The sequence below is a fragment of the Bidens hawaiensis genome, unplaced genomic scaffold, assembly GCF_021521415.1.
Source record: "Bidens hawaiensis isolate Kalapana, Puna unplaced genomic scaffold, B.hawaiensis_p1.1 tig00025231_1, whole genome shotgun sequence".
Classification (NCBI taxonomy): Eukaryota; Viridiplantae; Streptophyta; class Magnoliopsida; order Asterales; family Asteraceae; genus Bidens; species Bidens hawaiensis.
In genome coordinates this window covers 58088-120999 of record NW_027494027.1, presented here as the reverse complement: position 1 = coordinate 120999, position 62912 = coordinate 58088, and the positions used below count along the sequence as shown (strand labels likewise).

Genomic DNA, 62912 nt, shown 5'->3' with positions numbered 1-62912 from the left:
AGTTTCTTGACACGCTATCTTCACGGGAATCAGAACACTCGCGGGCTCATGTATGACTGGGTAATCGCTTTTCTGCCTATCATTCGGAAAGATATATGCGGAGACATACACAACTCTTAAGGAGTTTCCACGTAAAATGGAGGAGATTTAGTTAGTATCACTTCTACTTTTACGCACCATAAAAAGCTACCATGACATACAATGACTGTTCTAAAGTCTTTTAGGCCTAATAACTTCACTAGTTAAGCACACAGAATCAGTTTATCTATCACTTTCCAAGGTTGGATCAATTTTTTGTTAAACATAGTAAAGGAACTTCTTACGAAGTAGTAGACTTGAAAAATAATTTCATCTCCCTTAAAAATTTTTTAACTTCTATCGCCCCGATCAAGTCGAAGTTTTCTGGTAAACGGCTATCCTGAAGATCCAATGGATCAGCTGGACCGACCACATACAAGTATGTGTCCCTCTAACTAAGTATGAACGACTAATTTTCAGCGAAAGAATTAAAAACACATCATAAACCGCCCCGGTCACTTTCAGTCATCTGGTTAATGGCTATCCTTATATTCTACAAGTAGAAATGAGGACCAAACATATCCGAAGATATGTCCTTCAAACTGAGGCAACCGACATAATTCTAAGCGATAGTGACGTTTTTTTTTATTAAAAAAAGACAAAAAACACGGTTACTCGGGATTGATCATCCCATTCAGCTCAACAAGGTTTTGAAAACGAGTTTTGTCAAACGCTTTAGTAAACAAGTCAGCGAAATTATCTAACGTATCAACCTTTTCGAGCACAATCAATTTCTTCTCAGCACAATCCCGTATAAAATGATGACGGATGTCAATGTGTTTAGTTTTGCTATTCTTGACGGGATTGTTAGTTACTGAGATAGCAGCAGTGTTATCTATACAAATAGGAGTATGAGTGAAATTCAGACCATAATCGCGCAATTGCTGTTGTATCCAAAGAACCTGGGAGCAGCAGTTCGATGCTGCCATGTATTCTGCTTCACAGGTAGAAATGGCGACTAAGGTCTGCTTCTTGCACTGCCATGACCCTAATCTGCCTCCAAGAAACTGACATCCACATGTTGTTGACTTCCGATTCTGATTGCATCCTCCATAATCAGAATCTGTGTAGGCGACTAACTCCAATTCTCCTCCTTTCGTGTACCACAACCCTAGCTTAGGCTTGCCTTTGAGATATCGCAATATCCTCTTCACACCCTTCAAGTGAGATTCCTTTGGGTTTGCCTGAAAGCGAGCACAAAGACAAACTGCAAACATAATATCAGGTCTTGAAGCAGTTAAGTACATTAAAGAACCTATGATTGCCCGATATTGGGTGGGGTCCATGTCTGCATCGCTATCTGAATCAGCACCCAGTTTATGGTTGACGCAAACTGGAGTATCAAATGGAGTGCTGTCCTCTATCTTGAAGCGTTTGAGAACGTCATGGACATATTTAGTTTGATGAATGAACATCCCATCTTTCTTCTGATCAACCTGCAGTCCTAAAAAAAAAGTTAGTTCACCCATAGCACTCATTTCAAACCTCTTTTTCATGACGGCTTCAAATTCCTGACACATGGCGACTTTTGATGCAGCAAAGATGATGTCGTCCACGTAGACTTGCACCAGAAGAAAGTCGCTTCCTTTTCTCTTAAAGAACAGTGTGCTATCGATCTTTCCCCTTTCAAATTCATTCTCAAGCAAGTAATCGGATAGAGTTGAGTACCATGCACGAGGGGCCTGATGTAGCCCATACAGTGCTTTACTTAGCTTGTACACGTGATCAGGAAAGTCTGGGTCAGGAAAACCAGGAGGTTGCTCAACGTACACAACCTCATCGACTTTACCGTTAAGAAACGCACTCTTCACATCTAACTGGAACACCTTCATCTCCTTGTGTGCAGCAAATGCCAAAAACAAACGAATCGCTTCCAATCTCGCCACAGGAGCAAACACTTCATTGTAGTCGATCCCCTCTTGCTGATTAAAACCCTTTACAGCCAGCCTCGCCTTGTTCCTGATAATTATCCCTTTTTCATCTCTCTTGCATTTGAAAACCCATTTTGTGCCAATCGCATGCACATTTTTCGGTTTTGCAACCAAATTCCATACCTCCATCTTCTTGAACTGGGCTAACTCTTCTTGCATGGCTTTAACCCACGAGCTGTCCTTGAGAGCCATTTGATAGTTCTTTGGTTCAATCTGGCTGATGAAGCAGGTGTACAAGCATTCGTTAATGATGCCTGTATCTTTAATGCTTGTGTAAACACAAGTGTGCTCATTCAAGCTTCGTCTTGTTTATACACCGTCGGACAGATCACCTATCACGTTCTCCAAAGGGTGATTTTTGTGAACACTCGTAGTCGGAACCGAACTGACTTGCAGATTGTCTTCCAGGTTCGAAGGTAGCTCATCAATGGGTGATTGTTGTTGAGAGTGAAACGGATTGAAGAATTCCTCTTCTGTAGAGGCAGCAGGGGTATCAACAGCATTTGACGAGGAAGGCTGACATTCATCGTACTGCGGTCGTTGCATATAATTGTCTTCCTCATCATAAAGCATCTTCGTAGCAATTCTCTCATCAACTTCTACACAATCCAAGTAAGGCATGTTAAAAGATTTAAAAAGCCTATCATAGTCGAAAGCCCCAGCGGGTCCCGTGCTTGGTTTTGGTGATTTGTAACTTGTGATATCAGTGTTACACACCACCTCAACCTTGCTGGTCGATGTATTAAAGACTCGTCTGTTGGGAGTCCCAACAACATATCCGACTAAAATACCTTCGTCGGCTATTTCACCAAATTTTGAGTTCGTCTTTAATATCGAACACGGGGACCCGAATGGTTCGAGACCACTCAAGTTAGGCTTTCTTCCATACATAAGTTCATAACATGTTTTATTCAATCTTTTAACAGTTAACACTCTATTAAGGATATAACAGGCTATTGCAACAGCTTCAGCCCAGAACACCACAGGAAGTTTCGAATCAACCAACATGGTTCTGGCTCCTTCAATTAACGTTCTGTTCTTCCTCTCAGCCACCCCATTTTGTTGCGGAGTATACGGGGCGCTGTACCGGTGGTCTATCCCTTTCTGTAAGCAGAAGATCTCCATCTGATAGTTTTTGAACTCTGTCCCATTGTCAGTCCTGATGTATTTAACCTTTTTCCCCATAATATTCTCAACCTTGGTAATCAAATTCATTACCATCTGAACCGTTTCATCCTTTGTCTTCAGGAAATATACCCAAGAATATCGAGAGAAATCATCAGTTATCACCAAGCAGTATGATGTTCCACCTAGGCTTTTTACATTCACGGGACCGAAGAGATCCATGTGAAGTAGGTCTAGGGTACTGACTATTGAATTAATCTTCTTGGTGTGATTAGATTTCTTGTGTTGCTTTCCCTTTTTGCACGATAAGCATTGGTCTTCAAAGTTGAAATTTTCAAGGGAACACCCAGCACCAGCCCATTCTTGACAATGTAGTTCATTTTCCGAAGATGAATATGCCCCATTCTTCGATGCCATAACTCGGACTCCGATTCAGTTGCTTTTGACAGAAGACACGATTCTTCTGTTGCCATCTCAGTCGACCTCATGTCCATAACATATGTATTCTTTTCCCTTGGAGCCTTCATTACTATCCATTCCTCTGGTATCTTGAATCCAGGATACAGTACGATCGCTTCATCTTTGGTAAAGTGCACAGTGTACTCTTTGTCACAGATCTGCGATACACTCAGCTGATTATGCTTCAGTTCTTCAACGAAATTCACTTTCTCTAACGTCATTTTACCATTAGTCACCGTCCCAATTCCAGTAATCCTTCCACCGCTCTCTCCAGCAAAACTTACTCTTCCTCCCTGAACAGGCTTCCATTCGTGTAACAAACTCTTGTTACCCGTCATGTGCCGGGAACAGCCGCTATCCACAACCCATAGATTGTTTGCAGCCCTGTTCAACTGTTCCTGCACGATTAAAGCAGAGGATTAAAATCTGGGGACCCAAGACCTACTGGTCTTGGGTCGATACATCCCGTACTTTGGCTGTCCAAAGTTAGTATTAGTATGATTTCTGTAAGTCCTAAAAGGATACCTTCTTGTAGATTGACTAAGAGGCCATCTAAACCTTCGTGAATTAAATGAATTATTACTAATGGTTTGGTTGTTAAAAGGGAAAAACTGAGATCGATTTCTTTGAAAACCTGGATTAGTCCAATGTCTGAACTTTGATGAGTTTTCATTTTTACCATTATAGTGATTACTGTTAGCTCTGTTCTCAGTTTTCGAAGGCCTCATACCTCTGAATCTCTGCTTCAGAGGGCAATCAGCAATCAGGTGTCCTATTTGATTGCATCTGAAACAACTCCTGTGTTCAACTTTCGTCTCAATAGTTGTTTTAGATGTTGAGGCTGCATTACTGCCCGTTTGTCTAACATATGGTGGGACATACGGGTTTAGTGGAGAATTCTTTTCAGTTGGTTTATGTTCCTCTCCACGTTTTGGTAACACTGCCTCATCTTTTGTCTCACTCGACTCGGATGACTTGTCCGAATTTGATGAGACAGGACTAGGAACAGAAATCTTAACATTAGATACTCGTTTCGCCTTTACTAATTTCTGGATCTTTAATCGTAACCTTAACCGGAACTGTCTGACCAATTTCAACATCAACAGATTTCTGATTACTAGGATCATAAGTATAGTTATGATTATAAGGTGGTGGAACTTCATTATATCCAATTCCTCCCCTTTTAACTGGGGAACGTTGATCACTTACGAGGTGATCAAGTATAGCAGAGGAATTTCTAAATTGCTCAAGCTTTCTGTTAAGTTCCACCACTTTCACCTGGTGATCAGCTATCTGTTTATCCCTTTCAGCTATTAGTTTGGTTTTCTCTTCTAACACTTCATAGCTAAGATCAATTACTTGTATTTTTTCAGCTAGACTGGCTTTAAGACTTCTGATATCTTTCTCACTAGCTTTTATTTTTACCTTGTAACTATTTTCTCTAGCTTTAGTGTAATGATGATCTTCTTTTAATGTTTTAAATTGAGCATCCAAACTAACAAACTGATCAGTTATTGTTGCCAATTGTTCAGACAGATTTTCACATTTCGTACAAGGGAGTTTAGTACTTACCTCGGAGAGCTGATCTGTCACTTCTGCCATGTAAGCTTGATTTTCTCCAGTCACTTTCTCACTTCCTGCAGTTTCGATGTTCGCCAAATTGTCCTGTTCGAACACTTCCTCAACATGCAGATTCCAATTGTATTCCCCGTTCTGTCTGGATATCATCGCCCTATTCTCACTACTTCCACCACTCTGTTGTGTAGACTTGTTCTGACTACGTTCAACTCTGTCATTTGTGCACTCTTTAGCAAAGTGTCCATTCTGTTGACAGTTATAACACCGCACCTTTGACTTATCAAAACCTGGTCTTTCACCAACAAACTTTCTACCAGTCTTCTTCATAAACCTTTTAACCCTTCTCACAATCATCGCCATCTGCCACTGCAGATCCATCTCTTCCAGATCATCAGCATCGATCTGATCATAGTCTTCGTCTAAAGTTGCAGGGTCAACAATCTTACCTTTAATGTAGTTTTCGTACGAAGCAATGAAAGATGCATAGAGAACAAACTGCTGTTCAGCAGATTTAACACTCATGGGCATCTTAGAGTAGTTGTTGTTAGGAACACTTGAAGAGAAACTACCCTTGGTTGTTTGAGGTTTAGAAGCATTTGTTCCACCAGCTACGAAACACACATCACCATCCATGTTGAGAGTTACATTACCTTCATGTGTTGAGTTAGCGCCCGAGTCTCCCTTTGAGTAGTAAGCAGATGATTCAGACTTCGAACTTGAACTTGAGTTAACTTTTGCACCATACATTCCCTGATCCTGAACCTGATCAGTTGGTGTTTCTTTTCGAACCATATTAAGTTCAAAAGTTCGTAGTTTGTTGACTGCTGTTTCCAAGTCATAGTCGGCAAACTCTTTATCTTCTCTCATCAAGACATTGTACATCTCCCATTTCGGTGGGAGAGCATCAAGAAGCTTTTCTACGATCTCCTCTTCTTTGTAAGCAATAGAATAATTATTGAGTTCAGTCATCAGGTGATAATATCTCGTGATGATATCATCAAGTGATTCATTCTTCAAATACTTGAACACCGAGAATTGGGTTTTGAGTAGTTTAATCTTGGATGCACGTATCCCCACATTACCTTCAAATCGGTTTTCAAGTGCTTCCCATAGCTCTCTAGCGGTTTTATACTTCCTAAAGGTGTGAAGAATCTCTTGTGGAAGAGCCATTGTAATCGCAGCATGAGCTTTGCTTTCAGCCTCATACATCTTCTTTTCTTCCTCTTCCATCTTGTTGTATTTCTCAATCTGTTCACGACCCTCATACAAAGCAGTTGGTGGAATGTATCCGCTTGAATGCACACCCACATCTTAGCATCTTGATATTTAACGTACTACTCAAACCGATCATTCCACGCCACAAAATCGGTACCCTTAAGCATTTTGGTGCCTTAGTAGCTGAACCCGCTTCCACTTCCATCTTTACCAGTTCCGTAATATTTATTGAAGTCATCTTTTACGAAACGAAAACACAAAGAAACCCGAAATATAAAAATTTTATTCTTAACAGTACTGTAGGCGAAGTTGTGGATAACTTCGCTTGAGTCTTAACTTCGCTTGAATTCTTAACTTCGCTCCCTTTTAAATTCGCCTGATTTGGCGAAGTTGTGGATAACTTCGCTTGAGATAAGCGAACTTGTGAGGTAGGTGAAGTTGTGGATAACTTCGCTTAACCTTATATCTTCGCCTAAACCCTACAAACAGTAGCGGCAACTTCGCCTGATGAACACGATGATTTTGCAGGTTTGATTTCTGGGTTTTGCGAGGTATGCGAAGGTGTAATGGGTTGTTTTTGATGGTGGGAGGTGAGTAGGACACAAAAACTCGGTAAACTCGTCCCGCGAATAGTCGAACGGAACGATTTCTACACCCGCGTGATAATCCCGAACCACACAATCACGAGCAAAAGCTCTGATACCAATTGTAGGTTCCCAGCCGGATCTACACGGAATATCTCGTTCTACGTAGGTGCGGAACCGCTACGAAAGACGATACGAGCGTAGAAGACGATACACGTTAACACGATCAAACACACGTTACAATAAACAAAGACACGTTGTATTGCAACTGGAAACACGTGATTCACTGATCACCGATTACACAAACTGAATAACTCGTAAACTGAAAACTTAAAACTATAAACTATATCTCTTCTGCCGTAACCTAGACTATTTAACAGTCGACAACTTCGCCTAACATGTTTAGGCGAAGTTGTCTCTAACTTCGCTTATTCCACAAGTTCGCCTATATCAGCGAACTTGTGAGCTAACTTCGCTTAATACAAAATACAAATCCAACTAACTCGATTACAGACACTAGACACTGAACTACTGACATCATGTACCAACAATGGCAGAAATGTAATAACCAGTCATACTCAAGCCTTATATTTGTTGATCACCCAAAAATCAAATAAAGCAAATAACAAGCGTTAAGATTCTGGACATTGTGAGTCTTTATGCGGCTTAACCATCTGGGTATTCATATGCATGAATATTTCACTCGCTTTCTAGAGCAAACCCAAAGTCATTAAACTTGATCACTGCTGTACTTCGTACAATTTACATTACTGACTTGATCAAAATCCGCTGTTAGTCATACAAATTGTTCCTCCCTTGCGTGCGTCTTAATACCATTAAGAAACGGACCCCAGGGGATACAATGTATGTAAGCCGACAGATGGACTCGTGCATACTCACTTACAGTTAAAGAAACTTGATGCATTGCTCAAAATTTTTACAATTGATATCAAAATTTTGATCAACAATATAATGGTTTAAGTTAAGTTGGGGTGATTTGGCAAAAATCAAACTACGCTTGAACCGAGATTAGAGGCTGATAATTTCTGATATTCTGTGCTCTAATTGAACTAATTAATCATATCACAAAAATACTTGAATGTGTGTTATTAGATTTATGTGGACAACAATACCAATGACCGACTTATCGCCAGTCATAATATCGCTGAAATATAAAACTGTGATGGAAGAGCATCTTGGTCAATATGATTCTCTGCTCGAACTCAACAAAAATTACAAAAATATGTACGGCTTTTGGTAAAATCGTTGAAAAATACAAACAGATTGTCTATGTTTTAATAGTTCAGATATTTTTTCTGTAAATACATTCTTTAATTCTTTATACAAAAATTTGTTAAATATTTTTTTTAAGTTAAGTTTCGGTAATCTGAAACAATTTTTAACGTATTAGGTTGTCGGGATATAAGGATTTCTCGATAATTTAACTTATATGATTTATTTCATTAATTTATTCATTTATTTAATTTAAAATTAAATAAAAGGGGTTTAATTCGCTAAAATCCATTCGTTATTTATGGATAACGAATCAGGTGATTCCTTAGCGAACTAGCATCTGGTTCGCTAACCTAATTCGCTTCCGCACTCTGTAACGAATCATCCATTCGTTATACATATTTAACGAATCATGACACAAATCATGTCTTGATTCGCTATCTTTAATTTAACGAATCACTTGGTGATTCGCTAAAATAAGGTAACGAATCGAGTTAGCGAATGGGCTCATTCGCTAATTTTAAGTTAAACGAATCATCTGATTCGTGCAAGCTGTACCTAGGGTTTCGTGCACTACCATATAAGACAAGATAACGAATAGGCATATCACTGTTCGTCCTCTTTCTTCATTCTTCAGAAACTATTCAAATTCTTTGATATTTTCGATCTTTGTATTTGAACATTTCAAAGATTAATCTGAGTTTCTAAGGTATACATGTCTATGGCGATATTATTTTCGTCAACAATGACATTGATTTGATTGTTTAATTATGTGATTTTAGGGGTTTAAGGGTTTTGAACTTCTGAAACCATTTTGTGTATAATTTATGTTTTTCATTGTCTGATTTTGATATAATTTTTATCGGAATCGCTTTCCGATACCCTTGGTGGACTCTAATCATCTTGTGATTATTGTTTGCTGGGTTTATTATGATTGTGTGTTCTTACGAGTTACTGTTGATTCGGTGATCCTTGGCAGGTATAGGTAATGAGTCTCAATCTCGTTTACCTACATTCACTTGTCAGTTTCCGAGCTCAACGAGCTGTTTACCTTGTTGATTCGACGACAATTATGGTTTAATTGAATCTGGGTTTTACATAATGACTATCTATTGTTCTTGATAATTTTGACTTAGTGGAGTCAAAGAAAAAGTCATATTTTGACCATTCGTTAATCTTAGCGAATTGGAACTGTTTCGTGTCCAATTCGTTAAGATTTCATACGAACGAGTTTAGCGAATAAGAAGTCATACGAATCAGAGTTTGATTCATTTAAATTATAACGAACTAGAGTTTAGTTCGTTAAACCTAATTAGTGATTCGCTAGATACAGTTCGTTAAGTTATTTACTTGATAGCGAATCGCCTGATTCATTATCTTTGTATAACGAATCAGGGTGATTCTTAACGAATGACATAAAATATATATATATATATATATATATATATATTATTAATTTTATAACTTAATTAACTAAATTGAATATTCAATTAATTTAATTAAAGGTTTTAAATCGTTGAATATGCGTAACAAGAGTAAATACATTTATCTTTTGAATACATACGGTGATATCTATTCTCATATATGGTTTATTTATACAGTAAATCATGGCTGAACAAGAACAACCACAGGAACAACCACAAGTACAACCACCACAACAAGCTGAAATGGTCTTATTACCATTTGATAAGAAGCACAATATCTGTGCTTATGTTGATCACGACGTGGCTGATTTAAGGACGTTCGGAGCTATGTTGAATTTCCTTCGCCGTTCGAAGATACACTATGCAATCACTGCTAAACCTAAGGTGTATCTTAGTATTATCAGGCAGTTCTGGAACACGGCGATATATGTTGAGGAAAGTAAATGGGTTAAAGCTACAATTAATCAACTTCCGATCACGATTGATGTAGAGGTCGTTCGTCGGGTACTTCAGTTTAACGATAGTGACGATTACCCGAGTGAGTTTGACAGAACGCTGGTCAGAGGTTTATTTACAAGATTGAATTATGGGGGTGATATTCGTCGGTCCATGTTGAACAAGAACGGTTTATGTCCACCTTACAAGTACTTGTTGCATGTCTTGCTTCATTGCTTGAGTGGACGTCGAGGTGGTTTCGATGAATGTAGACTGAGCTTACAATCGGCGTTTGTGGCTTTAATTCTGAACAAGCCATTCAACTATTCAGAACTCATATTTGATCATTTGAAAGAGCAAGTTCAGCAAACTCTACCGACAAAGAAGTTCTTGATGTATCCACGCTTTCTACAATTAATTATTCAAGATTTGATACCGGATTTGGTGATTGATCGATCGTTGGAACGACGTTCTTGATATGGAACATATGAAGGCCGAAACGGTGCAGCGGATGTTGATTTATCGGAAGGATAAGCCACAGGACAAAAGGTTGATTGGCCATATAATCAACCCTGATTATGTATGTCCTCCTAATGAGCGCTGGATCCATGATGATTCGGATTCCGAGCGTGAAGGAGGAGAAGGTGGGAACAATGATGGTGGGGATGATGATGGTAACGATGGTGATGATGGAGCTGGTGAGCGAGCTCTGAAAGATTAACAAGATGCAGTTGATGCTGCTCTAGCTGCCACCATAAAAGCTCAGCAAGAACGAAAAAGAAAAGGCAAGGCTGTAGCTACTGATGAGCCAACCAAGAAGCCCCGTGTATCCTCTGGGGCTGGTGTAATTATTGGATCACCACCACCTCGTCAATCAACAACTCAAAGCTCGGCGGTGCCGCTAACTACTAGCACCCCGATGCTCATATTAACAACGACGATGGTGTCACATGAGAGGCTTGGCTTAATTCCTCAAACGGCGTTGACCGAGATGCCGAGGCCTCCTGCTGTGTTGTCAACCGTTTCTTCCACAACTACAATGGGACCTCCTCCTCTGCCAACAACTACATTTCCTCCATCTCTGCCAAGTGATATCTCTTTCATGAGAATTACTCGGCCTCAGGGTCCTATTCAACCAGTTCATTCATCGGTATACAACTTGTCACCTGGACGTCAAACAGAAATGCTGCTTAATCTGTTACACTTATATGAAAACCAAATGGCAGCTGACCGACTCAATCAAGAACGACTCATGGAGAATCAAAGAAAAATGATGAGTTACATTTCGTTTTGTCAGAAGGAGACCAAGTCGCTGCGTGAGATTGTTGAGTCTCAGGGGGTGAAATTGAAAGAACAAGAAGAGTTAATTTTACAATTAACTTGTAAAGATGATGCCCTCAAGAAACTCAAAAATGATGGCCTCAAGAAACTCAAAAATGATGATGATAATCCTGACGAGTCTGATGCAGGAGGTGAGCCTAAACAATCACATGGTTCATCCTCTGGTGCTGGTGTGAGTGGCGCTGATGATTCAGACAAACAGATAATTTTATTTCAAGATCCAACAGCGGCCAAGCCGATAGAGATGATTGAGGCTAACACGGTAATATTTATTGATGAATTGGGGATAGTTAGAAGTATGGTGAATAGAGATGAGATACAGATTGGTGAGTTTGTTGTTAGATCTTTGACAAGGGAGCAGATCTCGATTCTACTTGGGCTAAACGACGATCAGCTGACCACATTAGAGACTGAGCCCGATGTCGAAGTGATTAACGAGGAAGAGATGGAAGATGATCCGTTATTTATGAATACGGACTTTATTTATGAGAACGAAGAGATTGAAATGGAGGATGTTACTACTGAAGAGTACCCGGACTTGTATCAACATGCATATGTTGATCAAGGTGCTCCGGTATTTCATGAATATGTAATTAAAGAAACTGAGGATGATTTGGAGAAGATTGTGCAACGGACTGTTCCTTCACTCAAAGAAGTAACTGATGATGACATTGAAAGATGGTTCAAACGCCAGAAAGTGGGCAAGATCATCAGTGCTTTCCGGTATGTAGATAAAGAAAGAAAGGATACAGCTGCTGCTTGGGTTGAAGCAAATCAGATGACTACTTTCAAAACTGTGTCTAAGGTACATGGTGACATTGTCTCCTGGCTCTTTGATTCAGACCTTAAGGTATGTATTGTGAAATGGGAAAAAGGCGTGCAATATTACGAGAGGATAATGGATGTTCTGACATTACCGCGTTGGGATGTACGCACCCTCGCGAGACGTCCATTTATCAATCGTGGGGGCAACCGAATGGCTGAGTGGTTTCATCAACACTTACTGTTCGAGGTCAATCATGGCTTCAAGTTCTTCAAGCCCCAGGTTCCAAGACGTAAACGTGCTGATGAGATTGATCCGAGGACTGGCTGGAAGAAACTTGTGTTGAAAGTGAAGCCACCAAAGACAATGAGAAGAGTTCCTGTGAAGACAATGCCGCAAGATATTTATTTGTCTTTCAACCGTTGGTACTACGACAATCGTACTGGCGAGGCCGTTATTGTTCGTGGTCGAGGACTACAGACTGAGCTCATCAAGATAATCGACCCGATGTGGTTGGTTAATTTATCAGAGACCGACAATGACGTGCTACACAGGAAGCAAATTTTGTTTGAACGCCAAGAAGATTACGACCTGGCTATGCAATTCCAACGTGTCGTTCGTGTATGCCATGAACATGGGATTCATAGTTGCAGAGATTGGCAGACAAAGCGTTTCAAATAAGTTAAAGACAAAGAGCTCAAGACGAGGGGGTGTCTGTTAGTGCACGGTTTTGCGTCTCGAGTCTTTGTAATTATCGTTAAATGTTTATTTGATTATTTTAATGTTATTTATCTAATTCGTTATGTTTAGTCTAGTTCGCTAGGGAATGTTAGCGAACTAAGACTAGTTCGTTAAGGTTATGTCTAGTTCGCTAGGAATGTTAGCGAACTAGGACTTTATAATGTATTCCCTCCTGATTCGTTAGGGGATGTTAACGAATCAGGGGGTGGTTCGTTAAGTTAATTAAGTTAACGAAGGGGAGTCTGGTTCGCTAGGGGATGTTAGCGAACCAGATCGTCTCCTATATATAGTGAACCACTGTTCACTTTTAAAGTGGTTGAAATTTTGAGAGAATTAATATAACTCAGTAATTTAAAGTATTCTCTCTCTCTCTCAAGCTTCATAGTAATCTTATATCTATAATATATATACAATCAAACTAAGGTATAAACGAGTTAGACCCGTTTAATTAATATCAATATATATATAGATCTGAATCAGATCTAAGGTATTGATTAGAACGAGTGTTAATCAGTGGGATCAAACAATACCGATTTAAAATATTATAATTCTGTTAAAATATGATATTATTTAAATTATATTTGTCAAACTCGTAAGGAAATTAGGAAAGGATGACCCATTTTATTAAGGAAATGTTTAATTACGGATTTGTAAATTTGATATCCCCCTTCCTATTTGAATTAATTATTGTCTAAATCATGGTATAAATTTGAATGTCAATTTTATTTAATTAACAATCATTAAGTTTTACTATAATTACGTTAGTTGACCCATTGACCCATTGACCCACTTATTTAATTTCACTCATTTACTTTTAATAATTAAAATACAAATCCATTGACTTATTATTGTTTAACAATAACAATTGAGTTACAAATCAATTATTGACCCATTCACCCATTCACTTATAATTGTCAACATTGACTTAGAAATATGATTTACTAATTAACAATTGAGTTACATATATATAACTAAATTAGTAACGTTTTATTTTCACACCTTATATGAATTACAATACATACTATATAATTAGTAACTTACATTTTACATTATGTAACATTTCATTTTACAGAACTACCATTACATAAAACTCAAGAATTTCGAAATATATTATTTGTATTTCGAATCTAATTATGTAACATTGCATGTTATTTGAAAATCCATTAATTACGATATCAATTCTATTCCTTCTTACTATAATAATTTTGAAATTTTTTGAAAATTCCTAAATTTATGTTTTTAATCAATTACATTTATACATTCCTTCTATAATTTTCTCTACCCTAATTCGTTTCCTATAAATATGTACATTTGAAAGGCTAATTCTTACACCATCAAAGCCTCTTTAGTAAAAACGAGGATCTTTGTGCCAAGGTTTTTAGTTTTTTTTTTGTTTATGTATCTTCCATTTTCTTATTTTATTTTTAAGGCTTAAAAGTGTTATTGTTTTTTAATTTTAATTTATTTGTGTTTTTGTTAAATTTTTCTAGGAAGATGGAGCCAACAAATATCACCATGTTGAACCAACTTGATGTTCTTAACAGTGAGTGTATCCTAAAGGTCCGTATTTTGAAACTTTGGCGGCTGAAGGATAACTCAAAGCCCGGTCAAGATTGGTCCATCGAAATGATTGTTCAAGACGAAATGGTATTGTTAACACATTCAATAATTTACTATATTATTCATACAACTATTTACTAGTCTTAATAATAATTTTCAGGGCAACAGAATGCAAGCCTATGTAAGGAAGCCTTGCATTCCTAAGCATGATGTTTGGCTTGCCGAGAATAAATATTTGCTTGTTCGGAAGGCCTTACTCGGTGCAAATATGTCTACTTAGAAATACATCGACTGCCCACACAACCTTTGTTTCATCCATTGATAATTCTTACTAATTTGTTTTTTAATAGTTCAGTATATCTAACATTAATTTATTTTAAATAATTTCAGTTTATGGCGGCCCAAATTGGTAGATTGGCTAATTGAATGGAAAAAGTAATTGATAGAGAGTAGTTTGATTATGTTTGTTTTGGTCATTACTAATGCATTTTAGTTATTAATTTTCTATCATTTTTTATTTTATGTAGCTTAGACAATTCACGTAAATTATTTCATTTTTATATGAATAAAAATCTTTATTTTCTCTGTGTTAAAGTTTTTGAATCTTATCTTGAAAGTTTTAACAATTATTTATTGAAATTCCAAAAAACCGAACGTTTTTTATAATAATATTTACAATTATTTATTTGTGTTTTCAAAATTCAAAATTGACCATTATTGCAACAATATTTTTTTAGTTTTTAGTAGTATTCAATCTCAACAAACTTTCCATCTTTTATATTTTACCAAATTTTAATTAGCATAAACGACATATTTAATATATACCGGAAATTTTAAATAATTTACTTTTGATAATACTTGAAAGTTAATAAGTTTTGGATTAAAAACACATTAATTTATTTGACCAATTTAATATGTGGTGTATTACTTATTTCAAATGTATATTTAGAACATCTTAGATATTTACTATAATTGCTTATTTATTTTAAAAATATTCATCATCTTTAATTTAATGATACATTCTAATCATTTATACATTAATTTATTTCTATTTTTAAGAACCGAATTTGACCACTCTTTTTTAGTTTTAATATTCTCCAATCTCAATAAACTTTACATCTTTTATGATTGACCAATTTTTAATTAGGCATAAATATCAAGAATTACCTATTCGTCTAAATTATTCTGGTGAAATTAAAAAATAAACTAATAAACTAAATAGAAAATAAAAACTTTCCATCTTTTATATTTGACTAATTTTTCATTAGGCATAAATGTCAAGATTAATGTATAAAATTGAAAAAAGAATTATCTATTGAATTTATTGTTAAATAAGTTAATGATGCTATAGTCTTGACAATAATTTCGTGATAATTAAAAAAAGTTAATAGTATATTGTTTAGTTAGTAAACTTATAAAAAAAATGGAAAGTTTTTTATAATAATATTTACATTTATTTATTTGTGTTTTTCAAAACCGAAATTGACCACTCTTGCAACAATCTTTTGAAGTTTTTAATAGTTTTCGATGTCAAAAAACTTTCCATATTTTATATTTGACCAATTTTTAATTAACATAAATGACAAATTTAATTAATACATGAAATTTAAATAATTTACTTTTGATTATACTGAAAAGTTAATATTGTGTTATATTAAATACACATAATTATTTTTTGGTTAGTTAATTAAAGAAAAATTATTATTTTCAATTGCATTCAAGGTAATCAGTTTCATATAAATTTGAATTTTGACATATGCAACAAAAAAAGGAAAGTTCAAACCTATAATTTATCTAATTAATATTGTTATTAGTAGTCAAACGGTTTTAATGTAAAAATGATTTCATATTGATTTAATTAAAAATAGATATCTACTTATTTAAAATTCAAATTGTTGAATGAAATTAAAGAATATACCATATACCATACTTAAGATAGCTATATAAATCTAATATAATAGTTTAATAATTAAATTAACATTTTGAATTAAAGAAGAATATATATTTTAAGGTTATATGAAATATCATAGAAGCTAAAAATACAAAGACTTTAATATATAAAAATAGTAAATGTTTTTCAAAATAAAAGTTTATAAAATTTTATTATATAAAAATATACAAAAAATCATAAATGTAAACCCAGATATGTTATTGCATTCATTTTAAAAAACAAAACGAGTAATTTAACAACTAAGAATTAGTTGTATCCAAATATACAACGTTAATTGATTTTGTAAGTTTTAGAAGTTATAAATTTTTATTATATAAAAATGTTTATATAAAAATGTACAAAATAAATAAAAAAATAAACCCGGAGATGTTATTGCATTCATTTTTAAAACAAAAAAACTAATTTAACAACTAATAATTAGTTGTTACCAAATATACAAAGTTAATTGATTGTGTAAGTTTTAAAAGGTTTGCAAAGTAAATGTCTGGGTTTTTTATGTAAATACTGGATTTAAAGTCTAAAAATTGTAAATACCGTATTTAGTTAAAATTAAAATGTCGAAGAAAATTTAGTACTATAAAATGAAACATATCAATTAATAATATCAATTAACAATTATTTAACAATTAAACATTAAACATACTAACCTAATTTAGTAATCTTAAATAATAAATCGTTTAACCATACAAAGCTGATGGTTTAGTGACCCCGAAAAACGCTAATTGACGGGGTAAAACAGCTATGGATGTGAAGACATGATTAACAGTATACTTCCAGATGCTGAGCAGGTACATCGTTATGGATCTACTTAAATCAGATCAATTCTTGTCTTCAAATAATGGAGCCTTACTTTATCGTTGATCACACTAATTTAGGCAAACTCCAAGGTTGATTACAATTGCAAGTTCTAATGAAATCATCATCGGATAGATGTAAAATAATGGCGAAGTGAAAGAGTGATTTGGATGATTAGGTTAAAAAGAATTGAATATTAGAAGGCTCATAAGAAAACCATGTATTGTAATATTGGAATTGTAATTATATTCTTATTCTTAAACTTAAATGGTTACATTAGTTATTGGTAATTGAATTTCTTTTTGATTTATTTAACTGTTAAAAAAATTAGAGAAGTATAGGATATATTTGGTTTTCTAATGGAATGGACCAATAGAGAAGGGTCATGTGGACCCAATCTCAATTGTTTTATTAGTATAGTAGGATTAGGTTAAAATGAATTGAATATTAGAAGACTCTTAAGGAAACCATGTATTGTAATATTATAATATTCGAATTGTAATTATATTCTTATTCTTAAACTTAAATGTTACATTAATTATTGGTAATTGAATTTCTTTTTGATATATTTAATTGTTAAGAAAATTAGGGAAGTATAGGACATATTTAGAAATAAAGGGAATGGACCAATAGAGAAGAGTCATGTGGACCCAATCTCAATTGTTTTAATAGTATAGTAGGATTTAACTTAATACATTTAACTAAATGGTATTTTGTAACATCCTAAACATTATAATGTTAAATAAAGAAAGTTACGTTTAGTGATTTCGCGTTATTAATTAAATTAATATCGAGTAAAGAACGGATCATGGACTTAGATTAATTAAGATGGGTTAAATGAGAATGGGCCTTAGGTCCATGGGCTTCAAGGGGTATAAATACCTTCTTAAACCAACCTAAAACCCTAAACCCTCATTTATATCCATCCAAATCTCTACACATTCAAAAACACACACCACCATATTTCGGCCGAGAGAAAGAGAGGTGAGGTCCGAGCAAGCACACGCGATTCAAGATAGATACAAGATCTAGAGCCCTTAAGCAAGCTAAACGAGACCGAAGAACGTATAAAGGTAAGCCGTTTTACCTTTAAAGTTTTTATTTTTATACACTTTTAGTCTTGAAACTTAGAACGAGAAAAGATCAAGTATAAACGAAAGATAAAGTTGTAAACTTGATAGTAAAAATAAGTGTAAAGAACCCGAAAATGGAAACATGAACCCTTAACACTTGTATTGAACGTTCATGAAATTAAAGGTCCAAACTTTACGTGTTTTCGGGTCAAACCTTATCCAAAAACGACCATAGGAATGATCCCGGGTTAGTCAAATACCATACCCATGGATTTCTCAGTAAAACGATGATGATTTTGGGGGATTAAGATTGAACAGAGGCGAAGCTGGGCAACTACGCCTGCAAACTGTAACTTCGCCTGCAAACTGTAACTTCGCCTGCAAACTGTAACTTCTCCTGCAAGCTTAACTTCGCTTGCAAGCAAGTTCGCCTAATTGATAACTTCGCCTAAGGCTAAGTTCGCCTAATTGGTAACTTCGCCTAAGGTTAAGTTCGCCTACCTTAACTTCGCCGAACACTAACTTCGTCTAAAGTCAAGTTCGATTAGAAAATAAATTAAAAACCTAATGAAAAATGTGTTAAGACAGTTAAAGGAAATAAAATTTTTCCAAGCTGACCTGGCAGCTCGACCCCAGCCAGGGGCTCTGCCCCTTGGACCCTGCTAGGGGCTGCCGCCCCTAGACCCCGCTGCCAGGGGTGCTGCCCCCGGACCCCGTTCGTTGTGGGTTATATAAAGATAAAAATACAACATGAGTAGTAGTAGTTAATTGATACATGTAAATATTATATAGTTAGACGTGCACAGCTCAAGAAGGGAATAACGATTAACGGAGAGCGTAACAGGATTCAGGTGAGTTTCTAGCCCCATTTATGTGTTATGTTTTCGGGGCTGTGTGCATACTCAATATGTTTGTTAATACGCTTATCCTAAGAGATAAGCGTATGCCTTATGCGAATAATGTGAAATGTATGAATGATTGCTTGATGGTACGTGAACAATCTTCGGATATTGCACGTACTGTCAAGTTGTAACGCTATGTATAAGGTAAGGATGATATGTATGCTTATGTGTATGAATGTGATAAAGTTAATAAAAGAAGGAAAGGATGGTTGTATGGTTGTATGGTTACGAAGAGGGTACCGGGCCCTAATAATACTCGAGGTATGATGTATGGTTGTATGGTAACGAAGAGGGAATCGAACCCTACTAATATTCGAGAACTAGGGAACCGAACCCTACTAATATTCGAGGAAAGAGGGTACCGAGCCCTAATAATACTCGAGGAAAGAGGGTACCGAGCCCTAATAATACTCGAGGAAGGAGGGTACCGAGCCCTAATAATACTCGAGGAATGTAGGGCGTAATGTTCTTTATAACATAGGATATGAAAGCAAGTTAATACAAAAGAAAGTATGAAAGTATGAAAGTATGATTGAAAGAATATAAGTTATGTGTATTGTATAATGTATGATTAACTAGAACTCACTCAGCGTAGCTGACTATTAGTATGCACGCAGGTGAGTAGGATGAGACAGCTCGCTTGAGGAGACACGTGGCACTGAATAAGAGGTTGGCATCGGAAGACTCAAGACGTTTAAGTTTAATGTTTTGTTTATTTTGAAAGACAAGATGTTGTTTTAAGACAAGATGTGTTTTGTTATGAAATGTTTTATGAAAGCTTTTATATTCCGCGAATGTTTTAATTAACTCTGATATTAGAACTGCGTTTATGAGTAAATCCAACACGAAAGTAGGGCTACCGGTAACGGGGCTTTACATATTTGAATTGAAATAAAACAAAAGTTTAATTACAAATAATTTATAATAAAATATACCTTTATTTATTTATTAATGTTGAAATGAAACTCATAATACCTTAAAAACTTTAGCTGTATATTTAATTAGGCTGTTATGGTTTATTTTGTTTTTTAGATTGTGAAGCAAAATGATTTTTTTTTGTAAAATATCGAAGAAGTTAATGGTGGGCTAATATGATTATAACATGTTCGTATCTTCATTTGGTTTTTTAGTTTAGGTGTATAGTAAGTTTGTGTAACTATTAACTTTTTATGTATACAGTCTAAATGTTTAATATTTTGGTTACAAACTTATGTTAAATATTTTTGTTGGTTTAATATGTTAGTTATGAAATTTTATGGTTGTCTATATGTATTTGGTTGTTTATATGTTTTCAACCCATGTGTAACATGGGCTACTATTCTAGAAATATATTGGTGGGTTAGATACTTTTACATAAATGAATTTCTGATTATCTATGTAGATTCAAGTTAGCTGAGAGTCTTCATATCCAGTAGAGTAAGTTGTATTATTGTTGTTTCCTGTGTAATATTTCTAAATTTCATATTTTTAATATATTTACGAACACCAAATATAAATAACCTACAATTGTCACTAAGGTTAATAGTATTTGGTTTCCTGTTTTCTAATTTTTTTTTGTTTTATGTTTTAAAATCATTCATTATGTAAGAAAAATTGTAACATCATGCTCTATAAAATTCGGTTTTTATATTTATGTTGTTCATTTTTTCATATGCTAACCATATTATATTCTATTACAGATGTCTTCAAAATTAAAGAAAATGTAATTTTTGGTCGATCAACGCCTTCCAATAAGAAGATTTCAAACGGTTAGTTATTTTCATATTTTTTAGTTACCCATTAAAATTTTTAAGTATGTATTTTTTTTGTAAACGTGCAGCTTCAACGCCAAGAGAACTACTTATTAACATTTTGAACGGTTACATTTTATTTTAAACACGTTAATACACGCTATTGTATTAAAGTATAATTTTTTATTACTAAAATAAAGTAAATAAAATTTGATATGTTATTACCTAAAAATTAGGCACTTGTAACAGAAAATTATAAACGATTTCTATTATTTTTATTATTAACACATTATACCTCTTTGTTAAACAAAGCTTTAATAACATTTAATGTATGTTTACATATTTCTTTTTTCTATTTTCTTTTTAGAATTGATATGAAACATAATTTTAAGTTATTCATACTATTTTATTTTCTTAAAACCAATTAAAATATATGTTTTAATTAAAATGTGTATACGAATAAATTATGTTAATTAGAGGCACAAAAATATTTCTCCTTATTTTTTTACTTATATCTGGTTTACTCAATTTATATTGTTTCCATACTTGGCAACAAAATTAACAAATTTAGTTGTGCTCCATATAAAAAATCAATTTTTTGGTTTTTAATTAACATCATACCAGTTATTTTTTTAGATTTTAATTTGAACTAAAATTTTCAAAAACACATTATGCTAAATAAAATCAAAAAGACCAAAATTATTTTGACTCATCGATTGGTTCTAAAAGTCGATGTGACAATAATGTTACTAAGGAATATGAATCAGAAGAACGGTTTGTGTAATGGAACTAGATTGCGAGTAATTAAGTTGGGAAATGTGTTTTGTTGAAGTAAAAATTATTTCAGGTACTAATACTGGTTATTGCACTTATATAATTCGTTGTGGTGTAACACCTTCAGATATGAAACTTTCGTTTAAATTGAAGAGATTGTAGTTTTTTTCCAGTTGTAGTCTGTTTTGCAATGACCATTAATAGAAGTCAAAGTCAATCTCTAGCAAAAGTTGACATATATCTTAGAGACCCGGTGTTTACACATGGACAACTCTATGTAGCTTTATTAAAAGCGAAGAGTGGTGTTAAAATTCTTATTTAAAAGGAAGATAAAGTTACAAATAAAGAATCAATATGGTTCATAAGGAAGTCTTTTTAATAGCTTATGTATTTTACATTTTTAACTTTTGATTATGTTTTCAAAGACTTTAATTTGAATGTTATTTGGGTTTATCTTTGTATTTCACAATCATTTGTTTTCGTACAAATATTATTTACAACTTAAAGTATGTTGTTGTCCTGAATAACATATAACAACTTATGCTGTCCTTTCAAATGACATGTGTTTGTTCGAAAATTTTAATACTTTCACCCGTGTATGACACGGGTTAATAACCTAGTTAAAGAATAGAAGAAACGGAGAAGTCACATGTGTGGCAAAATAATGGTTAAATATATAAAAGAAAAAAGAAAAGTGGCAAAGTATTTTAAAAATAATGGAAAGGGATAAATGCCAATTACCACAACCGACTTTTGTTCGCTCCACCGAACTGATTGCCTATTTTATTGGAGTTTATGATTTCTTATAATAATTTCGACCGAACAAAACCCTCCCAATGAGAGTGGTCTTAGGGAGGTTATTAGTTAGAGTAGCTTCGGGCAGCGGGTTCCCCTTCAAATTATTGGTGACGGGTCGGGTTAATAGCTTTGTTTGTAATAGAAGGCGTGGGTGGATCTTTGTCAATTGGTGTATCCGGGTAGCCAGACGTTGTTGGTAGTTAAAAAAAAACACAATTATGAAGTTGGTCTACAATGTTTCATTAAAGTAACAAGATTCAGGACTAAGGTTTAAAAGTTGCAGATATGGATACTAAGGCTTTAATTTTGTTATAATGTTAGGTACTAACTTTAACTTCCGTTAAAAGTTAACGGGGTTTGCGTCAACTCGTCGTCGTAACGTTCGGGTTTACCAATGCCCTGGCTACGGCGCTCGAATTTATCAACGGCCGATTTTGCCTACCGAATGAAAATCATATCAAACATTTTATTTTTTATGTTAATTTTTTATATGTTAATTCAACAAGTTTATATTTTGGATTTTATAAAGGTACCTTTACTAAACAATACCCATCAAATATGCGTCAACTCACTGCTATAACACAACGTCCGATTTTATCAGCTGAATAAATATTGTAATTTAAAAAAGATACGCTATACAGGCACCGCTATTTTATTAAGCATGTTAATATGATGAATTTCTTTTTTAGGTTTAGCTCCGGTACCGTAATGAACGTAGTCAATACATACAAAATTTACGTTGACTCACAAGTGCAACGCTTGACTTTTGCCTACCGAATTTGTCGTGTAACGCACCGGTGAATCACTAGTTTCCATACTAATTAGAACGTGAAATTCTAAAATTTTCCTAAACACAAATATGCAAAATAATTTAGTGAGAATGTGTAATGACAATTAACCCAAGCGTTACGATAGCAAGTTGACGCAAATTCACTTAACTTTTAACGAAAGTTAAAGTTAGTACCTAGTATTGTTACAAAATTAAAATCTTAGTACCCATACATGCAACTTTTAAACCTTCACGTAGCGTTTGGTATGCAGGAATGACAGAGATAATGAAATGATTCATTACGTGGGAATGAAGAAAGTGCTGTTTGGTTACTCAATGGAATTGAATCATCCATTACACATAAAATCCAATTCCATCAAAACCATTCCTTCCCACCCCCCTTTTTTTCATTCCATTCCTCCATCACCCTACTTTCTAAATACCACCACCACCACCACCACCTAACAACCACCACCACCACCACCATCGCTACCACCACCACCTGACCGTCACTGTCGCCACCACCTCAGCCACCACCACCACCTGACCGTCCGCGCTACCACCGCCACCTGACCATAACCGCCACCACCACTGCCACTGCCTAACCACCACCACCGTCGCCGCCACTCTACCATCGCCATCACTACCAATGCTACTACCACCATTGACACCCCCACCACCACAACCACCCCACCTAACCGCCGCCACCTCCATCATTTTCGTCGCCGGAGCTAAAACCACCACCGTCGCCATTTTAGTTTTTTTTTTGGTAAAAAAATTATATTTTGGGATATGAATATTTTTATTATTTCTATTTCATTCCTACATTTTTTTTGATACCAAACAACATAAGGTAATTATTCATTTCATTCCCATAGGTTGATCAAACAAGACAAAGGAATGGTAATGATCCATTTCATTCCCTTGCTCATTCAATTTCTTCTCTCATTCCATTCCCTCTTCATTCCATTACTTCCAACCAAACATACCCTTAATTCCCAATCTTTTTTACTTTAGGGAAACGTAAGAGACTAACTTTGTAATTATGTCTTATAAAAAAATTAATTGTTTGTTTCTAGTGTGTATTTTATTTAAATATATACGATGAAAAATGTATGGCAATTTAAAAATTGTGCGAAAAAGTTGGTTTCAAATGAAATATTTTAAGATAAGGGGACAAAAGTGTAAGTAATATTTAAATAATTTAAAGTTGAGTAAAGTTTAGGGAGCAAATGTGTAACTTATAAAATTAAATGGAGCAAAAGACAATTTTGCCCTCCCATTTAGATTAGGTGTTGTTCGATAAACTTTATAGAGTGTAATGATTTAAAACCGAAAGTGTCTTAATTTGCTCAGAGGAGATGGATTATATCTAGTATAGATATATATATATAGATAAGCTAGTAATGAGTCCGTCTAAGTCGAAGTTGCTATGTTATATGAGTTTCAACTTTATCATCATTGACATCTCATCAAACATTATTTTACTACCTTGTTAAAATTTAAGCTCTCAAAAATATCTCTTAAAGTTAGATACATTCCATCCCGAAATATTGTAACCTAAAGAGCAATATAACTAGGTAGACATACCCGTCATGTTGCGCTGGGCTGATGTGTGCAACACCACTAGGAGTCAGCGTTAATACGTTTTCATATGTTAACTTATGTTCTCGTAGGGTTTCAATCGTCATTTTTATTTATGTGATTTTAGATTTTAAATTTTTAAACAAATTGATTCTTCAAATGCAGAGTAACTTACAGGTAATAGTGGGTTCCATTCCATCGGAGTGGTCATTTCACATGGCAAATGATGGATGACCCGGCCTTTGGCCTGGGTTCGAATCCTGATGCCGCCTGGATTTTATGTTTGTTTTCAGACTCGTTCTGGTTAACTCGACTGTCGTGCCTTCGGGCGGGTTGGGGCTGTCGGGTTTTACCGGGAACGCCCAAGCCAAACTTTGATGCCAGCGTGGATCCGACTAAGACAACATAGTCTGGCCCGAGTGGGATGGTGGGGCTCCTCTCGTAGGAGTTGTGATTACCCTTAACTGAGAAAGTCATCGTTCGAAAAAAAAAACCTTACAGGTAATAAATATTACTATTATTTTAATTTACTGACATTACGAGGGTTTTAATAAATATTACTAGGGTTTTAATAATCTTTATATACATATTTAATAAACAAGCTACTGCTTATTTATATTGTCTATAGCAAATGAATATAATTATTGTAAGAGTATAACATAAAAAACAATATCAATACATAAGTTATTGTTATTCATTCCAAAAAAAATTATTGTGTATTCATTGTGATAGAAGCATATAGAAACAACTAGGTTATATGCCCGTGTTCTACACGGGTTGAGAAATGTGTTTACGTAACATAATAATAACAATATATAATAAAATATCTGAAATTTATATAAATCAACTTCTATTATATATCCATAAAATTCAATTAAAATCTATTGTATTAAGATATATAGATTCTAGTTTTTATTTACTAATTTCTAAAGACATTAATATAGAGAGTTTGATGTTTGTATCGACTATCGAATCATCCATTTTGGCGTTTGAATTAGTTCACTACAAAGTTTCATAGAGTATCATTTACAAAATTACATGATAATTAGTACACTTAAGTTCTTTATATTAAACATAAAAAATGAAGGGGATGAACTATAAATAAAAACTTCATTCATGTTATTTATATGAGTAATTTGTAAATTTCATATCAATTTTATAAATAATTAATCTTCTAAAGATTGTAAAAGAAAAAATGAATTAATGTTTATGAAAAAATTAAAAAGTTCCGAATTTGTTGTTAAAAAAACGTCATATTAATTGTATTATAAAAATAAAAGAATAAAAATGAAGAATATATTATCTATATAACTTTGAATCCCAATAAAACACTGTTTAAGTTAATGTCTTTACATTAACTCCTTTTCATCTTCTATCCTCAGTCTTCCATCTTCAAATCTTCCATCTTCCAAATCGAAAGTATATACGGCTGAACTAAAAGAATCAGTTATCTTGTTGTTAAGATCTTCTATATTTGGTGAGTTACTTTTCACATACTAAGTATTGTGTTGATTTAGGTTAAAATAAGTGAAAATCTGAAAGTTTTTAGTAAAGACGGTGATGATTAAAATAATCTGTTAAGTTTAATGTTTTAATATAAGTTATCTTTATGTTTATGTAGATTGCATAACAAAATTAAATGAAAAATTATGTATGTGTATTTTGATAAATAAAATTAGGGCTTTTGAAAATAAATATAATTAGAATGAAATAATGTTTGTATTATTTTTGAAATTTTGTTACTATTTATTTATTGATATGTTTGAATGATAACATAAGCTGTAATACAAAATTGACTGTTATAATCATTCACAGGTCAGATGGGTCCAAGGTTTCTTAGGATTGTAAAAAACCCTAATGCAACTTCTGTGGTAAGCCTTGTAGTTTTTAAATAGTATCAGTAAATAATAAGTATATTAATGTAAAATGGTTTTGAATTTGTATTTATTTCAGAAGCTACCGTTAAACTACGATGAGTTATTTTTAAAATACAACTATCCACTTGGTTGTACTACTATTAGAAAAAAAATGGATCAAAATGGACAGTTTCAATAAAATATGTGAAGAATGGTTATAGGATAAGTAAAGGATGGGAAAACGTTGCTTCTGATTTGAAGTTAGCTTATGGCGATTTTTTGGTCTTTAAGCATGATGGAAATTCAAGTTTCACAATTCAGCATTGTAAGGCCCCGTACCCGGTAGCCCTACTTTAGCGTCGGATTTACTCATGTACACAGTTCTTACAATCATAGTTAAATAAAACTTTCACGGAAACGTCAACTTAAATAATTCATTACAAAACATTAAATCTTTTCTTTGATACCAACACAAAACATTATATTTAAAACATCTTTTCTTCCATCTTCAGATGCCAGCCTTTCAATCCACGTTCATGTGCCATCCTCATGCTAGTTCTTTGGTCTGATCACCTGCGTGCATACTAAAAGTCAGCTACGCTGAGTGAGTTCTAGTTAATCAAGCAACTTATCATATAACCACTACATGCATCATATACGTATCCGGAGACACGTAGTCCACTATCTAACTTGCTCACCTTACCACTTAGCCTCTTATTTACACCTACCACTTTGCCACTTTGCCATTTTAATAACGTATAACGTTATGCCACTTTGCCACTTTAATGACGTAGTCACGTATACGCTTACCCTACCACGTACTATCGTCATGCCACTAACACTCTTACTAGACTCTTGCCACTTCTAACACACTCTACCTCTACTTGTCTACAACATGCTTCATATCATTCACATAATAAGCAAGTCACATCATAGCATTCATACACACTAATAACCACTTGGCAATCACTATTCATGGCGATACGTGCAATATCCAAAGATCGTTCACGTACCGACAAACATTGTATAATAGCTACCTCATATAACATCTATAGCATAAACTTACCACTTAAGGTAAGTGTATTAACTAATCACATCGAGTATGCACACAGCCCCGAAAACATAACAAGGAACTGGGGCTAGAAACTCACCTGAACTTGGTTACTTCTTCTGCTACTGGTTATTCCTTCTCGAGCTGTGCGCGTCTAACTGTTTAATAATTGAATATCAAATACTACTCTAGCCATTCTCATTACTACTTAATTAGTCTTACGTGTCTAAGCCGATTTTACTTCATTGAATCATTACCCGGTTAGTTAATCATTGCTCGTTAATCCTTTAAGGGTATCTTTCATAAATTATCAAAGTCCAAGGGCTACTATGTAATTATCTCATTCCTTTCTAAGTACAAGGACCATTCTGTCATTATGCTAAACTTCTAGTTCGTTACTTTGGTCTTAGCGAATTGGACTTTCTAATTCGTTATCTCTGTTAACGAATGGTCTTAACGAATCAAGGGTAATTCGTTACCCTTTTCCCTTAACGAATCGGATAAAGAATCAAGCCTAGTTCGTTAGGCTTCCTTATGCGAATCAGCTAAAGAATCACCCTCCGATTCGCTAAGTTCCCATAGCGAATCAGCTAAAGAATCACCCTCCGATTCGCTAAGTTCCCATAGCGAATCAGCTAAAGAATCACCCTCTGATTCGCTAAGTTCCCATAGCGAATTAGGGTTAGGTCAGGTAATGTCAGAACATTCCCTGACACCCATATCCTCATATTAAATTTTCCGGCGCCGCCTTTCCGGCGCCGTCATTGCCAGAAAGCCGCCGGAAATACGCAAACTCACCGGAAAAACGAGTTTAACGGTTTAACGGTGTCGGCTCGTCGTTTCGCAACTATATCTAACGGGTTAAGCTCATACAATATTAAACTATCGTTACCTCGGGTCGGTGTTCGGTTTCCTTCTTGATTTAGGCTAGAGATAAGGAAGAACTAGAGAGAAATATTAAGTGTGTGTTTTGGTGGTGTATGGAATATGTGAGAATGAGGATTAAATGGTGATTAATGGTATTTATATTTAGGGATCATGGGCTCAAGCCCATAGACTCTCCTTCCTTCTTTCATAACCCAAGTCCATAACCCATATCCATTACCCAACACTAGCCCGACCCATACCAACTCCTACTCTATTTATTTATTTCCCGATAACCCGAGTAAACTTTCCCTCTATTATTAAGTAATATAATTAATATTATTTTGGAAATTTCGGGATGTTACAAGCATTTCAATAACACTCGTGTTACTGCTGACGACAATTCATTCTATAAAAGGCTATTCCTTGTAGACATTGATTATGTGGTATGTATTCTAATTGTGACTTTAAAGTAATAGTTAGAGTATAGAAAATTTTAAAATAGTTTTTCATGTTTTTGAATATAAAGGAGGTGCCAATTTTTTTTTTCAACTATTTGAAGACCTAGAATATATCTCTATCGGAGATTTTACGATATGTGTTGATGACATGAATGATTGTAGAGTCAAAATCCTTCAATTTGGAGGAGAATATTTTTTTTAAAAGGGGTTGGCTGAAAGTAGTTGAAGCTTTGAAACTGAACACGGGACAACATATGGTATTTGATTATGATGGTAGAGATGTTTTCAAGTTAACAACTTTCAAGGGAGATGGTATGGAATATAGGTTGACACCATTTCAATGTCCGGGAAATGTTCGAGAAATTATAGATCTTGATCTTGAATCTGTTGAAGATGAATCTGATGAGAATCTTGATGAGAATAATGCTGATTTTGAAGTAACTTCTGTGGGAATGAATCAAGAGTCTGAAAATAATGTTGATGTTGATGTTGTTGATTTGGATACCTCTAAAAATGGTGATGAAGAAAATGTTGTTGGGATAAATGAGGTTCATGTTGAAGTTGATGATGGTACAAATGGTGATGAAGAAAATGATGATGCGGTTAATGTGGATGATGATGATGATTTACAATTCCAGAAAACAATTGTTGATCGTTTGGTAATTCTCTAACAATTGGTGATAGTTTTAATTTTACACTACAAATATAGCATTCATAAAATATAATGTTTTCATTTTTTCCCCAGCGTTTACCAAATCATTTTGCAAGCAAATCAAAGTTGAATCAAGCAAGGAATGTGATCATCAGAAACAACGAAGGTGTGGAATTTAAAAGTGAACTTCGGGTGGAAACTCCACACAACAAACCGAGATACCGTGTCCACGACTTCAAAGGTATGTTAACCATTTTTGACTTGAATGTTGGTGACAAATGTTTGTTTGCTTTTAACAAAAGGGAGGGGAAAATAATCATAAGTAATGTTGTGAACAATTAAGAAAATTTGTTTTTTATGTTTTATGTTTGGTAATCATGACTTTGACCTTTTAATATGTATGGCTTTATGTAAGACTTTTTGTTAATTTAAAATGTTTGTAACTTAGTACTATAATGATGGACTACTTTTAACTATATTGCTTGAAGTAAAGGCTTTTTATTATATTGATTGAATTCAACGATTATGATCGTGGAATATATGTCAACATTATGAGGTGCAAAATAATTGACCATAATTGTTTAAAAACATGAATATTGATAAACTTTTGAAAAGTACTTACAAACTTCTAGATACTTTTTTATATACAACATTTGATGTTTCATTTGAAGTATTACCATCACTATCTAGAATTAGAACTTTAAGTCTGTCTCGTCTTGTAACTCTTGATAATGCAACATACAATTGACCATGTGTGAAAACGGGCTTTTTCAAATATAATCCGACTCTTGATAGTGATTGCCCTTGACTTTTGTTTATGGTCATTGCGAAACATAAAGCAAGCGGATATTGTCTTCTTTGTAGCTTAATGTGAAGTTTTTTGTCGGTAGGTATTAAAGTAATTCTTGGAATATAATGCCTATCTCCAATATTACTACCTGATATAATCTCCACTTGTATAATACATTTTCCCAATGAGACCACCTTTAAACGAGTACCGTTACACAATCCACTTTTCTGATCAATATTTCTAAGTAGCATAACAGGAACTCCTACCTTTAACACCAACTTGTGATTTGGCAAACCTGATGCTTTAATTCCATTAAGAATGTCTAGAGAGCATAAACTTTCATCTAAATTCTCATTAATCATGTCGGTAGGACATACACTATCAGAACTTAGATATTCCCTTTCTTCTCCAGGAAATATTGACAGCAAACGATCATTAATTTCTTGAACAATATCATTTTTTGGAGCAAGTATTGCTCTTTCATGAAAATAATTTTGTTTTTTGAAATTTTGTAAAACAAAGGGATAGACAAAGTCTATTAATTCTGAAACTGGATTACATAAATGTCTGATAAGAAGATCTTATGGTATTTCTATTTGTGCTTCACCATCATTGGTACCACCAACATTACCTTCGCCTATATCCAAAAGCCATTGTGCAAACATTTTAGTTTGCTCAATTTCACTTGAATGGATTGAGGTACTTAACCTCAGATTTTTTGTCAACTTAAGGACTTTGCAATTTCTCCAAATGTAAGAAGAAGTTAAACATGAATTGAAAATTTGTTGTCTACTTCCACCTGGGGCAACTGGAAATATTTGTCTAAAGTCTCCTCAAAAAACAATCACCTTTCCACCAAATGGTAAATTCGAAGAAGCTCCTGATGCGGATGTTAAAATATCTTTTAATGATCTATCCAAAGCTTCAAACCCATGCTTGTGGACCATCGGTGCTTCATCCCATATAATTAGTGACGTTTCTCTTAATAAATATGCAAGATCGCTATCTGGCTTTATGTAACAAAATGAATCCTCAACCAAATTAATTGGGATGTGAAACCGGGAGTGTGCAGTCCTACCTCCGGATAACAAAAGTGAAGCGATTCCACTTGAAGCAACACTTAAAACAATTTTTCCTTGAGATCTTATAGATGCACATAAGGTCTTCTAAAGATAAGTTTTTCCAGTCCCACCATAACCATAAACAAAAAATACCCCACCTTTATTCTTATCAACCGCTTCAATGATTTCTTCATATACAGAATGCTACTCATCAGTAAATGAAGAAAACAGTTGTTCAAACTCTTGAGCTAACATAACATTGTCATAGGCTAGTTCTTCACTAAGTAAAATATTATTTGCAGAAGAGATGGAATCTTTATTAGGAAAAGGCATAGTAGAAAACTTTTTTAGAGTAGAATTATTTCTTAATAGAAACTTTTCTATCTCAAACAATGTAAGGTTTTTGAGTTGTTCTTCATTAAGTTCTAAACCTGTACATTTTAAAAAAATATGTTATACAACAAATAAATTAAATATATATCTTTAAATAGAAAAAAAAAACATGAAATTAAAACATGATATTAAATTTTATACCTGGATGCTTTAAAACAATACGCTGTTTGTATAAAATATCATCTGACAAATAAGTCCACGTAGTTTCCCAAACAAATTCAGGTCTAGATATGCTCTCCAACATATTCAATGTGCAAAATAAACTTCTTAAGTAATAACCAGTGCCAGTAAAACTTGCTTCTACAATTGCTTCAACGTATTCATTGTCATCATCCAAAAGCCCACATGCATAACATGCATCTCTAAATGTTGGATATTCAACAGAGTTGACTGTTCAATTTGAGCAAATGTTGTTGGACCTTTTACCTTGTTCAACAAAATTCTTAAATAATAAGCTTCACCAAGAGAAGGAGAAACTGCATGAATTCGGCCAATGGAAAATCCTTTTTTCCTTGGTTTCCAATAACGTTTGTCGGCTTTCCAAACAAACTTTGTAGGAAATTCAACATAAGTTAAAGTACGTGCTTCTGGATAATTTTGATTGCATTTGAACCACTCTGAAAACATTGAGGAAGCAACAGAAGGTTTATCTAATATATCATCAAGATCATCAAACGACTCATAAATAACCTGCTGTTGACCAGGTAGATGAAAAGGAAGCCTAATCACTGAGGGAGTCCTATAATGTATATCATATGAAAAAAATCCTCCATGATGCTTCACATGCAGATATATATCTACAACTATAGTAGTCTTTAATTTCATCAATGTTTTCTTGATTCTGATTTTCTTGATTGGTTGGTACAAAACAAACCGATGCTCTATCATGGCCTTTATTTATATATTTAAACAAATATTTGATGGAACCGGCTTGATTGCACCACTCAACATTGATGTGTGCTTGATATCTTTTTAAAAGGGTTTGTTATACGACACAACGCTTGTATTATCCAACATCACACTTGACTTCTTAACAAAAAAACCATTATTTCGTCTTCTGTATACGGGATAACCATCACCGTCAATTGATGTGAATTCATGGATTTTTTTTGGAAAATTTTTTGAACACTTTCCGTCAATCATGCATGGATAGTTCTTATTTGCAATGCCACACGGACCATGAATCATGAACTCCCTTACAAGATAATACACTTCTGGATCTAACTTTTTGTCTGGTATTTCAGCAGAAATAAATGGATCAATATGTTCAACTGTTGGAAGTTTGTGATCAGCATGCATAAATAAACACATATGAGCATGAGGCAACCCACGTTTTTGAAACTCCACTGTATATACAACTATAAAAAACGATAAACAAACATATCAGATTGTGTCATCAAAATGAATAGCAAAAATATGTGTATTAAGTTAAAGTTGAATACAAAAGAGACATTTAATGTTAATAGAAAGTTTATAATTAATATAAAATGTGGTAAGATTTGGTGGATTTCTATATATGGCATAATATATACTATAGTTAATATGAAATAGGTCAAATCAGAAATGAAAGGTCAAGTATAATAATAACCTAGAGCCGTCAAAAATAATGATGATGGAAGCTGGAGAACCAAAAGTCTAGTTTACGAATTTAATGATGAGATTTTGAAGATTTTGTTTACAAAGTATTAATATATGTCAAATGGAAGATGAACAACACATCTTTTGAACTTTCTTCTTTAAGTTTTCAGAAAAAAAATATGGCAGGTCTAGTTTCGTGGAGGTATAAACATTTACAAGATTGTTTAGTGCTAAGAATGACTGATAGAAGGGTGATAAAAATTTCAACTGTTAGAGGGGTGTTGAATTTAGAAGAAGATGTACTCAGAAAGCTGTATGACCTAGGAATATGTCCCGGAGAGGATTTTGGAAAACCAATGAAGCTGATGAGAAAGCTTCATCAAAGATTCAATCCTAATCAAGAACAACCACAAGTTCCAGCAAAAGTCATTCAATGGACTTTTTTAGAAACTGATCAGAACATCCAACTTGATTATGACAATGATGAAACAAAAATCTTGTCATTGGATGAAGTTCTGAATATGCAAGGGGTTTCTTTTTTTGAAGAGATGCTTTCCATTGAACCGATTTTTGTTGGAACCATTCATTCATCACTTGTTAGTTTCAAACAGGCTCTTGCAAGGAGATTAGATGAGGAAGAAGAAATTAGAAAAGAGTTTGTTGCTGCTGGTTGGATTAGTGGTGAAGAATCTAAAGGCAGTGATGGCTATGTCTCAGATGTGGATCTAGACATCACAAGTGATGATGAATGCTTCTATTGAGGTAAATAAATTAAATATCAAAATTTCTATATTAATCTTTTTACTTAACCTTGTACCTTAATTTATTTGTATTTCTGGATTTAGTAGTCATTTTATACATTGAAAAAGTTATGATAAGTAACATTTTACACATAGTAAAATAGGGGAAATGTGTTATATGTTTTGTATATGAGAATTATATTCTTTAACTAAATAGTTGTAATATATTAGTGTTATAATATGATTATTAAGGGTGTGTTTGGGATAGCTTATTTAAGTGAAAAGGGACTTATTGTTAAAAGGAGTTATAAAGTTATGCATTATTAAAAATAAGTTTTAAAAAAAAAGTTTGGATTAGGTTATGTGTTTAGAAAAATCAAATTGACCAAAATAGACATTTTTTTAAAAGAAGTGTAATGGTTTTTGAGGGTTAAAGGGTGTAATAGGTAATTCAAATCCATGAAGTTAATAAGTTAGAGATTCCTAACTGTTGAAAACTCATTTATTTTGCTTTAATCATAAGTTAAAATCAAAAAGGAGTTTTGGTTTGCCAAACACTTTATTAACATTTCAAAAAGTTTATTAGTTATAAGTTATGAAAATAAGGAATCCCAAACACCCTATAAATAATAATTTTGAATAGATGTTTTTGTTTGCTTATTATTAGAGTTTTATTAGTATAGTTTTAGGTTCAAATATATAAAGCATTTCAATAAGTTAGTTAAGGTTTAATAGTAACGCTTGAAAATTCTTATTATTATAGTAGTTTTAGATTAATTGAGAAAATTAGAACAACAATTAAGCATTTAAGTTACAATGTTTTGAGTTTTGGTTATATTTTGGATTTAGGTGGTGGCTGGTGGTGAAGGCAGGTGATGAGTGGTGGTGAATGGAGGTGGTGGTGATGGGTGTTTAAAGGTTTGGTTTTCATGTTTTTAATATGTAATGGTATGGTTAACTCAAGACAATTTTTTTTATGTTGAACTGTTTGCCTTATGTTTATAAGGCTTATTATGTAATATATTATTATGTAGGATGGTATGTTAAATATATATAATATATGATGTATAATAATATATATGATATGTATAATTATTTTCCTTAATATGGTTTGGTAGCATACATATATGTTTGTTGATGATCGGTAGAAATAAGGAGAAAAAAGTACCTGCTTGGACCTTTCCAAGTATTGAATTCTCCTTGATGTCTTTAATGATAGAATCCAATTTGATTTTGAATAATCGACATAAAATATCAGGTCTTTCTTCGGCATTAAGCGTTATGTCTTCTAAAATCTTTTAACTTCTGGCCATTTTGGGTTACATGTAATTGTAATGAAAAAATCGGGATAACCATACCACTTACAAAGAGATATGGCATCTAAATAGTTTTGCAACATGTAACGTGCACTGCCAGTAAAGGAAGAAGGTAGTATAACACGCTGACCAACTGTAGACAAATCGTTGTTGCCTTGATTTTGAAAAGAACGTAGATTCTCATAAGTCTCACATCTTAATTTCTTTTGCTGATTACGTATGAAAAAGAGTCTTTCACTTTCGATCATTGTATACGCATCAACTAAAAATTTCTGAAAAAGGCGCCTAGAAAGTAGAATCAATGAATAATGATTCAATCTGTCTTGGATCATGTAACAGAAAAACTCTCTCATTGTGCATAAGCGTGTTTTAGTGGTCTTTGAACCACAAACATCACGATGAGGAATGTCAATTCTGTAACAATCATCACCATAAATAAAAATTATTGGATACTGAAGTGGCACATAAGAAGGATGTAATTCACTAATACGTTGTAGAAAACCGTCTTTGATCTTGACAATAATATCTCTAGGTTCAAGTGACGTGTCAATGTCTCCAACAACTAAAGCAACAACCTCAGAAGCAGTTGGCAAGTTATATGTTCTTCCATATTTATTTCTTTTTGCAATAAGGCGTAACTTTAGATCAGCATGAGGATTGCTTTGAAAACAGTCACGGGCCATTCGGTAAGATTTCACCAACTCATTGTGTGCATCTAATATGTTTTTCAACTCTTTAATAATCTCGACATTAAAAGTTTCAGATGCTTCTGTCGATGCCTTGTTGGATTTACTGAAAACAAATTTATGTTATGCAAAAATTAGTTAGTTTTTGTGAACACTATAAATGATATAAAATATAATTCTGTTAAGTAAGTAGAAAACATACCCTAAGCATTCTTGTCTGTTTGCCACCTCATTTTCAGTATCATATATATATATAGCTGAGAAAATTTTGCGTTTGAACCATCTGTTGGTAGAAGACTTCCAATGGAATGGTAATTTTCACCGCTCAATCTAAAAATAAAATGACCCTTACCTCGGTTCAAGGAGGAATCAACTTTTCCACCCATTGATGTAAAAGAAAACATTGAATTGTATCGACGAATGTTTTTCAAAAAATGTTTGCTTTTTGAATCCAAACCACTAAAAAGACGTTTATAACGGGATGGAGGTTCTTTAAAAGTTGGAAGATGAACTTTGCTGTATCCACAACATAAACTAAAGCTTGATTTATTCTTTATTTGTCTACTTCGTAACGCTTCATCCTTCCACAATTTTGCATTACATTTTTCACATACATGACTTTGATCTCCATGATCTAAATAATCTGCAAAAAAATATTTACTACTTTTATTAATACTTCAGTATAACATAGTCAAATTTGATATGTTCAAAAAAGATAATAAAATAAAGATAATTTATTACCTTTAGATTTACCAGAGAATATTTGATTTATTAATTCTACATCATCATCATCTTGATCTTGTTCTATTACATCTGATGTAGATGTATTAGATTTATTTTGTTTTTTTGATTTGGATGAAGATGCTTTAATATTCTTAGCGTTAGAAGATTGAGCGGTTGCTTTTTTTGAATTAATATATTGTTTTCTGATGAGCCGAGAGATTTGTGGACTGCTGTTATCATCATTGCTATAAGACACTATAATATATATACAAAACAATTATAAGTAAGTACTCACATATAAATTAAAATATGTATCATCATCTAAAGGACAAGTATAAAAGATAAGTATAGTTATTAAAATATACCGTTGGTAATATCAGAAAGTGGTTGCGTAATATTATAATTTGAAGAAGCAATATCGTTATGAACATTTGTAATTGATTGTTAAGAAGCATGATTTTCCTTTCCATGGTGCTTATTTGGTTGTGTTATTGGAAGGTTGAAACTGAAATTGATGTCTTCCAAAGATGTTGCAAAATCATGAATGTGTATTGTTATGATGGATGTATTATAAAGGACTATAGATTTAGATATATTACCTTCAAATTTTTGGCTTAAATTTGGTGAGTACATCTTTTGTTTTCTATTTTGTCTTCTTTCTTTAAAAACTATATGTGAATAATATAAATTGTAATTACATAAGTAGATATAAATTATAAATAAATTATACCATTTGAGGTGTTAGATTGTGGGCTTAATATCTGTGAATCTGTATGAAAAAAAAATTATAACTGTTGTTAATCAACATGTCTATATTTATTATTTATAAATAACGATGTTACGAAAATAACCTTCGAAATTGCATCGTGGGTGAAATTGTTGGGTTTTTTTAACAGCCATTTCGAATTTTCTTTTCTGTCTCATAAACTTTGCTTCAACAGTTTTTTGATTTTGATCTGTAATAAATATTGTTTATTAATTACAACTAATAGTTGTATGAAAAAGAAAAGGTAATTTATAACATGGTATTTAAATAATTAAATGAACAAAACATCAAATTGGTATTCTAAAACAAAAAACTTTATATAACATTTGAAAACATTACATTATAGTTTTTATTAAGAAATTTATATTGAATGACAAAAAAACAGTCAAAATTTTAAATGAATAAATAAATGGAAATTTTAAAACAAAATAAAGTTTTTGGTAACAAAAAAACATGTAATACTATAAAATATAAACATAAAACAAACATAAAGTTAATTAAAAACTATAACATAGTGATACATTTTCAAATTGTCTTAAACCAAAAGGTACACAACAAGAAATACAACATTAAAACCATAAACCTTGGAATGATTCCAAGATCTGATAATAGTTCTTAAACAACATAGATAATTAAAAAGACTTGAAAATAACATAGAGGAACATTAAAAACATAAACATAAACACTTCATTTTTCGAGCTTGGGGATTAGCAGGGTAGGTTTGCCATCAGAAACAGGTTTGGTGGTAGACATATCCCCAAGTTCAACAACATCGTAAGTGTTCATCAAATTTTTCTTGAAACTTGGATTTTTTGATTTCCTCTTAAAAGTTGCAGTGTCACAAACATCAGGCTTCTCAATTTGTTTGTCGTTACTTTGTTTTCCAGTTGGAGTAATGACATTATCATCCATAATTTCAACAACAGCCTATAAATTTATAAAATAAGGTCGTAAGTAAATGTTGCATTTTCTATAAAAAAATGGAAAAATTAAAGTTAAATTGATGTTAATTACCATTGGTTTGAGAGCTTGACTTGAGTCAATACCACCAAGATTATCAACCTAATATGTATTTACAAACACAATATGAACTTCAAATATTAAAAATTACATTTATATAAGGTTGAAATAAATATGTAATACTGTAAATAGTTGAAATAATTAGAATTGTATAAAGGTCATACATTGGGGTTCAGTGTGTCTTGAGACTGACTATCATCCAAACAGTTGGTCAAACATGCAGAGTCATCAACCTATAATTTAAAAAATTTACCATCACAGTTTGTTGGTGAAAAAATGTATGTTGAATAAATTTAAATGTAAATTTATTACCTCAAAATTATTTGACTTCTTTTTAAGCTCAAAGATAATATCACCATCATCAATGATTTTTGAAACACCAAAAACCCAGAAGTTGTTTTTCTGGTTAAAGTCTGTAATATCAATCCGAAATGCAAACTTTTTCCCCGCAAGAACATCAAACTCATCAGGATACAACGCTTTATCACCACCCTGTTATAACATTTCACAACAATATTAACATCAAATAGTTATTAAAATGAAAAAAAGAAACCAGAAAAATTACAAAGTAATAATGATATCTTACAGAAACATGTTTTTCAACTAAAGGTTTAGCAGAAGTGTTAAGAATTTTCGAAGCTTCTCTGTCAAAAACTGTCAAAGACACTTCCTGTGGAGTCCTGAACCACCAATGGGAGTTTCAGCCTGCATAAATAAATAAATCATGTAACATACTATGATTATAAGAAAAATATGATGACAAAATTTAAATATAATATAACCTTTCAACAACTTCAATAACAGTATTATTGCAAGTCTCTGTTTTACAATCAAAAACATCTTCTTGATCAACCAAAACACCAACAGGATGTTCATCACCATCACACTTTTTTGTAACCTTCTTGTGACAAGTTTTACAAGCAAAATAATACCATGGCAATTCTTCTTGTATCATCCGAACAGTACCAACAATAACCACATACTTCACCTATATTTATGTTAACTCTATTATAACATAACATAAATATTAAATATTAAAAAAAAGGCAAATAAAGTTTACCTCATTCAGAGTTATCTCAGCTATGTTAACAAATTCGCTCCTTACAACATATTCATCATAGAGGGATAAAAACTGTAAGGCCCCGTTGCCGGTAGCCCTACTTTAGCGTCGGATTTACTCATAAACGCAGTTCTTACAATTAGAGTTAATTAAAACTTTCGCGGAAACGTTAACTTAAATCATTCGTTACAAAACATTCAATCTCTTCTTTGATACCATAAAACAAAACAATATATTTAGAACACCTTTTCTTCTATCTTTAGATGCCAGCCGTTCAATCCATGCCATGTGCCATCCTCATGCTAACTCTATAATCAGCTCACCTGCGTGCATACTAAAAGTCAGCTACGCTGAGTGAGTTCTAGTTAATCAAGCAACTTATCATACAACCACTACATGCATTATATACGTATCCGAAGGCACGTAGCCCACTATCTGACCTGCTCACCTTACCACTTAACCTCTTAGTTACCACTACCACTTAGCCACTTTAATAACGAATGACGTTATGCCACTTTGCCACTTTAATAACGTATAACGTTATGCCACTTTGCCACTTTAATAACGAAGTCACGAATAGGCTTATCCTACCACGTACTATCGTCATGCCGCTAACACTCTTACTAGGCTCTTGCCACTTCTAACACACTCTACCTCTACTTGTCTACAACACACTTCATATCAGTACATCATTTACATAATAACCAAGTTACATTATAACATTTACACACTTATGACCACTTGACAATCACTATCCTTGGTGATTCTTGCGATATCCGAAGATCGTTCACCTACCGACAAGCATTATATAATAGCTACCTCGTATAACAACTATAGCATACACTTACCACTTAAGGTAAGTGTATTCACACTTCACATCGAGTATGCACACAGCCCCGAAAACATAACAAGGAAATGGGGCTAGAAACTCACCTGAACTCGGTTAACAGTTACTCCTTCTTTAGCTGTGCGCGGCTAACTGTATAACAATTACACATATCAATTACTATTACTATCCATATCACGCTTCTAGTTTATTTACAACCCTCAACGAACGGGGGTCCGGGGGCAGCGCCCCTGGCAGCGGGGTCTAGGGGCGGCAGCCCCTAGCAGGGTCCAAGGGGCAGAGCCCCTGGCTGGGGTCGAGCTAATTAATGAAAAATTTTATTTACATTAACCGTCTTAACACATTTTCCATTAGAAAATTAAATTATTATTTAATTCGCTAACTAAATCTTTATAACGAATTAAACCTGATTCGGTCTAATTCGCTATTCTGGTTCGTTATCTCATCATAACTTGATTCGCCATCTGGTTCGTTATCCTTACATAACGAATTGGCAAGTAACGAATCACCTGATTCGTTACTCGATTCGTTATGCTAACTCGTTGTCTGATCATCATCTTATTCGTTACCTTAGCATAGAGAATGAGTATATAATGAATTATCAGATTCGTTATCTTATCTAACGAATTGATAGATCACGAACTAAGAGCTCATTCGTTATCAAGGCTCACGAATTGGGTCCCATTTGTTATGAACGCGTAACGAATTGGTCAATCATAGCGAATCATCTCTTTTCTTATCTAGACTTTGACTTAGGGTCAAAGTCAAAATCGTCAAGAACACCCAACAGTCAAACTATATTAGATCAGCGCTTAAACCTTTATTTCTTAACGAAAAATCATGATTTAGGTATCATTGGAATCGTCTGAGCAGCGCCTACAAACCCTAACCATTCAATCGTTCAAAACATCGGGTTTACAGGGTGCGATTTATGTATATACATACGGGTTTTATTTATACTAACGATTAACCTATCAATCTGTAATCAATTTCAGTAAGTTTAGCCTCTTTGGATTCGTTTTTACCATACAAAAACATATCTATGATTTCTAGACTAAATCCGAACCCAAACGAACAAGTTCTCGATATAAACGTACCGTAAACGAGTCGAACTACGAACACGAGCTGGTCTTTGATATTGTCTTGGTTCGTCACAACGTTCTAGCACCGATAATCACGGGTTTTCGCCTTCGGATCTTGACTCTGGTTAGAGAATAGTGTTCGTGTGTGTTTATCAAGGTGTAGGCTATGGTGTAGTGATAAAAATGGAAAGGATTAGGGTTTAAGGGGTTTTTATACTCCCTTAAGCCCATGGACCTAAGACCCATCTTTCCTTTTTGGTCCATCTTTAATCCTATTAACCAAGCCCGCTACCCCTTAAGCTTTATTATCATATTATTATCATTAACCCACTAACTCGAATACTTCACCCGGCGCAAATATTATATTAAATATTATTCTAGATATTTTGGGATGTTACAAAAACATTCCAGATAACCTAGATGATTGGGTGGAACATGATGAACCAGCAGAGTTTTAAAGAAGGCTGAAAAATATTGATAAATTTAGTGAGTAAAATAAAGAATCTGCAAAATCAAATTATATTGTAATATGAATCTTTAATAATGAATGTATAAAACCTGTTTCGAAATGAAGTAATTTCAACAATGTCAGAATTCACAAAAAGCTTTGAAACATTAAAACAGTTGTTCACATAACCGAAACGTCCAAAGTACTTCAATGTGCCAAACTGGAGTACAACAACAATAACACCATTTTCATGTCTGTTTTGCCAATGCTCTAAAACAGAATCAGCATAAGAATCCCACAAAGAAAGGTAAATTGAATTCATCCTTGCAAAACAGAATTAAAAATAATATTTCAACAAAAATACTTTCAAACTAAATTTAAAATTATAAAATATTAAGAGTAAATACATACTCAAGATCTTGAAGAATGACATTGACTTTCTTAGTGTCTTTACCCTTTGATGTCTTGAATTTCTTCACATCTTTATTATCGGCAACAAAACCAGTAACATCTGAAAAAACAAATTGTAAATTAACACATAAAAAGTGAAAGGACATAGAAAAATAATACATGTACAATATAAAATCTCTTTACCTAAAGCTTGATTATCAGGAACAGTTTTTTTCAATGATATCCTTAAAATCTGTGAAACAGAATCCATATACTGGACCAGAGAAATCAAAACATGGGAACACATCACTCAGCAAAAATCCCCAGCTTGTTTTGGTTGTTCACATATTTGTACTTTGAGTCATTCAAACCAATTGTAGGCCTCACAATGAAATAACAGTCTACAAAAGTAAAATTATATAAGTGTAAATAAGATTTTATTAAACAATTAATTTGTGATTTTTATAAAACTTCAAACATAAACTAAAAACAAATAAGAAATCAACATGTGATATCAATTGCAAAGTAAAAGTAATATTTAGTAAAAATATAAGATAATATTACAAATAAGCTGATCCATTAATCATATCTAACAATTATTTAGAGATTATAATAACTTAAAAAAGTAGAAAATATTAAAATAGGTTATACTCTATTTACTAAAAATTAAAATCTAAAAAATACAAATAATTATAATTCAAGTATAATTTGACAAATATTCCTAAAAATAGTTAATTTTACATACTAATTTTATAACATATGTTCAAAAATAATACAAATACAATGAAGACAAAAATAGAGTGTAAACAACCATTATAAATTTTGTATAAACAATCAATACAACTATAGTAAATGTTATCAATATTTACTAAAAATTTATAATACAAATTCAAATGTAATATAATAACAAATAAGAAATCAACATATGATATCAATCTATAAGTAAAAGTAATATTGTTGACTATAAAAATAAGATGATAGCAAAAATAACCTGATTCATTAAGAAGACTTTCAAATTTGGGAAACCATCTTCTAAGAACGTTAGCTTGCATTGTGGTTCCCTGTAAGTAAAATGTATAAGTCAAAGAGATATGAAAAATAAAAAATAATTAAAAACAAATGTATAAATTTAATGGATGAAGATATACCTGTTCATCCACAACAATCATTTCAATTGAGTAAAACTGATCTGGATTATTATACAAAGGCTGCTTCCATAAACGGATTACACGAAGTTTCAGAGTGTAATCACGACGTGCCAAATCCAAATCCTTCAAATATGTGATGTTTCTGTAACAATATATGATGCACGTGTCAAAAAAAAATTCAATAATTATAACCTGCTTTAAATAAATAATGTATTACAACATAAAGTCTTAGACTATACCCGTGCTCTATGACTTCACAAGAAAGATTGAATAAATAAAGTAAGACAAAGTGAATGTGAGCGTGCAAAATTGAGAGCATGTGGGAGAATACTTATAGAAGAAAAAAGCAATCTATTTTAGGCAATACGAAAAGTAGAAGAAAAATATTATTTCTTGGTTAGAGAAATTGGAAAGTAAATTAAGAAACTTTTTTGAAAAAGCTATCCAAAGAAGGGATAAAAACGGATAAAAACATAATACAACCAATTATCCAAAGAATATTAACAATATTTTGAAAAGACTAAACACTTTAAAAGTAAAAGTAAACTTAAAAATATAAATTATGTTGATCAAATTTCTGTTTTATTTCATATAGCCTAAAATATATTTTTGTTTTCATTGCTCTTTAATCTCTATATAAGTAGTTGAAATATATATTTAGTATTTTGTAACAATTTTGAAAATGTTAATTTAATCTTCATTATATTATAAAAGTTTATCAACATATTTAAGTAAGGTAAAAATTAATTTCCAAAGTTCTTGTAAAGTTGAAATAAAACAATACATAAAAAAGGAAAAAAAAAATACAGAATGCATTCAAATATCCAAAGAATATTTACAATTTCTTGGAAATAGTTAAAAATTTTAAAAGTAAAGATTTAATCAAAATCTCTATTATGGTTTGTATCTTATAAATTTCCATTATTTGTAAATTTTTCATTGTAAATTAATAACAACATATATTTACTTCTTAGAGCCTAAATTTTTTTTGTTTACATTCCTATTTAATCTGTATATGTAGTTGAAATATATATTTAGTATTTTGTTAAAATTTTTAAAATGTTAATTTGATATTATAGATGGAAAATATATATTAATAACAACAAATATATACTTTAAATGGAAAATGTTAAATGCATACTCATATTTAATTTGTCTCAATCTAAATTGGAATTTGAAACTGTGTCAATCTTATTCAATATGATAGTTTAGTTTCATAAAGTTTGAAAGTTTTTGTCTTTTCTTTCACCTATAATCCCTATAAGTAGTCCAACACGTGCTCACAATTTTGAAAGTTTCAATATACTTTGACCAATAATCTATTTTAGGCTATATGAAAAATTTCAGCAAAATATTCTTTCTTGGTTACATAAATTGGTAACTAAATTGGGAAACATTTTTGAAAACATATCTTGTAATAGTGTTTATAGATTAGAATAAAAGGTTGATCAACATATTTAAGTAAGGTGAAGACTATTTTTCTAAGTTATTTTAAAGTTGAAATTTAACAATACATAGAAAAGGAAAAAAAAATTAAATGCATTAACATATCCAAATAATAGTAACAATTTTTTGGAAATAGTCAACGGTTAAAAGTCAACGTTTACATAAAAATCTAAATCTTAAATTAGTATGTTTTATAATTTAAATATTGTAAATCTTTGATTGTAATTTAATAACACCTAATATATATACATTTAAACAAAAATGCACATTGTATATGACAATTTAATTAGTGTAACTGTTGTTCAATATCATGGTTTATTTTCATATACCCATAAATATATTTTTGTTTTCTTTAATCTATAATTTATACATGTAGTACAACACATTCTCACAATCTAGAAATGGTTAACTTGTCCTTATAGTTGACAAAATGAAAAGTTGTATTTTCTAATATATTTTACTTTGAAATGAAAAGTTGATCAAAAGTAGATCTACCTTTTTAAAAGTTCTAATTTTTTAATATATTTTACTTTGAAATGAAAAGTTGATAAAAAGTAGATATACCTTTTTAAAAGTTGAGAGAAAACAATACATCAAAAAGTGAACAAAAAAGATTGTATTGAGGGGGTGTTTGGCCTAGCTTTTTTAGCAAAGCTTATAGCTTTTTTAGTTTTTTTTTTATAAAATAAGCTTCATTTGGTGTTTGGTTTAGCTTTTTTAGTTTAGGCTTATAAGCTTATATAAGCTAATTTGTAGAAGCTTATTTGAAGATGGTTATTTAGCTTATTTGAAGAAGCTTATTTGTTTAAGGGGGTAAATTACTCATTTGCTTTCAAATGGTGATGGATTAATAATATTGAAGTAACTTATTACTGTAACAAATTAAAAATGATGGATTTAACAACTTATTAAGATGTATAATCAACTTGTCGAATTTAAGCTAATCCAAATACTTAAAAAAGGTTTATCAAATGATATAAATAAGCTATAAGCTTCAAAAAGATATAAGCATAAGCACAAAAATATAAGCTAGGTCAAACACCCCCTGAGATATGTAAATAATATTGACGGTTTTTTGAAAAGAGTGAACACTTTAAAAAATACTTTTTTTTAAAATATAGTTGTATTTTTAAAATATATCATACGTAAATCTTTCATTAAAGGTTATAATAACAACAAACTTATACTTTTAGAATCTGAAAAACTCAAAATGTAGAACAAAATTCGAATATTTTCATATAATGTTTTAAACCTTTCTACATTTTTGTTAAGTTCAAAGAAAACCATAAATGGAAAGGGAAAGAAAAATTTTGTATTAGGATTTCCAAAGAATATAAACAGTTTTTTGGAAATAGGGAACTCTTTTCAAAGTAATAGTTTACATATTTTTCTTTCAAATTTAAAAGTTTGTATTTTTAAAATATGTGATATGTAAATCTTTGAAGGTCAATTAATAACAACAAATATATACTTTTAAAAGAAAGTGGAAAATGTATACTCATATTTAATTAGTCTCAATCTAAAGTGGAATTTGAAAATATGTGAGTCTTATTCAACATCATAGTTTTTTTTCATATATGCTAAAATATTTCTATGTTTTCTTTCAATTGTAATCTATGTAATATTTTTGTTTTCTTTAATCTATAATCTATACATGTAGTACAAAACATTCTCACAATCTAGAAATGGTTAACTTGTTCTTATAGTTGACAAAATGAAAAGTTGTATTTTCTAATATATTTTACTTTGAAATGAAAAGTTGATCAGAAGTAGATCTACCTTTTTAAAAGTTGTAATTTTTTAATATATTTTACTTTGAAATGAAAAGTTGATAAAAAGTAGATATACCTTTTTAAAAGTTGAGAGAAAACAATACATCAAAAAGTGAACAAAAAAGATTGTATTGAGATATGTAAATAATATTGACGGTATTTTGAAAAGAGTGAACACTTTAAAAAATACTTTTTGTTTAAAATATAGTTTGTATTTTTAAAATATATCATACGTAAATATTTCATTAAAGGTTATAATAACAACAAACTTATACTTTTAGAATCTGAAAAACTCATAATGTAGAGCAAAATTCGAATATTTTCATATAACGTTTTAAACCTTTCTACATTTTTGTTAAGTTCAAAGAAAACCATAAAGGAAAAGGGAAAGAAAAATTTTGTATTAGGATTTCCAAAGAATATAAACAGTTTTTTGGAAATAGAGAACTCTTTTGAAAGTAATAGTTTACATATTTTTCTTTCAAATTTTAAAGTTTGTATTTTTAAAATATGTGATATGTAAATCTTTGAAGGTCAATTAATAACAACAAATATATACTTTTAAAGGAAAGTGGAAAATGTATACTCATATTTAATTAGTCTCAATCTAAAGTGGAATTTGAAAATATGTGAGTCTTATTCAACATCATAGTTTTTTTTTCCTATATGCTAAAATATTTCTATGTTTTCTTTCAATTGTAATCTATGTAAGTACTCCAACACATGCTCACAATTTTGAAAACTTTTACTTGTCCTTAAGGTTGACAAATATGGATTGATTATAGATTGAAATAAAAAGTTGATGAACAACAATAGGTAAAGTTACAGTTTGCCTTTGTACCTTTTTTTTAAAGTTGAAAGAAAACCGTATATAAAAAAGGAAACATAATGTATTAAGCTTTCTAAAAAAATGATGACAATTTTTTGAAAAAACTGAACACTTTAACATTTAAAAATTTAGTAATCCTCAAAATGAAAGGTATAATTGTATGAATATGTGATATGTAAATCTATAAATATAAATTAATAACAATGAAATGAAAAATGTATATGGCAAAATAAGAACATACTTTAGAGTATAAAAATAAATTAGAAACTAAAATTTAGGGGAAAGACTGAATACAAATTTTTTTTACAAATTTAGAACTTGAAAACAATATAACATAAAAGAAGTAACCCTAAAATGATAACCTTTTTATACAGTATTTTAAGTTTTGAATTTTTTCATTTAACGTTTTAAACCTTTCTACATTTTTGTTAAGTTCAAAGAAAATCATAAATTAAAAGGGAAACAAAAATTTTGTATTAGGATTTCCAAATAATAGAAATAGTTTTTTAGAAATAGTGAACTCTTTTGAAAGAAATAGTTTACATATTTTTCTTTCAAATTTAAAAGTTTGTATTTTTAAAATGGGAACAAAAAAGATTGTATTGAGATTTGTAAATAATATTGACGGTTTTTTGAAAAGAGTGAACACTTTCAAAAATATTTTTTGTTTAAAATATAGTTTGTATTTTTAAATATATGATACGTAAATCCTATCAGGATCAAACAATATTTTTAAAACTATATTTTTAAAATATAGTTTGTATTTTTAAAAATACATCATAACTTGTTCAAAAAAAAAAATAATTACATTTTCAAATAAAAAAATGTTGCTCTAAATATTTAGCTTTTAAAAAAAAATACAACTTTTTGGAAAGTACTAACACATGAAACTTATAAATTTAATTAACTTAAAATTTTATGTATTTTTTATTAAATATGTAATATTTAAATATTTTTTTAATAATTAAACTAAAAAAAAATACTTTTCAAGATAAATTTAAATTTGATTATACATTCACACCATGAATCATATGAGAAATGTATTAATCTGATTCTTGATTGAAGAAACATAATGTAATCTGTAAATATATGCAAAATGATTTACTTTAAAATATGTAACTAATATTTCCAAAATAAATATATGATATATTTAACTTTAATAACACATACTATGAAGAAGATCACTTAATGTTTGAATAAATTGAAATTAAAAGTAGAAGAAAGATGTCCAATATCAATCCAGAATCCAGCTAAATTTATGTGTACTTGCAAAAACAATAAAAACAAATTTGAAAAGTAATTTGAATTAATAAATATGTAACACTAAAATATATAGAGATTTAAACAGCAAAACGGTACCTGTTCATCTTCTTCATTAATCTTCAATTAATCTTCAATGTTAAGAATACGGCAACAAAATCTGGTTAAAAAATGCAAGCAAAAAAATCAATTAAATAAATCTAACTCTTATTTTTCAGAATATAAAGAATTAAAATAACGAAAAAATCAATAACACATACCAATGGAAAACATAACATTGATTCCAGCAAAGCCGATGTGTACTTGCAAAACATAATACAAAATTTTGAAAAGTAAAAATATAATTGACAAATATAGAAAATTGAAAATTAAATAATGAAATTAAATGTAGTATTTGAACAGGATAACAGTACCTCTTTATGTTCATCTTCATCTTCACTGTTGAGAATATGAATCTGAATAGACAACATAGAATTATTTATTAATGAATAATTTAAAAAATAACAAAATTAATACAACATAACATAAATAAAATTAATTGCACTCACCTTCAACAAAGCCGATTTACAGAGGCTTTAGATGAATTGATCTTGAATTTGCCCTAAATATTTGAAAAGGTATAAACGGATTATAAATTAAATTCAGGATTATAACATAAGAATACAATATTTAGAGAAAATAAGCAATTTTTAAACAAATTAAAAGTCACCTTCAACAGTGAGGCTTGCTTCACGGCGGCGAAGAGCAAAAAACGGGAAATAATAAACACAATAACAACTGAAGTACTTGATTTGTCAAAAGATTTGAAATATACCGACGATCTGAACATCTGAAATATAATGATGTGAGAATAAAGAAGGAGAAGAGAGATCTGGTTTTTTGTGTGAAGAATATGGGAAAAGAGAAACGGCGGATGAGATGAATGAAGGAGAGAGAAGGAGAAGAGAGATATGAAGATAGGGTTTTTGTTTAGGCGGATGGAAAGTTGGAAAAAACCAGTTCAGTGGTTTGGGCGACGTGGAAGTCTCTTTAGTGAACACAATAGCATATTAAACATGGGGCTGACACGTGTCCCAAATGCATGAGGTGGTGACACGTATCAGAACCTGTTTTCTTTTATTATATATAGAGATTTTCAATCAATTGGGCACATTCCACATCAACCATGGCAGCAGATGGAGCAATAAGCAAGTTCTAACCTCCTTTTAACTTACTTTTGTGGCATTAGTGATCCTAAGTTCCTAACTATTTGTTTAGACTTTTATTTCCAATGCAAATGTTCGAAAGATATTATTGGTTTATCAACAATGTTAATTTTAGCTTACAAAGAGATATGGTGTAGTTTGGGTCTTAAGATGTTTTATTAAATGTCTGAATCATATTTTAATGGATCTTCTTTGGTACCTGTTGGTGCTTAGAGAGTTAGAGCATTGTCAATCCGTACCCTAAAATAATGTGAGGGAGATTGTAAATTATATGGTATGGTTATGAGTGGTTGTTAGTAGAAAAAAGAGAAAATGTTATATGAGAAAGTTAAATTTGGATGATGAGTATCTGTTTAAATTTGGGAAACTTAAATTTGGCTGGAAGTAGAAGAACGAGAAAATGGTTATGAGTATCTGTTTTGTATTTTTAGCAAACTAACATATTTATTATTTACTTTTGTTCAACTCGTTCTTCAATCGTCATTCAAAAAGAATTGGTGATTTTGCTAATGCCTATAATGGGATGTCACTGACTTTGCTTAATTCTCAACGCGTTTCATCAAATTTAAATCTTCATGCCGAAAGGAATGGGTATAACACCATATTTAACTTGCCCGAATGGCATGGCCTCAAATGGCTTAGAAGTTGGCGATAAATTCATATTCGAGTATGACTCTCCCGAAGGTACGCTGTTGTTTTCAAAGGTGCCTCATTGAAGTTTTCAAATGGTTGGTGGACAATGTTTGAAAACTATGGTTTGATGGTTATTTTGATATTAGGTTATATGTTTGTTTCGATGATTCTTAGGTTTATTTAAGAAACATGTTGGATTTGGTTGGTTGATGGTTGGTATGTTGGTTTATAAAACTAGATGGATTTGTGGGTTTTTGTTTTCATTTGACTTTGACCGGTTTCATATTAAAAAGGTTTTTAATCCCTTTTTGGCTTAATCCGAATTGGCTCGTTTATCTAACTTAATATGAATTAATTATCATTTTTGATGGTTCTCCAAATGAAGTCGAAGAATGAAGACCAACATATATGTTATGGTTTAGTTGGCTTTTGTTTTCCCTTTGTTATTGCCTCAACTGAATGATGATGTATTGTCAATTCCTTATGAATGAAATTGTATTGTCAGTCTCAGTTGTGTTAAAACTTGGTTCATAGTGCATTTAAAATTTGGTTCATAGTCTCAATCACCAAAATGTTGCATATGAGTTTGCTAACAAAAAAATTATCAAAGATGTTGCATAATAGTAACCAAACAAAATGTTGCATAACAGTTCACCAAATTGTTAACATAACAGTTCACCAAAATTGTTTGCTTCATATAAACTTTTTATAACAATTTACACCATATCATAGTTTACACGAATAATTATGATAAAATTAGAAATGTGGCACATAAAGAGATTTTCTCAAAAGTTTAAATTCTAAGTTCTAAACGTACTTGTAGTATAGATTAGAGTATATTTGTAATAAATTTTTTAACATAATTATGCTCTTATGTTTTATCTTTAATTTTTTTATTTGTATCAAACTATTCATTGTATTAGATTACTATAAAGCTCCGATCCCGGTGCTCTATTTGGACGTTGGATTTACTCATAAACACAGTTCTAAATATCAGAGTTAATTAAAACTTTCCGCGAAATAGATAAAAGTCAACAATTCATTACACAAGTCTCAAATTAAAATAATATAAAACATGTCCTTTTAGTTCAAACATTAACAATTAAGTCTTCAGATGTCAGCTTCTTTATTCACCTGCCATGTGTCCCTCTTCAAGTCAGCTATCTCATCCTACTCACATGCTTCCATACTAAAAGTCAGCTACGCTGAGTTAGTTCTAGTAAATCAGGCAACATACATTTATACACTCACTTTCATATAGGCATCCGAAGATACATATTATATACTTTACCTATTACCTTACTTTCGTACATTCATACATTCATAAATACGTACTTTCATACAATCACACTTTCAAACTTTCATACTACATTCATAACTATCTTTACCATCTCAGATATTAGTAGGGTCTGGTCTATTCCTTTTCTATCTCAGATATTATTAGGGTCTGGTCATTCTATCTCAGACATTATTAGTGTCTGGTCCCTTCTATCTCAGATATTAGTAGGGTCTGGTCCCTTCTTTCCATACAACCATACATACACTTCTTTACACATACATTTTATTATATAATTTCATACATACTCTTAATCATTCATGATCATTCATACATATGTTATGAAACTCACCTTCACTGGCGATACATGCAATATCCGAAGATCGTTCACGCACCGACAAACATTCGTTCATAACCTTAATCACTATCACATAATCACATAAATCATATATGGCATACACTTACCACTTAGGGTAAGTGCATTAACTAATCACATTGAGTATGCACACAACACTGAAAAACGTAACAAGGAAATAAGGTTAGAAACTCACCTGAGTTGGTTCCTTTCAGAGTTAATGATAACTCCTTTCCTTAACTGAGCGCGACTTACTGCATAACAATTACACGCATCAATTAACTATCCCTAGCCATATCATATTTCTAGTTTAATATAAACCTCAACACACGGGGGTCTGGGGGAAGCGCCCCTGGCAGCGGGGTTCTAGGGGCGGCAACCCCTGGCAGGGTCCAAGAGGCAGAGCCCCTGGCTAGGGTCGAGCTGGGAGGCTCATTCGTGCATATCGTACGATGAATGGAAGGCTCATTCGTTACTTGAGCATACAGATGTAACTAATGCCTTGATTCGTTGTCCTATTTATGGAGAATGGCTAAATAAAGAACGATGAGTGCCATTCATTAATTCATTAAGACGGATAAAGGGTTCATTCGTCATGAAGAAAGGCGAATGTATCCTATTCGCTATGGTTTTCTAAAGAATGAACAATGATTCGTTCAGCATAATGAATGAGCATCAGTTCTTATTGTAAGGCCCCGCTACCGGTGCCTCACTATGGACGTTGGATTTACTCATAAACACAGTTCTCAAGATCAGAGTTAATTAAAACTTTATGCGGAATATGAAACTTTCATAACATTACAATAGAAATCCATAACATGTCTTAAAACATTCTTGTCTTTTCAAAATTAAAACATTAAATATAAGACATCATGCGTCTTCAGATGCCAGACTCTTATTCTTCTGCCATGTGTCCACGCTCAAGCCAGATGTCTCATTCTACTCACCTGCGTGCATACTAAAAGTCAGCTACGTTGAGTGAGTTCTAGTTAATCATACATCATACAACACATATACTTTCCTTCCATTATGCATCCGAAGATACATAATGATTACTTTACTAATTTACTTTCATTACATAATTTCATACATACTTTCATACTATATAATTACTGTCCATTCTATCTAAGATATTATTATGGTCTGATCCCTCTGTCTTTGTCTATCTCATATATTATTAGGGTCTAATCCCTTTCTTGTCTATCTAAGATATTATTAGGGTCTGATCCCTTTCTTCTCTATCTCAGATATTATTAGGGTCCGACCCTTACTTTTCATCTTCGTACATACTATCTTTACATACCCTTAACGTACATATACTTTCTTTTACAAATTAGCATACGAATTAGGGCTAGTTCGTTAAACTTCCTTTAACGAATTAGGGTTAGGTCAGAGACATTCTCTGACATTATCTGACATTCCCTACTGACATGAGGTCGAAGACTCACTCAAAAATAAACCGATTACAACTATTAGCTAGCGGTAAGCGGGTATCGAACACAGGGAGTTTGTGGAAGTGTGTTACGAAGTAGTTATGAAATTTATCTATATTAAACTAAATGCGAAAAGTAAAATAAATGATTAGGTTTGTTGATTTTGATTAACGAAAATAACTAAAACAATAAACGAGTTCTAAACAATATAAGAAAGAATGCCCTCTCCCGATTTCAGGTTTCCAATGTAGATAAAGTTAATGTTTACTTATGTGATGAACTACACAATTATCGTTCGTGATAATGCGTTTGGATGTAATTTAGAGAGGACTAAGTACTTGGATTACAAAAACGCAAGGTTGTCACTCAAAAATCAGTTTAGTATTGTTAACCCTAATTCTTTTCTACTAAATCTCGATTGCCTATGGCACCAAGAACGGATAGTCAAGAACACGAATTTATACCACACTAACAATTACAAACAAACACACAATCACCATAGCACAATAATCATATGATCAAAATACTATCTCACCAATAACATAAACGATTAACAAATATCCAATTAGAAAACCTTACAATTCGGATAATCCAATGAATCGTAAACTCAAACAAATGATTATAATCACCAAAGTTTTGATCTTGAGCTCCAAAAATCGTCTCTAGCTTGTTGTGAATGAAAAGATAATGAAAAGACCCTCCCAAAACGTCTAAAAATAATGCAGGAAAAAGGCAGTTACGACTTGAACCATGGCCCACTGTCTACACCGTGGGTCACGGTGGATTTCTTCAAAAGCTGGACCGTGGGTCATGGTGGTCCTCATGGTGACCATACCTGCTACGGTACGGTACCCTCTGTCATTTTTGTCAATCTTGGACCGTGGCCCACGGTCTACACCGTGGGTCACGGTGGATTTCAGCCACGAAACGTCAATTTATTCACTTGTTTGATCTTCTAAACTCGTCGGTTCCTTTGGTTTTTTCGTTATACACCATAATAGCTCCGGAACCTCCTTTGTACCTACAATTTACTGAACACACCGTAGTAATCTAATTCCACCAAATAAACCAATTCAAAACATGATTATCACGGCTTTAATTCAATTAAGGGTTTTCCCATGGACCACACGTCACATTCCCACACTTAAACGTTGCTTGCCCTCAAGCAACATCTCGACACAAACTTTTCCATTCCATTCAACTTGTATCCACCAATCTTACCACAAAACCGGTTCAGTTAAGGTCCCAAGTCATACCCTATTCCTAAGAACTGACACTGTCCAAGTTGATAACCCACCAAATAATTTGATGTTACAATTAAAAACTATGGAACCACCCAAACGAGTTTACTTTGTTTCCGGTTAGGGCACACATGATCACACCCCTCATAATATAACATCTCTCATCTCGGTTTAATATCTGGACCTGTATAAAATGTGCTAGTATCTCTCTGCCCTTAATACCAAGTATGAACACAATGTAATAAGCTTGGAAGCAAGTCATATCTCAACCCATTACCCACCGGTTGCATAGAGAATAGAACTAAGGGTTTTGTTGTGGCTTAGGTTAGGGTGTAGAAGCGGATTTATTTAGTGACTTATGGTGGATGAAACCCAATTTATTCAACAAATAAACAACTCACTCACAACTATTTACAAACGATACTAACTCAAACATCGACTCTTTTTGAGCTTTTCTTTGATTTTCCAACTTTTTTTTTTGATAATACTAACATTAATATATACAAACAACTGACCCGAGACATACGTACACTGTGTACTATGCTCGACACACAACTTATATCCAACTCTTAACATACCAGGTTTCATCCACAGGGTTAAAACAAAAAAAATCAAGGATAACATGGCTTGTAATGTGGGTTAAAAAGAACAAAGAAAAATGGGATAGGCAACAATTGGCTCCTAAGGATAATGTAGGGTAGGGAGTATTTTTTTTTCTTGTAAGGCTAATATAAAATGGGTTTTCTAAAGTCCTATTTCTCCATACAGGTGGTGGTATTAAGATCTCGAAATGCATGAGACAACCAAGTTCTAGATATCATGGGCATACCGGTTACTCTCTATAATGGCACTCATATGACATGTGTATATACTATATATTATATATGTATTATATATAAAGAAAATCTCACACACCTACCGGAGGAATTAGGCTGCCGATATGAAACATGTGTACCCGTCTCCATGACTTGTTATCCCATCTAAATGGTCCATTTTAATTTTCCTTTGTTTTTAAAACAACTAGGCACATGTCATTAAAGGAATTGTGACCATGAAAAGGGACCCAAAAATTAACCCCGCCATCTTACCGCTTTCCGGTTTCATTAAAATATTTTTTAAATATTTTGTTTATTTTTCTGATTTTTTAATTTTTTTTTGATTTTGATTTTTATTTTTTTTATTTTTTTTGATTTTACAAAACAAACAAAAACAAAAGAAATTTTTTTTTCTCATCCCCACACTTGGGATACATTGTCCCCAATGTACGGTTTTAAGAAAAATAAAACAAACCATTTGCTAAACACCACATTCATTCCAACATATTCCCATAATACTTAATCAAAAGTATTTTATCCGCCACCCATCCATCCAAAAACACAAAAAAAAAACACACAAACAAAATAACAACTATACAGTAATATACAGAACAGTGTTCACTTGGCATCAAGCGGCTCTATCAGTTGTAAGGCGGGTGGGCCGGCCCGAAGATAGATGTCATAAACTCTGAGAACTGGCCGAAGTTAAACACCCCATCGCCGCTGCTGCTTCCTTCTTCTTGTGGTGGTGGTGGCGCCATTTATTGCATCGGGTTGATCCACATGGAGTGATGAAGTGGTGGTTCGGGATATCGTACCGAACCGTCATACGGGGGTAGAGTTGTGTAATCTACCATTTGTGGATCCGACATGATCGGTTCACCTGCATGCCACAGATCATGCATCCTCCGATTACGATCATCCAAGTACCTCATGTTCATCTCATGTTCCTGCCCATATGCATTAGCACGGTTCCACATTTCCAACCGGTCGTGCCTCTCTTTTTTGGCCCGTTCAGTATAGGCCCCCATAAACGTCTGATGGTCAAATAATACGCATGACTCTTCCGACCAATTCTCATATGTGGAGGGCCTATGCCCCTCCACCACCTCATTCATGGACCCCCTCATGGGCCTAATTGTTACCATAAGAATTATAACCTTCCGAATAATCCCAACCCCTGTGTTGGGAACTACTACCACCTCCCACATCCATATAATCGGGCTCACCTATCTCTTCCACCTGTTCTCTCTCCTCATACTCCTCCACTTCAACATCCTCTCTTACTACACTCCACCTCACCTTATCACTCACAAGCACATGACGCCTATTAGTTCGTGTGTATTTCCAACCCGGCAAATACAACAACTTAAACTCCTTGAACACCTTAGTTATTCCCACCGACTCATCAGTTATCACACCATGATACTTTAGCAATGCCGTAATCAGTCGATAATGCGGAATTAACTTCCGCTTGTTACTTTCTCGACTATTCCAAATGTTGTGCATTACTAAATATCGGAAAGAAATTAGAGGCTTTCCACACATCAATGCATACAAAACAGGAATATCACTGTTTTTCACTACCAAAATGTCCCCCCGACGTGGCACCACATTATATAAGCAAATGGACATTAACAACTTCTCCTCAATCTTCAAATCTCTTCTCATGATCTGATCACTAAAACCTTCTCTTGGTCTAACCACCTTTGTTAACATGTTGTACCATTGGGGGTGCTTGTCAGGACATTCAAACAATTCTTTGACAGAAGGGTAAATATATGAGGTGCTTGGTTTATTATCAAAAAGAGCGATTTGATTGAATGTGTCAAAAGACATCACGACTTCCTGTCCACCTACTGATCCAATTAATTTCATATCGTGTCCCTTCTTGTAGGGAGGACATCTCAATGTGGACACCCATTCTTCAATTTCTCTATCATACAATGTGTTAACTTCCTCATCGTAACACTTAAGGGCTGCTTCCCAACCCAAAGCTTCAAATTTGTCAACTATCCCAAAAGCCTCAAAACCGGGATCGTTTACCAACTTCTCACACATATATCCTTCAAGTAGTTTATTCAACGTAGCCATTTTATCAACAAACAGCTCCGCTTGCTATTTCGATAGGTACTTTGACAATCCCCCACCTTTCCAAGTGGGTTTTACCGTTTGTACTTGCACATATGCTTGCTCTTCCTGCATCCTCTGCCTCTTTAATTGGGCTGCTCGCCCACTTGAAGATGATGCCTTTGACTTTCCCTTGTCAGCGGTTCTACCCATCTACATACAACAAACAACCAAGAAAACAACCAAGTTTAGTCAACATACACCTCCCCACACTTGCTTGTTACTATGGTTGTGGATAGTCACTTGTTAATCAATTGACCAAAATTTTCAACATTTGCTTCAACATATAATTTCCAACCAATCAATATAACAAACATATTTTTGTAACCATTTTCTGCTATCCACAACCATACCATATAATCATTATACTCATTACTCAAACAAGCAAGTGGGTTCATAGAAATAATCATGACAAACTTACAAACTCAATGCATTATACCATTAATAATGACCATAAAATCCATACCTTGATGTTATAGGAGATGTAGATGAAGAAAGCCTTAAAGTCAACCAAAACCCCCAAATTTCAAAAATTTTCGGACTCTAATGTCCAAAATCGACCAACAAAACAAAGGATTCTCTCAAATGCAATGGTATAATTGTAATCCTTGTGGAATTCTAGCCAATTTAGACTCAAAAATCGGTTTAATTGATGGAGATATGAGGTAGATATGAAGGTTTGAAGTTGGAAGTTAGGGTTTGTGAATAACAGTTTTGGGAAGAAGAAGATGATAATAAGAGTAAATAATAATGTAAGGTGATTTGTGTGGTTTAGAATTGGTGAAAAAATTTGATTTTTATTGTTTATTAAACACCAAACCCGGTTCCCCCTTTCTTTCGTCGCCAGACCGTGGCCCACGGTCCATACCGTGGGTCACGGTTGAGTATAAACTGATCGCTGGTTCAAGTGGACCGTGGCCCACGGTCCATACCGTGGGTCACGGTTGAGTTATGTCAAAACGAACAGAGTGGACCGTACCGTGGTGCCCATGCTCACCGTGTCACACGGTCACCACCATGGGCCACGGTCCCAACCGTGGTCCACGGTTCACTATATTATTATTATTATTATTATTATTATTATTTTTTTTTAACAAATATAAGGAAACAAGAAAAACCAAAATAATTAAAAATAAAAATTACCCTGCCCCCCATGAAAAACCCGAGTTGTCCCCAACACGGTAAAGAAAAACATTAGGTCTTCCCCACACTTGATTTGGACAAGCTCCAAAACGAGGAAGGTAATTTTTAAAACCAATTTAAAATAAAAACTAAATTAACCTAAACTAAAATATACAACATACCTTGGCCTTTTTAATTCGTTTTCTCATCCGGTGAGCGTAACAAAAAACCCACCTGGTCCACATCGAGCAGATTGATGTCCTTTCCTTCCAAGTACGGTTTAAGTCTTTGATCGTTCCCCACCTGTTTTGTTTGTTCTTGAACATCTTCAATCTCCACATCACCAAATTGACCCACTTTTGTGATGACATATGGCCCATCCACTTGCTCTTTAACTTACCCGGAAATAACTTTAGCCTTGAATTATACAACCACACCTTTCGACCCACTTCAAAAGTCCGTTTTCTCAACTTTGCATCATGGACTTTCTTTAGTTTGTCTTTGTACACGGAAGCACATTCATACGCTTCATCCCGGATTTCCTCGATCTCATTCAATTTCAACTTTCTCAATTCACCCGCTTCCTTATAATCCGCATTCACGTTCTTAATCGCCCAAAACGCCCTATGTGCCAACTCCATTGGTAAATGACACCCTTTTCCATAAACTAACCGATAAGGAGTTGTGCCAATAGGAGTTTTGTAGGCGGTCCGATACGCCCACAATGCATCATTCAGCTTAGAAGACCAATCCTTCCTATCGACCCGCACCGTCTTCATCAAGATTTCTTTGATTTGGCGATTGGACACTTTAACTTGTCCACTTGTTTGTAGATGATAAGGAGTAGCAATTCGGTGATTCACATTGTACTTTTTTAGAAGCTTCCCAAAGTTGAAATTCTTGAAATGTGACCCACCATCACTAATAATAACCCGCGGGATACCAAACCGAGCAAAAATGTTGGATTGAACGAATTTGCAAACTACCGAATGATCATTAGTTCTTGTTGCTACCGATTCTACCCACTTGGACACATAATCGACCGCAACCAAGATATATAAATATCCATTTGAGTTCGGAAACGGGCCCATAAAGTCAATTCCCCATACATCGAAAATCTCTAACACCAAAATCGGTTGCAATGGCATTTCATCCCGTTTCGAGATACTACCCAACTTTTGGCAATTCAAACAATGTCGGGCATACTCACTTGCATCTTTAAAAATGGTGGGCCAATTAAACCCACATTGAAGCACCCGGTAACCCGTCTTTTGACCGCTAAAATGACCTCCACATGCCGATGCATGTGCATGAGTCAAAACCTCCAACACCACGGAATCGGGAATGCATCTCCTTATCACTTGATCCGAACCAATCTTCAACAAATCCGGTTCATCCCAAATATATTGTTTCACTTGGGCCATGAACCGTTGTCTTCTTTTCTTCACCCAATGAGTTGGAATAGACCCCATTGCTAAATAGTTCATAAAGTGGGCACACCACGGTGTAGTTGAAGCGGCTAACAATTGTTCATCGGGAAACCGTTCGTTTATCTCTATCGAATCGTCAATACATTCAAGTGGAATCCGAGACAAGTGATCCGCCACTACATTCTCACAACCTTTCTTGTCCTGGATTTCAAGATCGAATTCTTGCAACAATAATACCCATCGAATCAAACGCGGTTTCGCGTCTTTCTTTTCCATCAAATACCTGACCGCACTATGATCCGAGTACACCACAACTTTACTTCCCAAAATATACGACCGAAATTTATCCAAGGCGTACACCACCACAAGTAACTCTTTTTCGGTAGTGGTGTAATTTAATTGCGCCTCGGATAAAGTTTTGCTTGCATAGTATATTACCACCGGCTTCTTCTCTACTCGTTGACCCAATACCGCTCCAACCGTTCTATCACTAGCATCACACATGATCTCAAACGGGCTAGACCAATCCGGTGATTGTAGGATGGGTGCTTGTACCAACTTCTCCTTCAAACTGTCAAAAGCTTGCAAACATTCATCAGTAAACTCAAAGGGGACATCCTTTAATAAGAGATTACATAAAGGTTTTGAAATTGCACTAAAACCTTTAATGAATCTCCTATAAAATCCGGCATGTCCTAAAAACGATCTCACCCCTTTAACATTTTTCGGGGGTGGTAAAGATGAAATTACTTTTATTTTAGATTGGTCAACTTCCATTCCCCTACTTGAAACCACATGACCCAACACAATGCCCTCTTGCACCATGAAATGACTTTTTTCCCAACTCAACACCAAGTTTGTCTCAACACATCGTTTTAAAACATTTTCTAATTCAATGAGACACGACTCGAATATTGAGCCAAAAATAGAAAAATCATCCATAAAAACTTCAAGTGATTCCCCGACCATGTCTGAAAAAATGCTCATCATGCATCTTTGAAAGGTAGCCGGGGCATTACACAGTCCAAATGGCATTCGCCTAAAGGCAAAAGTACCATATGGACACGTGAAGGTGGTCTTATGTTGGTCATCGGGATGAATTGCCATTTGAATGTAACCCGAATATCCATCCAAAAAACAATATTATTTTTGACCCGAAAGTTTTTCAACTATTTGGTCAATGAATGGTAGTGGAAAATGGTCTTTTGAGGTTGCATTATTTAATTTTCTATAATCGATGCACACTCACCACCCGGTTACCGGTCGAGTGGCGATTTGTTCACCATTATCACCTTTATAACCTGGATGCCGGCTTTCTTGGGCACTACTTGTGTCGGGCTCACCCATGCACTGTCTGAAATGGGATAAATGATCCCTGCATCCAACCATTTGATAACCTCCTTTTTCACCACTTCCCGCAAATTCGGGTTCAACCGTCTTTGAGTCTCCCTTGTGGGTTTAGCCTCCTCATCAGTAATTATTTTATGCATAACAATGGAAGGACTAATACCCTTTAAGTCCGCCAACGTCCATCCAATATCAGCCTTATGTGCTCCCAACACTTTTACCAACACCCTCTCTTGTTCTTCCTCCAAGTTAGAAGCAATGATAACCGGAAGAGTTTCATTCTCCCCTAAAAATGCATACTTCAAGTGACTTGGGAGTTCCTTCAATTCAACCTTTGGTGGACACTCCGAAGACGGCTTTGTGTCCGAATTGATCTACGTTGGCAAATTCTCAAATTGATGTGTCCATGGTGGCCTTCCCTCTTGCATAGCTAAGACATCCTGTTTTTGTTCTTCCATCCTCAAAGCACAGACGTGTACCTGTTCAGAATCATCACAAATACAAGCTTCTACACAATCTTCATCATATTCATGAGGAATACAATGGTCCACCAAATCTGCCATAAAACATTCTTCACCACTCAAAGAATTAGAAACGTTAGTAAAAACATTAAGGCGCATTTTACGATTACCAAACGCCATGTCAACGGTACCAAATCTGCAACCAATGATTGCATGAGCAGTGTTCAAAAATGGTCGACCTAAGATAACATTTTGTTGTTGACTTGGGTCACCCGAAGAATAGTGTAACACCAAAAAGTCCACAGGATAGTAAAAATCCTCCACATTCACAATAACATCTCGCACGATTCCACGCGGACGTTTATGAGACAAATCCGCCAAT

General features: G+C 33.2%; 2 protein-coding genes across 2 annotated transcripts; both read right to left on the bottom strand.

Moving 5' to 3' along the window:
* Nucleotides 1-30345: 30345 nt before the first annotated feature.
* On the bottom strand, nucleotides 30346-30879 carry LOC143571222 (uncharacterized). The gene has a single exon (XM_077056708.1). It carries the CDS (start codon nucleotides 30877-30879, stop codon nucleotides 30346-30348), a length of 534 nt encoding a protein of 177 aa, XP_076912823.1.
* A 7588-nt stretch (nucleotides 30880-38467) lies between these two features.
* LOC143571220 (uncharacterized) lies at nucleotides 38468-42898 on the bottom strand. Its single transcript, XM_077056707.1, has 9 exons — nucleotides 42832-42898; nucleotides 42649-42748; nucleotides 42389-42560; nucleotides 39583-39788; nucleotides 39387-39480; nucleotides 39113-39292; nucleotides 38965-39033; nucleotides 38795-38842; nucleotides 38468-38707 (listed from the first exon to the last, which is right to left on the bottom strand). Exons 1-9 carry the CDS (start codon nucleotides 42896-42898, stop codon nucleotides 38468-38470), a joined length of 1176 nt encoding a protein of 391 aa, XP_076912822.1.
* Between the last annotated feature and the right edge of the window lie 20014 nt (nucleotides 42899-62912).

Bases quoted from the DNA above. Each gene is read 5' to 3' on its own strand.
- LOC143571222 (XM_077056708.1), bottom strand. From the start codon at position 30,879: ATGATTAATGAGAATTTAGATGAAAGTTTATGCTCTCTAGACATTCTT.
- LOC143571220 (XM_077056707.1), bottom strand. From the start codon at position 42,898: ATGGATTCTGTTTCACAGATTTTAAGGATATCATTGAAAAAAACTGTT. The intron at 39,293-39,386 runs GTAAGATATCAT...ATGTTATAACAG, and splicing joins TAGTTGAAAAACATGTTTCT to GGTGGTGATAAAGCGTTGTA. The intron at 38,843-38,964 runs GTATGACCTTTA...AATACATATTAG, and splicing joins AAGACACACTGAACCCCAAT to GTTGATAATCTTGGTGGTAT.